This window comes from Spermophilus citellus, assembly GCF_964194105.1.
Source record: "Spermophilus citellus genome assembly, chromosome: 2".
NCBI lineage: Eukaryota > Metazoa > Chordata > Mammalia > Rodentia > Sciuridae > Spermophilus > Spermophilus citellus.
Genome location: NC_138183.1, coordinates 230,887,211 through 230,959,299, shown reverse-complemented (window position 1 = coordinate 230,959,299; position 72,089 = coordinate 230,887,211).

The window sequence follows — 72,089 nt, the reverse complement described above, 5'->3', positions numbered from 1 at the left end:
ATGAAAAGTAGTATTGAGGTGTTTGAGTCAGAAGCAATGAAGCAACTAGAAATGCAGCCTTCCTTTAATCCAGCCTGCCCCTTTTTATGGCTTCTTTTCTTGTATTCAACTTTCAAGTATTGTAGTGTCTCAAAAAAATATTTTCTGGACCCTTACTCACCCACTACAAATTCTCAAATAATATCTGTAACCATCTTTTCTGGTTCAAGTGAATCTTGAATATCCTAGTGTTGAAACATGACCTTCTTTTCATATATCACAATGATAAAGTAAAAAACTTTAGATTTTATTTTGTGAGCCCTAAATCAGACTGCTGCTCATTAGTTGTGTGAAGTTGAATAAGTTGCATAACCATTTTCTTCAAAATGGTTTTTACGTATAAAATTGAGGTAATCAAAATAATACCTGTTATTTGGATTGTTGTGAGGATTCAATGATATAATAAATGTGTAGTATTTAGAAAAGTGTTTCACACAGAGAAGAAGTTCAATCTATGTTAGTTATAATTAGTCTCAACGTACTCTCCCCATAGTGCTTTTATGGTACCCTATTCTCTTTGGAAAACAACACACACATAGAATTTCACTTTTAACTCATGTGATTTTATGAGTCATTTATGCCTCTCATTAGTGAGAGCAGTATTTATATCTACTTTACTCCATGTTAAATTCTGTAGCACCAGACAGATACTTGGAACAAACGAGACCTTTAAAAAATATCCATGCAGTGAAAAAGCATTACTGCTGCATAGATCTTCCACAGGGACAGGGAAGAAAGAGAATTCCCTTTTTTTTTTATCCCTAAACTCTATCACTTTAAGCCAACAATCCTTTTTTTTCTACTCTCAGAAATTTAATTTCTTGCCATGAAATACTAACATTTTACAAATTTGCCATGTAGGTTTGTTTTGAGAGTATTTGGATTTGGGAGAAAAATCTCAAAATAAAACAACTCTCAGAGCTACTGATTACCATTACTGTTAGAATGTGTTTATTTAACTTAGCCAGATATTTATCTGCTATGGTGATCTGTTTTATTTCTAGGAAAATTACTAGTTGGGTGTGATGGTGCATGCCTGTAGTCCCAGCTACCCAGCAGTTTGACACAGGAGGTTCAGATCACTTGATTTTAGGAATTCAAGGCCAGTAAGGACCACATAGTGAAATTCTGCATAAATAAATAAATAAATAATGAGGAAAGATAATGACTTGTTACATCTTAATCTTGAAAACTTATGCCACTAAATCATCATACATTTAGATGATAAGATGATAAGCAGACTTCCAATTTTGCTACAAATTAGCCTCAAATAAATGTTTATAAACTCATAATTTTTATGTGTGCAATCTTTTTCTTGTTTCCACCCCATTGACCTCATAGGGGGATAAAAAATATTTTTTGAGACAATGACAATGAATGATGGATTGAATGGTGCTGTCTTCAAACTATGCAATTCTATTGATTCAGATCACCACTTCAGTACCTTTGTATGCTACAGTATAGTTCTGTATGCATTTTCTAGAGGATAAAGTAGACCCCAACATATTCATGTATCTACTAAAAAAAAATCACTAGTTGTTTTATATATTTTCTAGAGGATACAGTGAACACCAAAATATTCTTTTATTTACTAAAAAAATCACTAGTTATTTTATTATTTAATACTAAAAAAGAGCTTATCTCCATAGACCTCTTTATTCTGATCAATAAAATAGAATGTCTCCATTTTCTCCTACTTTAAGACAATTCAGTTAAATTCTATTTTTTAAACCAATGTCCAAAATGGTTTTTATGTATGTTAAAATGTACTAATTATAACATTATGGGATAAATTCACTTTATTATAGCCACATATCCTTAATTTAAGTCAAAACAGATTTGTCCTATTCATAAGTTAGTGAGATTTTCTTTTATGTTCTAAATCCAGTCTTCAAAGATGATTTAGAAAGTGACATAAAAGAAAGTATCAATGTTTATATATAATTTTTAGTTTCTTTGCCTTCTACATAGCAAAGAATTCTCATTTTAGTTGCAAACATTTCTAATATTGTTTATTCAAAATGTGTAAAGGTGATTGTTAAATATCTTTTCAGGACAGCTTGTTAAAGTTGGCAAATTTTAGACTCACCCAGATATTCTCCAATATAAAATACATATTGGATATAAGCAAAGAGGTATACCTGAAGATTTTGGAGGTACTGCTCAGGCTTACTACAGATTTACTTCTGGGAGACATCATCATCTTCATTATCAAATTCACTGTGTAGAAACTCAAGAATAATGCTGCACTTCTCAAAATTCTTAATTAGTTTTATTCATTAATCTCTCTCTCTCTCTCTCTCTCTCTCTCTCTCTATATATATATATATATATATATATATATATATATATATACACACACACATATATATGTGTGTGTGTGTGTGTGTGTGTGTGTGTGTGTGTGTGTAGACTTCAAACTTATGATAACATCATAACATTTTCCTTTCACTTTTAATTGCTCTTAATTGAAACTTCAACTTAAGATGCATTATACTGTAAATTGCTAAATAATGTTGGAAAAAATAGAAATCATGCTACAGAACTTGCATTATGTTTGTGATATCTAAGAAAATACTGATTTGAAACTATAGTTGGTCACCTCTTCACAAAACAAAACTCAATCAAGCATTAGTTCAGCAGGAAAATAAAATGGTTTCTGAGGAAGAGTAGATTTTATGTAATAAAATATTAATAACTCTCAGGTTAGTGAAGTGACAAGCTAGATGAGCCTCTGAACAGTGTTGAGGAACATTATCTTCTCTATGGGACATTAGCTCTACCAGTAGGCTCCCCAAAGGCATAAAAGTACCAATGTTTGCCATTACTCATAGTATACAAGACACCTCTCTCAACAACCACTCCATAAGAGAGGGAGAGAAAAGTTCGATCAATTTTCATTTCTGGTTTAATTTCATGAGTACAGAAAGTACAAAAGTCCAAAAGTCATTGAAAATCTGATGTTCACAGGTCATAATTCATATTGTTATTTAATGCCCTTCTGAGAATGTTGCTCCAGTTTACAATGTATGAGGTTAAATTGTTGCCAGAATCTCTTTTAATGTGCATAGTATTTGAGTGAGGATTGAAAAGTGGATACGTAGTTGCTATTAATGAATAATTTTTGTGTGTTGCCTTCATTTCCTATTTCCATTTGCACTTTCACTTTCCCAGTCTATTTGTTCACAAGCTTTCAGTATTTAGAGTTGGTGTATCTTTAACCATCAAATGTAATGCTGCTATCTTTACAGGAACATGAATTCAAGCAGTGTGTTAAAAGGAAAAAGCAGCTTGTTGCAAGAATGTCACAACTGTGAAAACATCACATTACTGATGTCACTTCGCTCTTCATTAGGCTGATCTAATCAGTTAGCTTGATTTTTTTTTCTTTCCTGCCACCTGATACATCTTGTGTAAATCTGTAGTGTCTCTGAAGTATAGCTTGTGAATAAACAAAGATCAATTAGTTCATCTCCCTCAGATTTCAGATTGGAAAATTCTCTTCCAAAGAGATAAAATTAAAGTTTTTGCCCAGAGCTCACAGTGTCATATATATTGTGTGCATGTCTTTGAAACAAACAAAATATCAAAACCAGATATCCTGATTCCTATCTGCCAACATTCATTTAATAGTTTAACCTAGTTTGTGTTTTAAAGTCTCTATACTGCAAACTAATTTGTTGTAAAATGAAAACTTCATTTCAAAAATGAGATCATTGTAAACTGATTTTTTTTGTTTTGAATTGTTGCCAATAGACCTATATATCTTATTTTCTCACTCGTCTTAGGAGAAAAATAATTCAAATATCAATAGTAAGAGAAATATACATGAATTATTTCACAATTGTTATTATCAAACATGAGCGCATATATTTAAGTTAAAAATACAATATAAGCATAAAATAGAGTACTAATTTTGGTCAATTAATATACACATGGACATGTAGTAGAATGCACATCATGTAAGACACACAAAAAAGAATCATAGATACTTACTTGAGAATTAGAGATTAAGAACATGATATTTTAGCAAGCATTAACCTGATAGTTCTTCAAGGAGTAGATCTTTTTAATAATGGAATTATGATACATTGCCAGTGCTTTAGTCAGTTTTTTCATTGTTGTGATGAAAAGACCTGGCCAGAACTACATGGATGAGGAAAAGTTTATTTTGGATCTCATTTTCAGAGGTTTAGTTGGTAAATGCTAACTCCATAGCTCTGGGCCTCAGGTGAAGAAGACCATCATGGCAGAAGGGTGTGGTGGAGTAAAGCATCTCAGAATATTGTAATTTAGGAAGCAGAGAGAGAGTTCTGATCACCAGGGACAAAAATATGTACCCCAAAAGCATTGAGTTGTGATCTATCTCCCCTAGTCACATCCTTCTTGCCTACAGTTACCTCCAAGTTAATCCATATCAATGGATTAATGTACTGATTAGGTGAAGCCTATCACAACCTAATCATTTAACTTCTAAACTTTTATTTTATTGCCTCACTCATGAGCTTTTGGGGAACACCACATACCGAAACCATATCAAATAGGAAGAATAGAAAATATGTATTTTTATTTATTGATTTGGGCTTATCAGAAGGGTATTTGATGTTCTCCTCTGGGCCTTTACATCACATTTTTTTCTCAGTATAATTTATGTAAAACTGCACTACCAATTCTGAAGAGTTTATTAAATAAAAGGCAGATACTGTGTCTGCTACATTGTTTTAGTCAGTTTTTTTTTTTTTTTTTTTTTTTGCTTCTGCAACTGAAAGACCTGACCAGCACAACTATAGTGGAAAAAAAGGCTTATTTGGAGGTTCAAGGTTTCAGAGGTTTAAGTCAACATGCAGAAGCTCCATTTCTTGGGGCTCAAGGTCAAGCAGGACCTCAAGGCAGAAGAGTGTGGTAGAGGGAAGCAGCTCACATGGTGATCAGCAAGCAGTGAGAGAGTTCTCCACTTAAAAGACACCTCAAAAAGCCATGCCCCAATTCCAGCCTCCTCCAGCCATACCCTACCATTTTAGTTACCAGTTAATCCCTCTTAGAGGATTAATTCACTGATTAGACTGAGGTTCTTGTAACCCAATCATTTCTTCTGTGAACCTTGTTGCATTGTCTCACACATGAAGTTTTGAGGGACACCACCTCTAAACCATAATATATATCAATGTTGCTGGAGATATATTCTAGACATCTGCCTAATTCTAAAGAATTTTTTCTCTATATTTATTTTAGTGTCATGACTTTTGACTATAGTCCTTTCAGTTAAAAACAATGATATAGAAATTAAATACACTGAAAGTAAACAAAACCTAAAGTATTGCATTCATTTAATTTATTTTTAAACTCTTAAATATATCATAAGACAATGAGGAAAATGACCTGAATAACTATAGCCATATTTAGAACAGTTGCATTAGATTCCATCCTTTTTCTATGTTCTTTCAAATACAGCCCTGTCTCTTATCCAACTTTGTCTTTGGTACCTTGTTCTGCTACCTGAATCAAAATTGATAATCAGGGTGATATTTTCAGTGTATGAATTTATGGATTTACTCCTCAATTTCATCCAACCCCTGATTATTCCCATTAATTTTAACAGTTGGTTAACCATTCTGTGTAACTCACATCCAGAATCTCAGAGCTCATATTCCTGTTTATGTTTGTGACCCAGCCTCTCTTTCAAAGGAAACATTGCTTTAATTGTGCCATCTTATGACAACTATACATGGGATTGGTAAAATAAGACTAGGTAGAATATTCCTGTATTATTAAAAGGAACATTGATATCTATCATTGCATAAAATATAATAAAATAGTCCTGAATTTTCATCCACACATTCAAGAAACTCCATTGAGGAAATTATGGCTGATTATTTCATACCTTTAAAAGATGCATAGCCTTCTTGAATTCATTTGTTTTTATATACCTAAAGATACACTCTTCAGAAAATTCTTCATTTCCTTTGCTAGTAACCTTCTTATACGATCTTCCTCATTAAGTTTTTATGCTGTTCCATGCAGAATAGAGCTAGATTCATCTCCATTGTATTTTCTGATACTGGAAGCATCTGTACCCTGACCTAACCCATGTCACTTGGTTGTCTTAGGTCTTTCACCAATGTTCCAACATTCCCCTTCAGCACTAGTAAACTCAGATAGAGTGAAGGGGGAAACTCTCCTTCCTTTTATTTTTCCAAAATGTACTAATTGTCTTTTGTGTTTTCCTCTGGATACTGCCTCTGTGTGTAATTTTTTTTTTTTATAAAACAACATTATCTAACATATCTGAGTTCTTTTTAAAAAATTGTAAACTTTTTTTATTAATTTTTTTATAGTTGTAGGTGGAAAGCATGCCTTCATTTTTTTAGTTTTTTTATGCAGTACTAAGGATTGAATCCAGTGCCTCACATATGCTAGGCAAGCGCTATGCCACTGAACTACAGCCCCAGCCCAACATCTGAGTTCTTAATGGATACATTTAGGAAAAATTTAAGTGAAGATTTCATTTTCCTGTTCTCCTCTATATTACATATTTGTATATTTCATGACTCTATGAGACATACAAATATGTAATTAACAAAAATACATAGGCATTTATCTTTATGGAAACAGAAATTGAAATTCTAAATAAAAATAATGACTGACAAATTGTTTAGTTTACACAATTTATTTTCCATTTTTATCTTCTAACCAAGACTCCACTTCAATGGAGAAAGAATAACTCAGTACTATGTAATGTTTTGAACAACCAACAATAAAAAAAAAAAAGAATAACTCAGTAGTCATTCTTTGGAGTTGTATAATGTGAGAGAATTAAGGCGACCATTTTGCTATGGAATTGAGAAACTGGCAAATCTTTGAAATTGGTAAGTGATAAAAAAGTCTCAATTTTACTAATGACATCTGAGCACACAGTTTATTACTCCACCATGATTATCAGAAAGAGTTGCTACATTTCTTATGCCAAGATTGACATTTAGGGAACAAGGAAAAACATTTTCCTAAACAGCATCTCATAATGAATTACAACACATTTCTAAGGAACTGTGTTAGACATTTGAAGAGCACAGAGTTTTTATTTTTATTTTGCCATTTAAAAAAAATAAAATAAAAATAAGAAAGGCAATATAGATAATTACCAAACACCAAAACATAAGATTAAAACATTTTTTTTTGTAGACAATCATAATCTGAGTAGAGAATTTAACAATTTTATAGTCTACCTTAGGAAATAACTGTAGTTGTCTAAATATCATTGCATTTAAATATCAAAACCCTAACAATTATAGATGTTCCTTATTTCTTTTATTCGAATGAGTGTCTCTTAACTTGTTAATCAAAATAAAAGCAAAACATAGCAGATACCTCATTTTATCTTTTTTGAACTTTAATGAAGTTTAGTGAAAAAAAATATTGCTAGTTACCCAGATAAAACAGTTGTTATTGATGCAAAAGTAAAATTATTTCCATTAAAGATATTCATGTAATAACTTTCCACCAACACTAAGAATTTATATTTTGTTATATATTTTAATAAAATTTTATTCAAATTGAAATTATGTAGGTTTGATAGTGTTGTAATAATGTTTTATTTGAAGTGTTGGTATGCTTTACAATATGCATTAATGATTGCTTAAATACATTTTTAAAAAGTTTTAATACATAGTAAATATTGTCCAAAATGTTCACTCTGGTAACATCGCAAACAAAAGTGGCAAAGTTTGTAGGATATCATTTGAAATGGACAAGTATGGACCTAAACAGAAGTTATAAGTGTTTTCTTTATCTTTTTTTCTTTTTTTGTTTTTTTGTTGTTGTTGTTGTTTTGTGGTGCTGGGGTGCTGGGGATTGAATCCACGGCCTTGTGTAAGCAAGAAAAGCACTCTACCAACGGAGCTATATCCCCAGCCCCAGAAGTTATAAGTTTTTGATCCAAGCTTTGAGCAAATAATTTCCCAACTCTTACTTCCCTATGCTGTGAAAATGGGGACTCCAAAAGAATAATAGTATATGTTAGATGTAATTCTAAAAGTAATTTTGATTTCTTTTTGCAATTAGTTTTCTAATTTTTAATTCAAATTCATTTATCTGTCTACACCCTATCTAATTTTATTTTTAAATTTTAAATTGTCAATGCTTACTGAGAGATCAAGTTTTGCTAAAGTGTTAAACACTCTCATGAATATATTTTTTTTATTTTTAAAATTAATTAATGCAGTGCGTCAACTTATACTTCAAAATAAACCATCCTAATATTTAGTAAAAACAATCTTCTTTGAGGTCACATTCTGTGGGGTAGCCAGTTGGGTTGGCCTCAACTCTTGTGCTAACTTCTTGGATGGGCTCACTAATGATTCTGGGATGAGCTCCCAGGTCAGTGGGGGCTGATTGGTCTAGGATGTGCTCTTCTGGGATGGCTTTTCCTGTTCCACATGATCTCCTTGACATTGACCAGCAGGCTAGTCCATGCACATTTATTTGACATCTGGGTTCCCATGAACATCAAGAGTAGAAACTGTGAAATGACACATAAAACTCCATGAATATGTACAACTAGTACTTATTGACAAAAATATAATCAGATAAGTAAATATAATAGATAAGGAAATACAACAAAATGTGTCAGAAATGACATTGTACAAGCTTAGAACTTGTCAAAGCAAGTCATAGACCAATCAGATATAATGAAAGGGGCAAACAAAAACTCCTCTTAATTGGAGTAGATACATTGAAGCTGATTTTAAAATTTCCCCAACAGTTATTAAGGTATTATTATGCATGCTAAATGTCACCATGATTCAGTGTTGGTATGTGGGTTGTTAAGTTTTGATTCCTTTGTATACCTGTGTTTTGCAAAATTTAGAGGGTGAATCTAGTTCCAGCTGAAGTAGCCTTGCTTAAATAACTGATTGCTACTTTGAAAGCCTGTCATACCTTTGTTAGCTACGCCAAACAATAGCAAGCGTCACCTTCCTTTATATATCCTATGTAATTTAAGTTCATTTTTTTGTTCATCATTGTTCAGAAGCCTTCAAAAATGCCTATTTTAATTTAATCACTTGCAATAAAGGGCAATAAAAAGTCACAGAGAAGTTGGAAAATTATAATCAATGAAAAGAAAATTAAAGTTTTAGAAAAGTACAAGTGTTATGTTCAAGTCAGTGGAAGTGGTTATCTCCAATTTATAAAGTAAATTTAGGACTAACAGTTCAAACCCAACAGTTCAATATCACTCCAATTTTCTCTTGCTGCATAGAAAATTATCCAAAACTTTTGTCACTGTAAACAAAAGTTTCAGTATCACTTTTCACGTTTGTGGATTGACTGGAGTTATATGACAACACTTAGAAGATATTATTGTAGCCATATCTTAAAATTAAATCATGCCATAGTCATCAACACAATTCCTCCAATAAGGAAAAAATTCTCAGAGAGTTCACATAAACTATTCAGTATATCATAGGCATTGGACAGCAAATGTTGTGACCCTAACCAAGGTCCATCCAGTTCTAGCACCCAACGTTAAAAAACAAACAAACAAACAAAAACAAGAAGATTGAGAGCTGCTATTTGAAACACTCACTCACACACATAGACACACACACACTACTATACGCACATGTAATATGTTAAAAACCATTCTGGAAATCTTATCTTTATCATTCTACTGCACAAATGTCCATGGAATTCCCCCTATAAATGTTAAATAATAAATACCATCAGGATTTAAATCACTTGGGTGCAAAATATTCAGAATACAAATTTCAAATGTTACTTTGGTCAAACTGTGCCTTGATGACATTGAAAAAATTAGTCACAACCAATCTTTAAAAAAACAAGAAAGAACAAGGATATAATGGTCAAGTGTTTTAATCCATTAAAATATATTCATTTATATGACATTTACCAAAACAATATTTTGGACATCTTAATTGGCTTAAGTAAGACACATAGAGGTACACACAATCAGAAAAATGCTTTGTTAAAATAGATAATTTCATTAAATATTTTATGTATATTTTGAAGATAGTCTGGCCATTTTTATTAGCAAACAAATATAATTTTTATCTTTTGACCAAAATGAAAATATTCCCTTTAGCTTGGCTAAACTTTTTACAGGCTTCTACCTGATTAGACATTCTTATTCTCCCTTAGAGTTTTAACCTTAGAAAACTTGCTGTTGTAAATTCTTTTTCTTTCCCTTAGAGTCTAAAAATCATGTACAATTCAATAATATCTTTCTAAAAGACCTGGGAACCGTCCTTTAAACTCTAATCAAGAAATTCATATATACCTTGGATACCACTCCATCACACAAAAGAAGAAAATTCTGTCATTTGCAACAACATATATAGAACTGAACATTGTTATTTAAATGAAATAAGCCAGGTATAGGAAGACAACTACCACATGATCTCACTTTAAAAATGTTGATCTCAGAAGTTAAGTAAAATGGAGCTTATCTGAGACCAGGGAAAGTGAGGGGGGTGGTGCCCAAAAGATTGGTTAGTGGGGCTAAGATATAGTTAGGACTAAAATGTTATGCTGTATTCTCACACGGTAGTGTTAAGTATACATCACAATAATGTACTGCACTTTCTAAAAGCTGCAAAGAAAGAATTTTGAAATGTTTAAGAGGTAAATAAACTTAACTTGAATTAAACATGAAACAATATATACATGTATTGAAATACTCCATGGTATCTCACTAACATGTATATTATCTATACTTTTGTGCATCAGTTATTTTTTCTTAAAGTAAACAAGAGATAAGTACCCTGCCGCCTTTTGTTTCCTAGATGTTGAGTTGGATTTTTTCTTCTATTGTCAGTCTCTTACCAAATATAATCCTTCCTCCCTGTTTAGCTCCATTAGATGCAATTTTTCTTTGACATTTGAAAAAAAATGATATTTGTTAGATAAAAATTTAGTTAAATTGTTTTCACTGATTTCCCTTTGACATCTGTAATTAGAATTGGAGAGGCTTGATATTAGCATTCTTCTTTGATTCCAAATACAAACTTTTTTTAATTTATGAAAGAAAGTGCATCATTCACAAGGTACACTACAAAAGTACTTCCCTGTGATAGGTTCACTTTCAAGACTTAGGCCTGAGATGAAAAGCAGCACAGAAGCAGAGAGCTTCTGTGTGCTGGAATTCCTGGAATGGTTGGGGACTGGAGTTGGGGCAAACTGCAGATGCACAGAAGGAGATATCCAGTGGGACCCTCATCAGTCTGAAAAGATAAGTCCTGCACATTGTTTATCTTACCTTCTTCATCCAAGTGAGGCAGGCAAGGAAGAAATGTGGAAATGGAGTTCACCTCTTTATTACAAGAACCAAAAAACGTCCTGATATAGCTCAGGGATAGTGTGCTTGACTAGCATACTTGTGGCCCTGAATTTAATACCCAGCATTGTCAAAAAATAAAAATAAATAAGTAAATAACAGTAAAGAAAGAAAATAAAATGAATGTTGAAGAGGTTAAGCTATTATTTTTTCAATGTTCAAATGAGGAAGAGATACGTTCAGTAAAGCGGGATTTGAATTATGAAGTGAGTCACCTGTATATGTCTTTCGAGGATGAGAAACTTCTCTGTAAGACTGGGAACTTTGGCAAGGCCTGAGTGTTGTCTTAGACACTTTTGTGTTGTCCCTGAGATTGGTCTGGAGTGGTAATGTACTAAATTAAGAAGCCTTTGAGAAGGAGAGAATTTGAGGATGATTAAAAATACTTCACTTAAACTGTTGATATATGGAATTATAAGGATATTTCTTAAAGTACTTATAAAACCACAGTGTAAAGACAGAAATATATAATGTTTAAGATCCATATGCCCAATAACTTTAGTTATATATGCTACTATTTCAGAGAGGTAACAAAATGGCTTGTATATTATAAGTAAGGCTTGAAGTCTTGGCGAATAGTGCTATACCAATATATTAATTATGAAAAGATCCCAGTTGTTCAATTTATCAAAAGCATTTTTATTCATCACAAAGCCTAGAAAAATTTGTAGTATTAAACAAAACTCAAGAAAAATATTATATTTAAAAGATTTATATATTTTGAAAGGGACCAAAGAGAGGATGTGATTGACAAATGAACTTTTTTTTTCATTTAGTTTAATAAAAATTGATTGGGCTTGTTAGAGCTTCATGCATCACTCTAATGAAGGGGCTTAGGAGGAATTTCTTGATAAGTCCTATTTTCAGCCACTTACAGCCTTCACAAATGCATTAGCTTGAAATTCATCATCATTTTTCTCCTCATTCCTAAATGAGGATTTTTCAATGAATATTTGGTCAAATTCCATTCTCCATTTTTGAGTTACTGAAGCAATAAAATTAGATATTTTTCACCTGCATGTGTTTCAGGTGCAATTTAGAATATTTTTCCGGTGAAGGTCAATGATGACACTCTAGAAAAAGTGTAATTCCAAAGCGGAATGTTTTATTTGCTTGGTGACATTTTTAATATATACTATACTTTGGATTGCATAGTAAACACTAAATTAAAACAGAAAACATTATCATATCTGTTAATTCTGACAGCAGTTGTGTTTCTCAGTTCTTATTTCTTGATGTATATCTGTATTTTATTCACATCTCTTTCTTTTAGGACACTGACATATTTTTTTTTTCATGGCAGGTCTTTAGCACGAAACTGAATTCATGTTTCATTATAACCTAAAAAGAATTGTTTCAATACTGCATTGGTTGTCATTTAAACTGTCTTAAAGGTGATACTCTACGTTAAAATAAATGTTTTTGTAATTTTTGTAACTTTTTTATATGAGTTAAAGTATTACAAAAAATGACATGATTTCCTCTGTAATCCAGTCCTTCTCTTAGTAGATTTGAATCATGAAAACATTTTTTACTATCCAGCATAATTTTTATTTTCATGATTCAAAAAGTGTTTATTTTTAAGGTAAATAAATGACAATTATTTATGAAATTGGTGAAATGGTAAAGTAAAATACAATGAAAAAATAAAGATCCTCTAAAGTTCCATCAATTCACTTACTGTTTTTTTTATCAGTTTGTGATTCAAAATTATATGAAGTGATCACTTTGTCATTGAGTTTTGAACCTAGTCTTCATACTAATGGTTTTAAAAACAAATTGCCATAAAAGAAACCAGAATTATTCCATGAATAAATTAGCTTTGAATCTTATGAAAACAGCTCTAAGTTCCTCATCATAAAGAATTACTTCTGTAACAATCCTATTTCCAAAGAAGGTCACTTACTGAGATCCTAAGATTAGGACATCAAGAAATGCATTATGGGGGCCGGGGATGTGGCTCAAGCGGTAGCACACTTGCCTGGCATGCGCCGGGCGCTGGGTTCAATCCTCAGCACCACATAAAAATAAAATAAAGATGTTGTGTCCACCGAAAACTAAAAAATAAATATTAAAAAATTCTCTCTCTCTCTCTCTCGATTTCTCTGTCTCTCTCTTAAAAAATGCATTATATGGAAACACAATTCAGTTCTTATCAGAGACTGTCTCAGTAGTTTTAGACTTATTTTTGAAGTGAAAGTAAGAGTGTACTTCACTGAGATAAAAGAATGAAAAATACTGTGCTATAATAAGAGATGATCCTTCGAAGTGTTAATTAATGATAATTTATATTTTAGAAAAAATGGTTGAGCAGACATTGGACTATAGTACAAAGTATGGTGTCCAAGCAGCTTGAGATTAATACTTAATTTATTAGTCTCGGCCAATTTTTGTGATATGCCCATAATACTTGATTATCTTGCTACCATTCTATATTTTTTTTTACAAAGATTCTATGGAGAAAGACATTGTTAACATATGCTAATTTATTAAAAGACAAACAGAGCTATTTGATTTCTTTTGATCATTTTTTTAAAAAACAGTTTTGAATAGACACTGACTTATAAAATTTTGGGGTCATCGTGGGTTTTAGTTTGTTAATTGACTTATATTGATGGAAAATATATCTGTTTTATTTCATTGGAGTGCTCTTTGATGAATGTTATTGTAACTAATCTGATTTAAATAGAAGTGGAAGGTAGAGAATAGGTAATACACAATTAAAAATGGAATTTAAAAAATCGTAAAATGTAAAAAAAAAAAAATGGGGAGGAAAAACATGAAAAAAAAGAAAGAAAATAAATCACCAGACCTGAACATTTTCTTTTTCTGTTAAGTATCATGTGATTCATGTATTATGATCAGATAAGATTCCCTTATAAAGAACTTCATTGTCATCTTTTTTCCATTCAGAGCTACCATACCTATAAAAGTGAGTAGATGTTATAATTGCTCTCATTATGAAATGATATCAACATACATTTTATATTTTGTCAGCCTCAAAATCTTTCTGTAGTTATGTGGGAGTAAAAATAAGAGCTATTTTGCTAGCTGTAATTTCCATGTCTATGCATTCTGCACTCATTTCCCCAGGTAATTAGTATCATGGAATGTCGCCGAGTTGGCATATTATCCTCCCTGAGCACAAAGGTAATAATTGAAATTCAGGATGGGTTACTCTATTACAAAGCTCATTGATAAAGTTAATTAATATAAGCCAAGTTAATTCAGGGCTTGTATATGAAACAGGAAGTCCTCTTATTTCCATTTTAATATCCCTTATTGTGCTTGTGTGAATGACTTTTGATGGCTGAATTATTTTCTTCATCCTTATATTACATTACTTATAGTATACTTTACTAAGCTGTTGTTACGCCTTTTATCTTTATTTCTGAGTCCAATCACCAAATCACACATCTTGCTTCTTCTGAAATACTGAACACTCTCATTTAGTGAAGCCTCCATAGAAACAAGTACATCCTTTTATTTTATGGATAGTTACTATATTTGAAAGATGCTTTCTGAATTTCTGACTGTACTCCTTTTTCACTAATTTCGTGTAATAATTCTCAAAGTTTTAAAATCCTCTGAGTGCTTTGAAACCCCTAAATTTTTGTAGTATGCTTGAAAAGACAATAGTCATTCAATAGCTCTTAATAATTTTTTCTTTCTTTGTCCTGGAAGTCTGCATTTTCATGGCTTAAGATCTCTGGAGTGGAGGCTTTCCATTTTCCTCCAACATATTTTACTTTGCTTTGTGCCCCTTTGTCTTTACTTATCTCATGGTCTGACTTGGCCAATTTATCTCAATGTTCCATACATATGATATTAGCATAACAATAAATTATCTCAATTACAATGAAAAATAGCATCAGATAAAATTTAATTGTTTTCATGTGAAGTATTTCCTCTAAGCAATCCTCAAACTCCTTTCACTGAGGTAATTTCTGCATGTATGAGCATAGATTTTTTTTTGGTTACTTTCCATAAATTTATAATAAGTTTCCTTTACTATATAACTGAAAACCATCCTGCTATATGCCACAATCTACCACCATGAATTTCATTAACATAAGGTTCTGAACAACTCAATATAAAACATTCCACCAGAAAAGAGAGGAAGAAACATAAGCAAATGTTTGGAAGTATACATGTTCTCCAAAATCTATCTCTTTTGCTTGTGCACATATCACTGTTCTCCTGAAGAAACATAATAGTAATTGTAGAAGAGTCAAACTGAGATCTAAGGACAGCTGCATAGTACAGCAGCCTGAGTTCTTCCTTCATTATCTGTATTAGTTGTCATTTAAACTATATTGAAGGTGTTATCCTATATTAAAATAAATGTTTTTGTAATTTGTATGACTTTTTATGTGAGTTAAAGTATTATAAAAAATTTACATGATTTCATCTGAAAACTTTCAGAAACTCTGAGATGTAGGGAGTAGTTGTGAGGTTTATCCCCACATACAGATGGTTCCTGATTATCACGGTTCAACTAATGAGAGTTTAGACTTTGTAATAGCCCCCAATTTACATTGCTCACTGGCTTCGGGAGTTTATTAATGGTTGAGTTCTAGAAATATGCAGGTGACTAACAGGCAATAATAATGCTAATATTCCTTCATCTTATTTAACCTCAAGAGATATCCTCTTATTTTTTTTTTAATTACCCTAGCTCTTATTCTAGAATTTTCACTTTAAATGAAGATGGTAGTATACTTGTTTTGAGGTTTCTTTTCTTTATATATGTTTAAGGTTTTTATTTTTTCCTCAAATAAAAACTAGTTACTATTATGATCAAGTCAAATTGTTATTTATCAAATCTTCAGTCCAATTCCATTTTATATCTCTACCTGGTCTGTAAAATTATTACTTGTGACACCACTTATATTTCGAAACTGTTTCTGCAGACATAAAGGTGAGCAACCCAGAGAATGATTTAGTTGTTTTATTTGGATTAGCAAGGTGGTGGGTAGTCAACTCAGAGATACAAACCCTATCATATTCCTAGAAGTATGTATATCAGTAATTTCAGCTTTAAAATGCAACTCCTTAGTATTAAAAATATAAAATACAATTATGCCTCACATAATTTTAAAGTTTCATTTTCATAACAGAATTGATCATACCTCTACTGAATGTGAATTTAAAAATATAACTCAATATTATTTAGATAAAAATATTTTATGTCTGTAATATGAGCTATGATTGTATCCACTTCCCCTTTTCTAAATAACCTTTGCTTGGATCTTCTATAACAACAACAAAAAATCACTCCATTCATTTCTTGTAATCTCTCTCTGACTTTAATTAATTATTTTTTCATGGTGCGTATTAGTTACAAAGAACAATGTGTATTATTGCAGCATGTTTATACATGCTTATAACATCATTGGATCAGTTTTACCTTCAATACCTTTGCTTACAATCCCTTTGTCTCTCCTTCTTATTCTCTTCCCTAATCCAAATGATCTCCCTCCCTTCTAATTTTATACTATCTTTTTATTTTTCTATTTTTCCCTTGAGCTTCCATATGTGAGAGACAACTTATGATACTGTCTTTAAATTTTCAGTTCTTCAATATCAACTACTATGGTTCTAAGACCTGGGGAAAAGGTTTTTTTCTCCCTTTCTGGTTTTTATAATATGGTATCTCAAAGGAAACTTTCACAAACCCTGAGATGTAGGGAGTAATTGTGAGGTTTGTCTCCACAAACAGATGGTTCTTGATTATCCAGGTTCAACGAATTAGATTTTAGACTTTTTAATAGACACCAAATGATATAATTTTAGTAGAAACATACTTTGAATTTTGAATTATTTCTGGGTTAAAAATATGATGTAAGAATTACTCTTCCCATGCTGGGAAGCAGCAGCCAAGGTGCTTCAGAGGCTCATAATGATGTCAGAAAACGATGGTCTTCCACAAAACTTTGTGCTGCTAAAAGATGCCCCTTCATAGTAGAGATATATTGAATTCAGTTTTTATTTAAATATTTCCAATCTATGTTGGGTTCATCTGGACTTAATCTTGTGGTACTTCATGAAGCATATGTTTCCTATGAGATAATCTATAGAAAGTAGAGAATTTTATCATTGGTGTTGTATACAATATATATCTCTTTTCATCTCTTTCCAACAATGGTGACTGTTAGGGCAAAAGTCAGGCCTTTAAAGTACAAAAACAACAACAACAAAAAAAGATTAAACAAAGCTAAGTCTGTCCTGAATAAGATAGTCACAAGTTAATGTATATATCATGTAAAGTAGTTTTCTAATTGAGTTCAACAATACACACACACTCTCTCTCTCTTTTTTTTTTTAAAGAAAGAAAAATATCTAAATCCAAGTGACAAGAACATTAGAAACAAATGTGAAGTAGTTTCTGTTGGCGGGGATTCAGGAAATAGATGCCAATGTTTCTTAACCTTGATTGTAATGAAAGAGATAAATAGTCACACAAAAATCTTAACAGAAGGAGTAGCATATTGTATGCATCCAATCCGTATGGCATAAGATACAATTATTTGCCAAAATCAAAAACTTTGAAGATCAGGGCTTTAGATTATGAGATATTATTAGTGAACTTCCTATAACACATTTATGGTAGAAACTTCTCAATATATAATTTTATACTATGCTTGCAAAAATGTAACGTTGTCCCTAGGGATAAAACATAAGAATAAATGTTCACTTAGAAATTACCTAAAGAATAAAATACTTTTTTTCCTAATTAATTGTTCCCATAATTCACCTGAAAAGCACAAGCAAGAAAAAGAAAATAAGTATCATGCTTTCATACTCCACAGGAATCAATGCTATTGTTAGGTAATTATGGTTTCCTTTTAATTCTTTTTTTTTATTCTTTAAATTTATTTATTTAATTACTTACTTTTGAATTACAATTCTTAATACACCATTATACAATAATTTATCATATCTCTGATTATATATAAGGTATGTTGACACCAAATTCACATCTTCATACATATATTTTGTATAATGATGAGGGTCTCCTTTCACCATCCATGCTATTCCCCTTCTTCCTCCCTTTTCCTCCCACCCCTATTCCCTATCTAGAGATAATTTTCCTCCCTTGCTCTACCTCCCAACTCCATTTTGAATCAAGCCCCTTATATCAGAGAAGACATTTGGCATTTGTTTTTTTGGGATTGGCTAACTTCACTTAGCATAATCTTCTCTAATGCCATCCATTTCCCTGCAAATGCCATGATCTTATTCTTTTTTATTGCTGAGTAATATTCCATTGTGTATAAATGCCACATTTTTTTTTATCCATTCATCCACTGAAGGACATCTAGGTTGGCTCCACAGTTTAGCTATTGTGAATTGTGCTGCTATAAACATTGTTGTGGCTGTGTCCCTGTAATATACTGTTTTTAGGTCCTTTGGGTATAGTCCGAGAAGAGGAACAACTGGGTCTAATTGTTAGAGTCTGTAAACAAGTCAGGATGGCACCTGGCATTTTGCCAGAGGGAGTGGTTTGAGAAGTAATGCCAGCGAGTCATTAAGTGTGGAGATTCCTTATTGGTTGACTGCTGTATCTAGTTTATGCTAATTAAGATAAGCTGTGTGGAATGTATATATACCCCTCCTGTTCTACAATAAACGGCTCCCACTCCTGCTGTATCAATATACACAAGTTGCTCATCACCCCCTGTTATTTTGCTGCAGCCGGACTTCAGCAGATGGTGGCCCATACAGGGAGCCCCGGGACACTCGGGGGTAAGTGATGAAAAAAAAAAGCTCCCCATCCCTAGATAGGACAGGAGCAAATCTGCTCATCCCTAGGCAAATAGAGCGAGAGGAAAAATGGCCATTTTGAGAAAATGGAGAAGATTGATACAGTATGTTTGTGTCTTGTTTTGTCTTGAAATGTTGTATTGTCTTTGTGATGAAAATATTGAAGGGGGGGCTGGAGATGTGGCTCAAGCGGTAGCGCGCTCGCCTCGCATGCGTGCGGCCCGGGTTCGATCCTCAGCACCACATACCAACAAAGATGTTGTGTCCGCCGAGAACTAAAAAATAAATATTAAAAATTCTCTCTCTCTCTCTCTCTCTCTCTCTCTCTCTCTCTCTCTCTCTCTCCCCTCTCACTCTCTCTTTAAAAAAAAAAAAAAAAAAAAAAAGAAAATATTGAAGGGGTGTTAGGTAAATTGATAAGGGAAAGAGGCACCCCAATGGAGCCAAGAATAGTTAGGGCATGTGTTGATAAGAGCCCAGGAACTCTAGTCAGAAAGAAGAAAAAAGTTCAAAAGAAGAAGGATTATCAGGAAAAAAGTTGCAGCAAAAGGCTATTACTAAATACTTTTCGTTACTGGAGGGTGCATGAATTGATGCGGTGGCTGCCATGTGCTCGAGCCGGTCATGGCACAGCAAGGACTTTCCAAGTGGTGGCAGCCTGCTCTTCCCTGCCTCCTGTCCGGGAGCTGGAAGCCACTGCAAGAGCCCAAATCCAAACCGGAGGCATGGTCTCACAGGCTCTTGCTCCCTGTGCCTGGAAGCAGTTTGAGTCCAGGACACTCCCTGGTGCCATCTTGGGCTGCCTGGACGCTACAGCCAAGACGTCCCTGATGTTTTTTCATTTTCAATGCCAATAACTAAACTACAATGGTTCTCCCACACCTGGAAGCTAATGAGTAATGAGCACTATTAAGGCTTATTTCAAATGTAAAAAACCTTGAGATAATGTACTAAATTGTTCAGAAGGTTGTTTTCTTAGTGGAATACAACAGGATTTTCTTTAGCCATCCAGAGTTCCTGCCTTAGTCCCAGTGCCAGTGAAGAAAAAGGTGGAAGAATTTCCAGTGTTGCTGAGAACCATACGAGACTTCCAATCAAGCTAGCTGCCTGTGATTTAAGCTAGCTGCCTGCAGAACTTACCTGGACTGTGATTTACCTGAACTGTGAGTTAATCTATTGAGACACTGCTTTACCTGGACTGAGACAACAAACTGTAATCTACAACAAATTGTAACTGGGTATCTTTGATAACGGTGTCATTGCTGGTATAATTTTTCCAAGGGCTTCTTGCATGGAGCCATCAATTGGCTTGGTATTGTGGCATTTTGTATCCTCCCCTTCTGCTTATAGCAGATTATTTATGGTGTTTGTGGAAAAACCACTATGGTCGTTATTTAAATTAAACAAAAGGGGGAGATGTTAGAGTCTGTAAACAAGTCAGGATGGCGCCTGGCATTTTGCCAGGGGGAGTGGTTTGTGAAGTAACGCCAGCGGGCCATTAAGTGTGGAGATTCCTTATTGGTTGACTGCTGTATCTAGTTTATGTTAATTAAGATAAGCTGTGTGTAATATATATATCTCCCTCCTGTCCTACAATAAAGGGCTCCCACTCCAGCTGTATCAATATATGCAAGTTGCTCCTCACCCCCTGGTTATCTTGCTGCAGCCTGACTGTGGCATCTGATGGTGGTTCCATTCCCAGTTTTCCAAGGAATCTTCATACTGCTTTCCAAATTGGCTGCACCAATTTGCATTTCAACCAGCAGTGTATGAGTGTACCTTTTTCCCGCATTCTCGCCAGCACTGTTGTTTGTCTTCATAATGGCTGCCACTCTTACTGGAGTGAGATGTTATCTTAGAGTAGTTTTAATTTGCATTTCTCTTATTGCTAGAGACTATGATCACTTTTTTCGAATATTTGTTGGTTGATTGTATATCCTCTTCTGAGAAGTGTTTGTTCAGGTCCTTGGCCCATTTATTGATTGGATTATTTGTATTTTTGGTGCTTATCTTGTTCAGCTCATTATATACCCTAGAGATTAGAGCTCTATCTGATGTGTGAGGAGTAAAAAAATCAAGAATCAACAAATGGGATGTATTCAAACTAAAAAGTTTTTTCTCAGCAAAAGAAATAATATGTGAGGTGAATAGGGAGCCTACATCCTTTTAATTCTTATGTTACCCCCCAAAATGCAGTTTGCACAGAAAGATAGTTCTTTTTAGATAGAGTAATAGATTATATTTTATGTAACAAATTTTATAGGTCAAAATTTTAGTTATGTGCTACCAAAATATTATCCCCATTATTATACTGATTTGTCTTCCCATCTTTATTCCTTAAATAACATATCACCATTTATTTATTTATTTATTTGCTAATTTATCATCAAAACATTGTGTATAGAAGTTTAATTTTAATGTGTTTTACTATTGATATGATTTCTCATATTATAATTTGTAAATTTTTTTATTCAATAATAGTCACTTTGTTTTCACATTATCTTAAACTTTTTCCCATAATTTATTCCACTTTAAAAATTTAGTACCACTTTTTAAGAGATATCATAATTACTCAGCTCCATATCCATAAGATTTTATTTTTGTGCTGTACTTAATTTATCTACCTAGAATATATCTTCATATAAAATAAAGTTTACTGTCTTAAACAATCACTTGTCAAATACCTGTCTTCATCACATATTTGAAATGTATAACATATACCACATTAAATTGTTTTATGTAACGTGATGTGTTCATAGTTTATTCATGTAGTTCCATTTTCTCCATTTTCCTTTTATGCCAACACCAATCTTCTTGTATTATTCTAGCTTTTAAATTTTTAAATAATTTTTAGACAAACCTTATTGCCTTACCTATAGTCAAAATAAATAATATTTTTCCCTTCATGTCTTTTTTTCCCAACTATTATATCACATTCATGTTATTAATATTGATGAATTATATAATTAATATTTTGTGTTTTTTCACAACAATCTCCCAAGCATTGTAGGAATTTTTCAAATTAAAATTATATCAAAATTTCATAATTAGCTGACTGTACCTTCTCATTTTTAATCCTTCATATTCTTGAACATTATAATTTCATTTGTTTTACTCATTATGAAGAAAAAACAAGGGATAATAAAAATGGGATTCTTTAATGCACTTTGTCATTTAAGGCTACATAATTGTCTATGTAACTTATTTGGTTGTGAGCCATTTAATTATATAATTTATCTACACTTATTTAAATTTTCAAATTTCACAACCATAAATATACATTTTAGTATAGCATTCAGAGTTTTCACATGTAGTTACAAATTTTTATCTTATTACTCCTGAAATATGCTTTAAAAAAGAAAAATTGGTCACAGCTCTTGGATATTCAAGACATTCTAATTTGTACTTTCCAATTATTTTATAGCTATTTAACCAACCTGCATTTCCAGCAAGGAATTAGGTTTTCTGTTTTTCTTGCACTTGCATACCTTGAATATCATCAGTTTAAATAAAGTTTTCTAAGATATTGCATGAAAATTCATCCTGCAGTTTCTCACTTTCTTTTTTATTATTAACTAATTAATTTTATTAATTTATTTTTATTATCATTTAATTAATGAATAAATCCTTTCTTATTATTCATTGATCAAATTGTTATTGAGTACATGTTATTTGCTAGTCATTGATAATAGAGATGTGAACAGTGAACTAAGAGAAGTCTTAGAGCTTACAGTGAGTTGAAGAAGACAAATAGGTAAACATAAAAGTTTCAGTTAATACATGATTTCAGTGAGAAATTTTATGTAGGAGCTAAATTTGACAAAACTGATGGAGGGTGCCATCTCGGGGCCCTTTCAGAAAATGAGAGTAAAGAGATAACTTAATTCCAGTGATTCAATGAACCAACTATGCAGTCTTTCTCAAGCCAAGGGAAGAACATGTGACAGATGCTATTAAAATTTCATGTTTATAGGAAAGCTGCCCTCAAATCCAATTCAGATACTTTCTTTACTTATTGAAGGTTTTTATTAATGATTATTATCTTGGTCTTTGCAATCAGTAGGCCTGGGTTTAATTCTTAATTTCTCTGGTCCTCAGGTTTCTTATCTTGAATATGTGGATAGCATGTATCTTCACAAGTCATGAAATAAATTCCACATAAAATGTATAAAATGTCTAGTAAAGCATTTAATTAAGTAACTTAATGTTTTATCATTATTATTTTCATAATTTTTGAGTAGAGACAGCTGATCTAAAATATTCTTACCTGTGATTTAGAGTTAGAAGACATGGGTAGACATCTACACTCTGACATAATAGCTGTAGAGCCAATGTAACTTACTAAGCTTCAGTTTATTTACAAAAAAGAAAAAAAAAAGTCCCTATTTTCTATTTTATGCTTGGTATACAATTTCTTTCTATACTAAGGTCTTCCCTTTCTATATTCTGGCACATTAATTAATTGATAAAATTACTTATTACTTCTATCCTTGGTGAGAATACCTCAATATCAAAAGTGTATGCTAGACATCTTACATACTTTTGTATCCTTTACTAGTGATGTATTCCCCTTCTTCTTTCTGAGAGTGTTCTACACACCAACCAAAATTTCTTCCTGCTAGTAATTTATAATACTCCATATTTCTGAAAACCTGTTATTTTTCTAAATTGTAGCTATAGCTAGACTAGTCCATTTGCCCCAAGTTAAGACAAAATATTTTGAATCAATATTTTACACATTGCAACTACTGAGCAAATGAGACAAATTGTTTATTTTTTGCTGGTACATCCAGATGTTGTATAATAAAGTTGTAACATAGTATGGTTTCTGGATTCCCTGCTTCCTGGAAATACATGTTTTGAAAAAATACATTTTAAAAATGACAATCACAATGAAGTTATCACAGAAGATCCAACTAAAATAATTTTAGTTGAAATTACATATTTGCAAGATTAGATTATAAAATTAGATAGATGCCATCATTATTCCACTTATATCTTAGATGAAAGATTGGATAAAGCAAAATGCATTTTTTTCAGAAAAAAATCATTAATTACCTAAAGCAATTTAATAATAATATGATATGATTGTAATAAGTCATCTATTGATTGGTAAAATGAATCTTTTTCCAGTAAATATGAAGTAGAAGATGATATAAGCTTATCAATTGAGATATCATCTAGAGAGAAAACGAAGCTAATTGCCACAGCTGGCTTCATTTCAAGTGACAATATAGTAATCAACAAGGGACTGACAAGAGAAACGTGTGACACTAGAATATTAAAGCATTTCAATAAAACAGCATTTGACTGACACCTATTTTTAATTTGAACATAGTATTACCTTTTATCCCAAGTGAAATTAGTTACATTGTATGAAAATATCTTTGGGTGTAGTTGTCAGTTTATTGTTTAGAGTAAATGACTTCTGCAAAGTGTAATTACTAGAAGTTAAACTAGAAGAATCTTAGTAAAATTGTATTAAATATCAAAAGACAGGAAGGAAGAAAGAGAAACAGAGAAAGAGATGATGATTATAAATTTGCCTATATTTCCAGTCTTCAGTGATTCCTAATTGTTTAAAACAGATAAAGTTTTACATAATTTTAAAGACACCTGACCAATTTTTTTGTTTGCTATTGGTACCAAGTATTGAACCAGGGTCACTTAGCCCTGAGCCATGTATTCAGCCCTTTTTATATTTTATATAGAGAAAGCATCTGGCTAAGTTGCTTAGGCCCTCCCTAAATTGCTGAGTCTGGCTTCTGAGCCACTTGGATTATAGATATGTGCCACCATGCCCATCTCTGACCAACCTTCTTTATATTCACAATATAATTATAACTTCTCACACATTTATTTTAGCTTAATTCCCATTCGGATGCAAAATTTTGGATTTCCATTCATTTCTTTCTTCACTTATATTTTCATCACATTTTATCACAGTTTGCCCTTAGTTCTGACCTTTTCCAAAGTCAGCACCTGGCCATAAACTGCTTCTCCTGAAAAATGAAAATGTATTTGTGTCCTCATGGTATTCTTGAAATATGAAACACCTTTAGATCTAGAGTGAATGAGATTTAGTAAAATGGTTCAATTCATTTCTTGATTGTCTAAAACTGAAGCCAAGTCTGAAATTAGTGCCGTGCTCTCTGGATCACTGTGTATCAACACAGAAAATCTATAGATCTTTAAGAAAAAAATTAAAAATAGGACAAAAAGGGGATAGACTATAGTCAAACACTGTTTAAGTCTTCTTTCCTCAGGTGATTATCTAATAAAGCTGATAAAACACACAAGAACATGCAAACACTGAAATTGGAGCAAGGAGAGAGAGACTGTCCAAGTGTCCCCAGTATATCTGAGGCAATATGCAAGGACACATCAAGTACATATGTTCTATTGCCAAGTTTCACTCCAGACTCTTTAGTTCAAACTCTTGTGGTAGAATTTCAGCCATTTAGAAATCCACAGCTGGACCATTTTCTAGCAAAGAAGAGATATATAGATTATTTAGAATGGCAGAAAAGAGTTGAGAAAACATTAGTAGAACACCAGCTGGCAGATGAGATAGAGGAGGGAAGAAAAGGGAAAAGACAGGTGATGGAGACAGATGGCCAACCCAGGATGGATAAAAGGTATTCATACAAGTGTGTCAGGTGCACAAATCCTATGACTTACGAGCAAGTCCTGCAGGTTGGGAGTGAAATTATTACAATGCAATAAAGATTACAGTGCTGAATAACTGAAAAGGAAAACAGGAAATTAAAGGAAAACAGTGAAAAGGAAAGCAGGAAATATCCTCAAATATATGAAACAAAGATAGATACATTGTAGACAAAATTGGATAAAAAGCTAAAGAAAATGATGCAGATGCTCTGTTTCCTTACTATGAAGGCCCTATCTAAAACAGGATAAATAAAATCTGATGTGTGGAGACTGGGCTTCATGTAATGGCATTTAAATAGATAGCTCTATCCATTTTAGATAGACCTGTGTACTTTTCATTGCTTAGAAAGGAATTGATATCAGTTTTAAACCTGCAATGGAACAGTTCAGTTCTGCTTAAGGTTACCCGAGTTTTCAGACATTGTGATGCTCTCATTATGAAAATCTACTTGTGAATTCCTACATTTGATTGCTATACTAGAGGATAACATTTTCTAGATCTACAGGAAACAGACCATTTAGCAAATAGTTATAAACAAATAGTCACATTTATTTATTTTTCACGATCTGACATGGCTAAAATCAAATTAGAAAAATGAAAAAAAAATTTCTTTATTTTTTCGCAGCTCCAGGTTAGTTAGAAAGAAATTATTTAAAATAAGAATTCTTTAAATTAAATCAATCCATAAAACTTTGATAAAACCTACCAAGTAATATCCCAAAGTAAGTACCATGTGAGTCTTTAGAGAGGGGAGAATTTCCAACCAGGGTCAGTTTGAGGGGGAAAAAAAGCCTGCCCTGAAAAATAAGATTTGATACAAGGTTTTAAGGAGCAGTAGAAAACCTCACACTAGTGGCATAAGTAAGGACAGAGAGTGGTATTTGGGGAAGTACAATCAAAGCAAAGGTCAGTGTAAGAGTGTAAGGTCTGGAGGTAAAAGACAATTCCTGAAGGGTTGTCAATAAAACGAAATGTTGGTACTCCTAGTAAAAGACAGTAGAATGACATTCCTGCAAGCTCAGGAAGGCTTCAGTTTGTTTAAGACATGACAGAGGTGTTTTTTTATTATAAAAATTTATTTATTTTTTTCTGGGTACCGGGGATTGAAATGAGGAGCACTCGACCATTGAACCACATGGAACCACATCCCTAGCCCTATTTTGTATTTTATTTAGAGACAGGGTCTTACTGAGTTTTTTAGCACCTTGCTTTTGCTGAAGCTAGCTTTGAACTCTCAATTCTCCTGCCTCAGTTTCCTGAGCCACTGGGATTACAGGAGTGCACTTGCCAGTGGTGGGATTTTAACTAAAGAGTTGAGGTAAGATGAACAGGTGGCAAAAGGAGGCCAGTACAGCACGGACTGTGAACAGTTTTTCTGAAAGAACAAAGTTGGATATACGAAATAAAGGGGCCAGTTCACAGAGAATTGTGAATATCCTGAAATGCTTCACTCAAAAAAAATTATTTTATTTTATTATGAAGGCAGGAGGAAATAGACTCTTAAAGCATGAGCAAGAGTCTAAGTTACAGCTTTTTACTCCTTAACTGGGTAAATTTGACAATTAACCTAATATTTTTTGCCCATTTTCTTCACTTTTAAATATATAAATTAAGGATATTAACAAGGAATAAATAATTATTAAGTAAGGCAAGGATGAAAATAGCTAGTTCTGAGAATAACAGAAAAGTTTAATGAATAGTGAGTATTAATAATGATGTATCAACAATTCAGGTTAGCATGTAGGATATTTATGTAAATGTACTATAGAGTTTAGGGTCAAGGATTGAGGCCTGTTTAGAAAATAAGATATTAGTAATGAGAACTTGAGCAATGGGAATGAAAAGAAATTCATATTAATGGACATCACGAAAACAAAACATGTTTTGTCTAATTAAAAACATAAGGACAGCCAGATTTGGTGGTACATATATGGCTGTAATCCCGGGCACTTGGAAGATAAGGCAGGAAGATTACAAATTGAAAGAGTCTCAGCAACTTAGCAAGGCCCTAAGCAACTTAGTGAGACCCTTCCTCTAAATAAAATATAAAAGGGAATCAACCACCACTATTGCTGACCCACTGCCTGCTGCAACCACCACCACCACTACTGCTGCTCCCACAGCCTAGAGGACTACTTTGGGGGAGACTCCAGGTTTGGTTGCATGTAACTGCACCCATTTTGTGACATCAACCAGGGCCAAGGGCCTGGGTGCCAGCAGGTTTACCACCACAAGAGCCTCTGTCTGGGAACTCCAACTGGGACCCGCAGGTCCAGTATGGGGATGCCTGCAGGTTGGGAGGAGCCTGGGGTCTTCCTGCTGAGAGTGCTGGTGGTCCTTGCCTTGCTGCTCCATCTCAGGGTTGCTCCTTTGCATGATTGTATCTCTGGTTGTCTCTCTGCAAGTAGAAGCAGCACTGAGATCTTGGGAATGCAGTGTGGCTGATTCTGAGGTATCTGAAGCCTAGATCAGTAGGATAGAGAAAGGGTTTGCAAGGGCTGATCTGGGTTTGGTGAACCCAAGAGATGTCAGAGAAAGGGCTGAGAAACTGTTGAACACTGGCAGAAATAGTTTGACTTTCCAGCAAGACTTATTTGATTTTGTTATTTTTTGATTCACCAATCTCTCTACCATATTTAGAACAGATTTTTTTTATGCATCAGTGTGTGGAGGACAATGATATATGATTGGTGTTTTGAATTTTTGTTGTATTCTTATGTCTTTAATTTTTATTCTTTGTTCATATTCTTCCTCTCCCTTGTCTATTTTCTTCCCAACTTTTCTCCAACCAATAGCCAATCTCTGTTGGCTACTCTTGTACTCTTCCTGTGAATTTTCATTTCTAGTTTATATCTTCCTCCCTTGCAAATATTACAATCTACAGTACCTCTGTTCTCTCATCCACCATTTTAAATTGTAAATCGTTTTAACAAACATGCTGTTTAAACTCATCAATCAAAAGACGTAGACTGGCAGATTGGATTAAGAAGTAAGGCCCAATAATATGCTCTCTTCAAGAAACTTACCTCACAGGCAAATACATTCATTGGCTAAAGGTGAAAAATGGGAAAAAATTCATCACTAATATGAATTGTATAAACAAGCAGAGGTTTCTGTTCTCATTTCAGACAAAGTAGACTTCAAATCAAAGTTAATCAGAAGAGCCAAATAAGGACATTTCATACTTCTTAAGGGAAGTATATATAAGCAGGACATGACAATTATAAATATTTATGCCCCCCAAAATGTAGCAACTATGTACATCAAACAAACCCTTCTCAATTTCAAGAGTCAAATTGACTACAATTTGATATAATACTTATAATGTAATAATTATATCAAATTACAATTTGATATAATTATCATTATAATAATACTGGGTGACTTTAACATACCTCTCTCATTACTGGACAGATATTCCAAACAAAAACTAAATAAGGAAACTATAGAACTAAATAATACAATCAATAACTTAGACTTAACAAACATATATAGAATATTTCATCCATCAACAAGCAAATATACTTTCTTCTCAGCAGCATATGAATCCTTCTCTAAAATAGAGCATATCTTATGCCACAAAGCAACTCTTAGTAAATACAAAAACTCAGAGACAATATCTTGCATTCTATCATACCACAAAGGAATAAAAGTAGAAATCAACAATAAAATAAAAAATAAAAGTTACTGTAACAAATGGAGACTAAATAATACAAAATTGAATGCTGAATGGATAGTTGAAGAAATCAAAGATGAAATAAAAAAAATTCTTAGAGGTAAATGAGAACATTGATACACCATATGAAAATCTCTGGGACTCTACAAAGGCAGTGCTAAGAATAAAGTTTATTGCATTGAGTGCATTCATTAAAAGAATAAAAAGTCAACAAATAAATGACCTAACACCACATCTTAAAGTCCTAGAAAAAGAAAAACAAATCAACACTCAAAGCAGTAGAAGACTGGAAATAATTAAAATCAGAGCTGAAATCAATGAAACTGAAACAAAAGAAACAATTGAAAAAATTAAAACAGAATACAACAGTTACTAATATGGCATTATGTAAAAATGTGGATGTGTAACCGATGTGATTCTGCAATCTGTATATGGGGTAAAAATGGGAGTTCATAACCCACTTCAATCTAATGTATGAAATATGATATGTCAAGAGCTTTGTAATGTTTTGAACAACCAATAAAAAAATTCTTCAAAAAAAAAAGAAAAAAGAAAAAATTGAAACAACAAAAATTTGTTCTTTGAAAAAAAAAATAAAATAGATAAACCCCTAGCCATGCTAATGAAGAAAAAAAGAGAGAAAACTCAAATTAATAAATATAAGATGAAGAAGGAAATATCATAATAAATATTTCTGAAATACTGAAGATAATTACAAACTATTTTGAAAATTTATACTCTATAAAACATAAAATATCAAAGACATCAACAAATTTCTAGAGACATATGACCTACCCAAACTAAATTAGGAGGTCATACATAATTTATATAGATCAACTTTAGGTAATGAAACAGAAAATGCCATCAAAAGCCTACCAACAAAGAAAAACCCAGGACCAGATGAAATCTCAGCTGACTTCTACAAGACTTTCAAAGAAGAATCAACACCAATACCCCTCAAAGTATTTCTGAAATAGAAAAGAAGGGGATGCATCTAAACTCATTCTATGATGCTAATATCACCCTGATACCAAAACCAAACAAAAACCCATCAAGAAAAGAAAAATTTAGACAAATATCCCTGATGATTACAGATGCAAACACTTTCAATAAAATTCTGGCAAATCGCATGCAAAAACATATTAAAATTATAGTGCACCCCAATCAAATGGGATTCATCCCAGGGGTACAGAGTTGGTTCAGCATACAGAACTCAATAAATGTAATATATTAATAGACTTAAAAACAAGAATCATGTGATTATCTCAAAAGATGCAGGAAAAGCATTTGACAAAATAAAGCACACCTTCGTGTACAAAACACTAGAAAAATTAGGGATAGTAGGAACATACTTCAACGTTGTAAAAGCTATATATGTGAACCCAAGGCCAGCATCATTCTAAACAGAGAAAAATTGAAAGCATTCTGCTAAAACTGGAAAAATACAAGGATGTCCTCTTTCACCACTTTTATTTATCATCATCCTTGAAACTCTAGCCAGAGCAATTAGATAGAAGAAAGAATTTAAAGGAATACAAGTAGGTAAAGAAGAACTCAAACTATCACTATTTGCTGATGACATGATTCTATATCTAGAAGATTCAAAAATTTCACCAGAAAACTTCTATAACTAATAAATGAATTCAGCAAAGTAGCAGGAAATAAAATCAACACCCATAAATCTAACACATTTCTGTACATAAGTAATGAATCCACTGAAAGAGAAATTAGGAAAACTACTCTATTCACAATAGCCTCAGAAAAAATAAAATACCTAGGGATCAATCTAACAAAAGAGGTGAAAGACCACTATAATGAAAACTACAGAAGACCAAAGAAAGAAATTGAAGAAAACCTCAGAAGATGGAAAGATCTCCCATCCTCCTAGATAGACAGAATTAATATTGTCAAAATGGCCATACTACCAATGCATTATACAGATTTAATGCAATTCCTATTAAAATCTCAATGACATTCTTCACAGAATTAAAAAAAAAAAAAGCAATCATGAAATTTATTTAGAAAAATAAGAGACCCAGAATATCTAAAGCAATCCTTAGCAAGAAAAGTGAAGCAGGAGGCATCACAATACCAGATGTATATTATACTACAGAGTTATAGTAATAAACTATAAACTATAGTTAAACTATAATTAAACTATACTACTGAGTTGTAGTAATACAAACGGCACAGTATTGGCACCAAAACAGACATGTAGACCAATGGTACAAAATAGAGGAAACAGAGAAAAACCCCCATAAATATGGTTATGTCATGTTAAACAAAGGTGCCAAAAATATTCACTGGAGAAAAAAAAATAGTCTGTTCAATAAACAGTGCTGGCAAAACTGGAAATCCATATGTAACAAAATGAAATTAAACCTCTATCTCTCATCCTGCACAAAAATCAACTAAAGTGGATCAAAGACATAGGCACGAGAACAGAGACCCTGCACTTAATAGAAGAAAAAATAGGCCCAAATCTTCACCATGTCAGCCTACGATCTGACTTTCTTTAAAGACTCCTAAAGTGCAAGAAGTAAAATCAAGAATCCGTAAATGGGATAAATTCAAATTAGAAAGCTTTTTTTTTTTCTCAACAATGGAAAAAATAAAGAGAGCAGAGAGCCTAAAGATTGGGAGAAAATCTTTATTACATCCACCTCCAATAAAGCATTAATCTCTAGGATATATAAGAACTCAAAAACTTAACAACAATAACAACAACAAGAAAATAACCCAATCAATAAATGGGCTAAGGAACTGAAGACACGTAAGGGAAGAAGAAATACAATTCATCAACAAATATTTTAAAAAGTGTTCAACCTCTCCAGCAATTAGAGAAATGCAAATCAAAACTATATTTTAAAAAGTGTTCAACCTCTCCAGCAATTAGAGAAATGCAAATCAAAACTACTCTAAGATTTCACTTCACTCCTGCCAGAATGGCAATCATCAAGCATTCAAGCAACAATAAATGTTGGCAAGGATGTGGTGAAAAAGGTACTCAGACATTGCTGGTGGGACTGCAAATTGGTGCAACCACTATGGAAAGCAGTATGGAGACTCCTCAGAAAATTGGGAATGGAACCACCATTTAACCCAGCTATCCCACTCCTTGGTTTATACTCAAAGGACTTAAAATTAGCATATTATAGTGACACAGCCACATCAATGTTTATATCATCTCAATTCACAATAGCTAGACTATGAAACCAACCTAGGTGTCCCTCAATAGATGAATGGATAATGAAAATGTGGTATATATACCCAATGGAATACTACTCACCTTTAAAGAAGAATAAAATTATGGCATTTGCCAGTAAATGGTTGGAGTCAGAGAATTTCATACTAAGTTAAATAAGCCAATCCCCCAAAACCAAAGGCCAATTTTTTTTTTTTTTCTGATATGTGGATGCTAATTCACAATAAGGCCAGGGGGGGCACTATGGAATAATAGTATTACCTTAGATTAGTTAGAGGGAAGTGATGGGAGGGGAGAGGAGGAAATGTGGGGATAGGAAAGAGACTAGAATGAAACAGACATTATTATTGTATGTATATATGTGACTACATGACCAATATGATTCTGCAACATGTACGCTCAGAAAAATGAGAAATTATATCCCATCTATGTATATCAAAGTGCATAAATGCATTCTACTGTCATGTAAAACTAATTAAAAAACAAATTAAAAAATAAATAAATAAAATCACACACACACACACACACACACACACACACACACACACATATGTATAAAAGGGGCTGGGGATGTGGCTCAGTAGTTAAGCACCCCTGGGTTAAATCCCCAGATCCAAAAACAAAGTAAGTATAGGGGCACATGTGTTCTGTGGCCCACATCAGTGACTTAGAAACCTGGGATAGAAGGATCTCAAGTTAAAGAACAATCTCATCAACCTAGCCAGACCCCATTTGGGGACATAGCTCAATGATAGTGTCTCTGGGTTCAAGCCCTAGTACCAGGAAAAAAAAATAATATTGTTTGGCCATTAACTGGACTCACAGCATTGAGAGAAGAAATCTTTGGGGCAGACTGTGGTTGTGAATAGTATTCTCTGCAATAAAACATGTCTAATAAGAATAGACATGTTTACTTGTAATTCAAATTCAATTGATTATTTATGCATTAAACACTGTCCAAAATAAGGCCATTGTGGTTGAAATTTACCTTGTGCTTTCTTGGAATGTGCTCCTGGAGATAGTTTTACACATTCAACAACATCTGCACACTACTAAGGGTAAAGGTAAAATGTATAATGGTGCACCTCTCTCTTGAGATACACAATGAATGCAAAAGGATACATAATATAAATTGACAGCTTAAAAAGTATTATAAAAATAATTCTCATGTCATTATTTATGAAAAAAAATGTCCTCACAAGTGTCCTTCCTTGCCCTTCTCGATTTTTTTTCTTTTTTTTGAGTTTTATATTTAGTACTCTGCAGATTTTGTTATAATTATCTCTTAACTATTGTTTTTTAAAAACATTATTTTACTCTTGTCTATTTTAAAGTTTCTATAAATGACAAACAGTATCTTCAATCCATGTCAGTTACTTCCAGTATTTTTAATTTCTGTGAGTCTGTCCCTCTTAGTCTCAGTTCTAAAACTTGTATGCCCTTCTGCTACATTATTTGCCTGGTTACATTGGTTTGTGTGTGCAGTATGTCACTATTAAAAAAAGTAATTTGAGGGTTGAAGTTAAATTATCTATGATCATATTTTCCTCCAGAAAAGGATTGTCATTTACACCTGCTAAGCCTCTATGGACTTCAGCAGTCATTAATTTTCTTATTATAATTGCATAGTCTGAAATTTCCTTGCCTATTCATATTATTTCAAATAAATTCTATTAGGTATGAATGTCAATTTTATTGCTTTCGGCTTTACTGTGAAAATGGGTTCCTTAGGGCTTGAAGGAGGAAATATTTTATATAGGTTTGTTTTCTTTATTGGCATTTGTGTTTACTTTTGTTATGGTAGTTTTATGAGGCTGTCAAACATACAGCTTACTCTTTCAGCTGCCTCTTATTGATTGCAAATATTTAATGCAAGTTTAATTGTAAATGTTGAACCCATTATCCTCAGGACCCTTTCTCTGCTTATTTGCAACTCAGAAATGTCCCACTATCATATTAACTCTTTGGTTGCGTTTATTCTTTAAAGACTTAATTATTTAGAAGAACATATTTAGTAGTGCCAGTTCTATAATATTTTCAAACATAATAGTTCTTTGGAAAATTTTCTCATTTGGTCAATTACCATATTATCATAGAGACATCTTCCTTTCTTATCCTTCAGTAGGACTAGCTTGGCTTATTTCCAACTTAAACCTCCATATATTTTAACTTTAAGGTCTTTAAAATTGAATGTAAACTAGTATGCTCTAAATGAGCAGAAAATCAGAGGAGGTTCATGTTTTTTTGCTTGATTTTCTAGAGTTAAGGCCTATATTAATAGGGAATATTTCAAGGTAAACTTTGTTTTTTTCATCAATTACAACATATTACAATGTAGTCCATGAGGATGTTTTAGTAATAATGAAAGAATAGTATGATGTCATCATCATAATGTCTATTGTTTCCCCTTCTACTCTGGATGAAAACTTTCATTTTTCTCTTTTATTTATTTTTTTCCACTATTTGTATCACTTTATTTTTTTTTAATTTTTTTTACTGGTTGTTCACAACATTACAAAGCTCTTGACATATCATATTTCATACTTTAGATTGAAGTGGGTTATGAACCCCCAATTTTACCCCAAATGCAGATTGCAGAATCACGTCGGTTACACATCCACAATTTTACATAATGCCCTATTAGTAATTGTTGTATTCTGCTACCTTTCCTATCCCCTACTATCCCCCCTCCCCTCCCCTCCCATCTTCTCTCTCTACCCCATCTACTGTAATTCATTTCTCTCCTTGTTTATTTTCCCATTCCCCTCACAACCTCTTATATGTAATTTTGTATAGCAATGAGGGTCTCCCTTCATTTCCATGTGATTTCCCTTTTCTCTCCCTTTCCCTCCCATCTCATGTCTCTGTTTAATGTTAATCTTTTCTTCCTGCTCTTCCTCCCTGCTCTGTTCATAGTTGCTCTCATTATATCAAAGAAGACATTTGGTATTTGTTTTTTAGGGATTGGCTAGCTTCACTAAGCATAATCTGCTCTAGTGCCATCCATTTCCCTGCAAATTCTATGTTTTTGTCATTTTTTATTGCTGCATAGTACTCCATTGTGTATAGATGCCACATTTTTTTTATCCATTCATCTATTGAAGGGCATCTGGGTTGGTTCCACAGTCTAGCTATTGTGAATTGTGCTGCTATGAACATTGATGTGGCAGTATCCCTGTAGTGTGCTCTTTTAAGGTCTTCAGGGAATAGTCCGAGAAGGGCAATAGCAGGGTCAAATGGTGGTTCCATTCCCAGCTTTCCCAGGAATCTCCAAACTGCTTTCCAAATTGGTCGCACCAATTTGCAGTCCCACCAGCAATTAACAAGTGTACCCTTTTCTCCACATCCTTGCCAGCACTAGTTGTTTGACTTCATAGTGGCTGCCAATCTTACTGGAGTGAGATGGTATCTTAGGGTGGTTTTGATTTGCATTTCTCTGACTGCTAGAGATGGTGAGCATTTTTTCATGTACTTGTTGATTGATTGTATATCCTCCTCTGAGAAGTGTCTGTTCAGGTCCTTGGCCCATTTGTTGATTGGTTGATTTGTTATCTTATTGTCTAATTTTTTGAGTTCTTTGTATACTCTGGATATTAGGGCTCTATCTGAAGTGTGAGGAGTAAAAATTTGTTCCCAGGATGTAGGCTCCCTATTTACCTCTCTTATTGTTTCTCTTGCTGAGAAAAAACTTTTCAGTTTAAGAAAGTCCCATTTGTTGATTCTTGTTATTAACTCTTGTGCTATGGGTGTCCTATTAAGGAATTTTGAGCCCGACCCCACAATATGTGGATCGGAGCAAACTTTTTCTTCTATCAGATGCAGAGTCTCTGATTTGATATCAAGCTCCTTGATCCATTTTGAGTTAACTTTTGTGCATGGCGAGAGAAAGGGATTCAGTTTCATTTTGTTGCATATGGATTTCCAGTTTTCCCAACACCATTTGTTGAAGATGCTATCCTTCCTCCATTGCATGCTTTTAGCCCCTTTATCAAATATAAGATAGTTGTAACTTTGTGGATTAGTCTCTGTGTCCTCTATTCTATACCATTTGTCCACCCACCTGTTTTGGTACCAGTACCATGCTGTTTTTGTCACTATTGCTCTGTAATATAGTTTGAAATCTGGTATTGCTATACCGCCTGATTCACACTTCCTGTTTAGAATTGCTTTTGCTATTCTGGGTCTTTTGTTTTTCCATATGAATTTCATGATTGCTTTATCTATTTCTACAAGAAATGCCATTGGGATTTTGATTGGCATTGCATTAAACCTATAGAGAACTTTTGGTAATATCGCCATTTTGATAATGTTAGTTCTGCCTATCCATGAACAGGGTATAATTTTCCATCTTCTAAGATCTTCTTCTACTTCTCTCTTTAGGGTTCTGTAGTTTTCATTGTATAAATCTTTCACCTCTTTTTTTAGGTTGATACCCAAGTATTTTATTTTTTTTGAGGATATTGTGAATGGAGTGTTTTTCCTCATTTCCGTTTCAGAAGTTTTGTCGCTGATATACAGAAATGCCTTTGATTTATGCGTGTTGATTTTATATCCTGCCACTTTGCTGAATTCATTTATTAGCTCTAGTAGTTTCTTTGTAGACCCTTTTGGGTCTTCTAGGTATAGAATCATGTCATCTGCAAATAGTGATAATTTAAGTTCTTCTTTTCCAATTTTTATGCCTTTAATTTCTTTCATCTGTCTAATTGCTCTGGCTAGTGTTTCGAGAACTATATTGAATAGAAGTGGTGATAGAGGGCATCCCTGTCTTGTTCCGGATTTTAGAGGGAATGCCTTTACCTTTTGTCTATTCAGAATGATGCTAGCCTGAGGTTTAGCATAGATAGCTTTTACAATGTCAAGGTAAGTTCCTGTTATCCCTAGTTTTTCTAATGTTTTGAACATAAAGGGATGCTGCACTTTGTCAAATGCTTTCTCTGCATCTATCAAGAAGATCATATGGTTCTTATCTTTAAGTCTATTGATGTGGTGAATAACATTTATTGATTTCCGTATATTGAACCATCCTTGCATCCCAGGGATGAATCCTACATGATCATGGTGCACAATTTTTTTGATGTGTTTTTGTATTCTATTCGCCAGAATTTTATGGAGGATTTTTGCATGTAGGTTCATTAGAGATATTGGTCTGTAGTTTTCTTTCTTTGAAGTGTCTTTGTCTGGTTTCGGAATCAGGGTGATGTTGGCCTCATAGAATGAATTTGGAAGAGCTCCCTCTTTTTCTATTTCCTGAAATAACTTGAAAAGTATTGGTATTAATTCTTCTTTAAAGGTTTTGTAAAACTCCGCTGTATACCCATCCGGTCCTGGGCTTTTCTTGGTTGGTAGTCTTTTGATGGTTTCTTCAATTTCATCCATTGATATTGGTCTGTTCAAATTGTGTGTATCCTCCTGACTCAGTCTGGGCAAATCATATGACTTAAGAAATTTATCAATATCTTCACTATCTTCTATTTTATTGGAATATAGGTTTTCAAAATAATTTCTAATTGTCTTCTGTATTTCTGTAGCATCTGTTGTGATATTGCCTTTTTCATCCCGTATGTTAGTAATTTGAGTTCTCTCTCTTCTTCTCTTCGTTAGCATGGCTAAAGGTCTGTCAATCTTATTTATTTTTTCAAAGAACCAACTTTTAGTTTTGTTAATTTTTTCAATAGTTTCTTTTGTTTCAATTTCATTGATTTCCGCTCTGATTTTAATTAATTCTTGCCTTCTGCTACATTTGCTGTTGTTTTGCTCTTCCTTTTCTAGAGCTTTGAGATGAAGTGTGAGTTCATTTATTTGTTGTTTTTTTCTTTTTTTGAGGAATGACCACCAGGCGATGAATTTTCTTCTTAAAACTGCTTTCATTGTGTCCCATAGATTCTGATATGTTGTGTCTGTATTTTCATTTATCTCTAAGAATTTTTTGATTTCCTCCTTTATGTCTTCTGTAACCCACTGATCATTCATTAACATATTGTTCATTTTCCATGTGATGCAAGATTTTTCCTTCCTTCTTTTATCATTGATTTCCAGTTTCATTCCATTATGATCAGATAAAATGCATGGTATTATCTCCACCCCTTTATATTTACTGAGGGTTGCCCTATGGCATAATATATGGTCTATTTTTGAGAAGGATCCATGTGCTGCTGAGAAAAAAGTATATCCATTTGATGATGGTTGATGTATTCTATATATGTCAGTTAAGTCTAGGTTATTGATTGTGATATTGAGTTCTATAGTTTCTTTATTCAACTTTTGTTTGAAGGATCTGTCCAATGGTGAGAGAGGTGCGTTGAAGTCACCCATAATTATTGTGTTGTGGTCTATTTGATTTTGAACTTGAGGAGAGTTTGTTTTATGAACGTCCTAGCGCCATTATTTGGTGCATAAATATTGATAATTGTTATGTCTTGTTGGTGAATGTTTCCTTTTAACAGTATATAATGACCTTCTTTATCCCTTTTGATTTACATAGTCTTGAAGTCGATTTTATTCGATATGAGGATGGCCACCCCTGCTTGCTTACGAGGACCGTGTGCATGGTATATTTTTCCCATCCTTTCACCTTCAGCCTGTGTATGTCTTTTCCAATCAGATGTGTCTCCTGGAGGCAGCATATTGTTGGATTTGTTTTTTTTTTAATCCATGATACCAGCCTATGCCGCTTTATTGGAGAGTTTAAGCCATTAACATTCAGAGTAACTATTGATATATGGTTTGTACTTCCATCCATGTTTGATTGTTTATCCTTTTTTTAAAAAAAATTAGTTTGTTTCTCCATGATTATCTTTCCCCTCACCCTCTGTCTTTACTGAGGCACTTCCCACTGATGGTTTTGGTTATTGTTTTTCATTTCTTCCTCGTGTAGTGTTTTGCTCAAAATGCTTTGCAATGCTGGTTTTCTGGCTGCAAATTCTTTTAACTTTTGTTTATCATGAAAGATTTTTATTTCGTTGTCATACCTGAAGCTTAATTTTGCTGGATACAGAATTCTTGGATGGCATCCATTGTCTTTCAGTGTTTGAAATACATTGTTCCATGACCTTCTTGCTTTCAGTGTCTGTGATGAAAAATCCGTTGTTAACCATATTGGTTTACCCCTGAATGTAATCTGTCTCCTTTATCTTGTAGCTTTTAATATTTTCTCTTTGTTCTATTGGATATCTTCATAACAATGTGTCTTGGCGTTGGTCTACTGTGATTTTGTGTTCTCGGTGTCCTGTATGCATCTTCAATTTGTATATCTGTTTCCTTTTTTATTTCTGGAAAGTTTTCTGTAATTATTTCATTCAGCAGGTTACTCATTCCCTTGGTTTGAATCTCTGTACCTTCTTCTATCCCGATGACTCGTAAGTTTGGTTTTTTTATGTCATCCCATAACTCTTGGATGTTTTTCTCGTGATTTTTTACCAGCCTTTCTGAGTTGGCTAGACTCTTTTCAAGATGATATATTTTGTCTTCATTATCTGACGTTCTGGCTTCTACTTGCTCCACTCTGTTAGTGATACTCTCATTTGAGTTTTTAATTTGGTTTATCGTTTCCTTCATTTCTAGAATTATTGTTTGATTATTTTTTATAATCTCTATCTCCTGATAAAGATGCTTAACTTCTTCTTTTATCTGTTTATGTAATTCATTCTCAATGTGTTCTTTCACTGCTTGAATTTGCTGTCTTGTATCCTCTTTAAGGTTCCATTCCATCTGTCTAAGGTGTTCCTTGAGTTCTTTATATGACCATTTTTCTGATGACTCTAGGTCCTCCTGAATATTTAGGCTGTCCTGCATTGTTTGTACTCCTTTTATTCCTTGCCTTTTGAGGCTGCTCATGTTACTTCTTGTTCTGTTTGACTGCTGAGTTACTGTTTACTCCTATAAATTTATTTGATGCTTGGGAAGAAATGTATTAGAAGGGAAGGGAAGAAGTCACTAAAGAGAATGAGAGTAAGCAGGTAGAATTCAAGGAAGGGGGGATAAGAGAAATGAAAAGACAAAAGAAGAAAAAAATAGGAAATAAAAAAGAAAAAAAATTAAAAAAAATAATAAAAAAATTAAAATTAGAATTAGAAGAAAAAAATTGAAAAAAACAACAAGAAAGAAAAATGAAAATGAAAGAAAAACCCAAATCAAAAAAACGAGAGAAAAGAAAAAAAGAAAAAATAATAATAAATGCAGTCTTAGAGTTTGATTAACTTCTCTTCCAGTAGGTGGCGCTGTGCCCACCAGGCCAAGTTTCTCCTGTCAATACGCGGAAACCAATCACTGTGCAGCAGCTCCTCCCAGACTGGGCGAGTCTCCAATCCTGAGTGCCTAGGGCCTCCTCTTGTGTCTAGTCACTTCCCACTTTTCCTCTAGCCAGGCCCCTCTCACGGGTGCCGCTTACCACAATACTGGCTACACGCCAGGTCTGCTGCTCCCAGGAGCCCTGTTTTCATGAATGACTGGGTACACTCTTCCAGTTTGCCATTCCCTCAGACCCTAAGTTTGTAGAGCTTGGGGCTGAGAATCCTCAGCGAATTTTACTTGCCCTCCGGTAGCCACGCCCCCGGTAGCTAGTGCAAGAGACCTCAGCTGTCAGCACTGGTGGGAGCGGCAGTTCCGCGCCACGGGTCCTGCGCCACCTTTGATTCCCTCGGGCTGGCTATCGCGCTCACGGGAGAGTTGGGAGGGGCCCTTAAGGTTTCCCCGATGTGTGGAGAGGGAAGGCTAGGGAATTACACACCTGTAGCCGCAGGTTTCAATGAAGTTATCTCCTCCGCCGCAGTCTGATCTCTTTTATTTTTTAATTTTTTGTGTGTGTACTGGAAATTGAATCTAGTACCTCACACACTAGGCAAATGCTCTACTGAAACTTTTAATATATATATATATATATATATATATATATATATATATATATATATAAAATATACATGAATATATATGTATATATATTCATATATTAGCTGTAACTCACATCAAACTAACTAAAATTTAAGTGTGAAAAACTTAGTACTCTTGAATCATAACCTGCAGGTTAGCATAAATTAGGTTAAATTTTTTTTAAAGTGCTAAGTAAGTTACTCTAGATATACACAGTATTAGATAAATAAGGCAGAATTTGAAAACTCTTTTTGTTTGACCCCAGTTCCTTTCTTCATGCTGTAATTCCATCATAAACTGGCATATAACTAACAAAACTAAGTTATTAGAGATTATTTTTAAGATACAACTGAGTAATTGAGAACACACAGACCCATATTGCATTGGAATAATCAAGCATGAGTTTGAAAAGATTGCATAGTGCATTTCAACAATGAGTTTCTAAATTTGTTATGAAACAGTAATATTGTTTTTTCTTTCTACATAAATAATTGTGAGATATATAAGAAAATTATTATTGAAACATTTCTCTAAAATTATGATGGTAGATTTTCTGAAAAACCAGGATATTTTAAAATTTCTCTTTATAATTGCTTGTCAGCAGTGACATTCACTCAATTGACAATACACAGACATGTCAAATAATGTGACATATCAAGTTCACTAGAGAGACAGAAAAAGGAAATAATTTTTTTTTCTCCTGCAGGTCAAAATTTATGCCCTAATTTTACTTGAATTAGAAAATTCTATCACTTTGTATACATGAATTTTAAAATAAAAGAAGATAATTTACCAGTTCTGTATTAATTTCCATTCTAAATATGTTTACACACATAATATCAATTAAGTTTCATAATTCTTTTCTGTTTTTATCAATGCATTATAGTTGTAAATACTATTGGGGTTCTTTCTGACATACTAATTCATGCATGGAATATAATTTGCTTCATTTAAAGCTTCCAAAACTTTTCTTTACCTCTCTTCCCCATCCCCTATTTTTATTCAAATACACCTCAAGGTTTTTTTTTAAAAAGGGTTCTATGTCAAAGACCAATTTTCCCACTCCAATACCACATCATTACATCTCTCAAAAGAGTCCCCAAACATTCTTCATAAGGGAAAATGCAAAAATAATTCGAGTTTACCTAATGTAGACACAGATTTTACTTTCTGACTCTTTATAACCGGCAAGCCATGACTTTTCCACATTGCATTACGAAATCCTTTATGCAAGATTTATATAAATTTTCCAAGAAATAGATTTACATTGTTTTATATGGAAACTCTTTACATAAATTTAGTAAGTGAAAGTAGCAGCTAGTAAGAGAAGAGCAGCATTTAGAATTGAGAATTTTCAAAGCCTATGTTCTTTTTCAATCTCACATATATCTGTTTAATTATCAAGATCAGGTTGATTCATGATCTAATTTTACGTATGAATCATAGGTTATTTTGCTACTTTTAGCCTACATAGATGTGTCTTAGCCATTGCATACTTTTTTGTTGTTAAAATTTCAAACACACTTCAGTATTAAGCAGAAGAGATCACAAGATTTATGTAATATCTCTTTTACCTACTGTTTAATTCACCCTTCTCGGTTACTTGTAGCAAGACATATGCAGCATTTTTTCCTGCTAATTTGTGGAAGAAAAAAAATGCCTAAATAATTTAACAAGCACATCTTGTATTAGTATGTCAGTCAAACTATACTTAATGGTAAAAGGACTTGAGTACTTTGAATTCCACAAGGAGTCAGTGAGGTTTAAACAAATGAGCAGTGCTGCTTAACAAATATTTATCTTTTGCCAAGTGCCATGTACTCAGGATAAAATGCAAAGCAAAATTCAGAATGTCTATCTTTTAGGTTATCTTACTCAGTTAAAGACACTTTCTTTAAACACTTTAATAAGAATGGTAATATTTTTTCTCAGAATAAGACTTTACTCTATTAAAGAAATACATAACTGTGCTACAAAGTAGAATTGCACTTGTCAGTTTTTATTTTCTTATTCTAAGCAATAAAAATAGTCTTAATAAAAGTCTATATACAGTAGGATTCATTTTCAGTTCTAAAGCATATGTTAGAGCAACGTAACTGAAAGCACTGAGCCCAGGAAGCAAGAGACCTCTCCTTCTACCTTAGCTATGATGATAACAGGCTTGTCATTGTGGAAAGTCATTGGATAGCATTCTATACCCAACAATTAGATAACATAAAGTGGGTATAGCCTTAAAAATTTCCAGGAATTCATGTTTGGTGCTGTGGCACATGCCTGTAATTCTGTTGGCTCAGATAGCTGAGGCAGGAGGATAGCAAGTTCAAAGCCAGCCTCAGAGACTTAGAAAGACCCTAAGCAACTTATGAAGACCCTGTTTCAAAATAAAAATAAGTAAAAGGAGTAGGTTAGAAGCCTCAATATTGTTTAGATGACTCAATACCAGATTTTTAAAAATCTGGGAATAAAAAGATCATAAATGGTTACAGATTTATAAATATCTGAAGCCAATGTGATTATAGTGTCTTCTCTGTGCTATTTTGAAGCCAATGTGATTATAGTGTCTTCTCTGTGCTATTTTCCCAAGTGAATTATATTTCTTAAAGGGTAGGATTGTTTTTAAATTGCTGTTTGGTAACTTTCACAATGCTCCTTATACTGCTGATTTCAGAATATGCAAATAGGACAAACTACCTCATCTTTCTGCACAATGGGAAAGAATCTGACATCAAAAATGTCTCACAGCATTTTCTCTGCACATAAACACTTCATTTTAAAAACCTGTAAAAAGTTGATATCCAAAAGATACTCTTCAGTTTAATCAGGTTATTTTCAGGACTTAAACAGAAAGAACTCAATCAGATTAATTGAAATCTTGCAAAAATATGGATGGTTGCAAGTGATACTAATAATGAAGTTCTTAGCTTTCTCTTAATCATCCTTGAAAATACTTCTGTCTGAATGAAGGGATAATAAGTTTCAATTTTATCTAAAAGATATGCAGTATATATTGACACAAGGAAAATACATTTTGCTTGTGAATATGTGTCCATATGTATATTTATTTATATTGAGAGGCAGTGCTTCCATTTCTGTTTAATAAGTAAAATGATAAACAAATATATAAAAACCCCAAGTTGCAGATGAGAAGAAAATACAGTATATGAAAGAACAAAAGTTATATGAGAACATAGAACCTATGACCAGAGCACTCAGAGCCATTAAATTTCTTCTCACATTAGCTGTATGTGAATGATGGATACAAATTTGATTGAAAATGTAGATTATTAAAATGAAAACATTCCTATGATTTCAAAAAAAAAGTTAAAAGATGCTCTTAGTTAAATTATTTTTTAATTGTAGATGAAAATGATAGCTTTTTAATCATTTAGTTAAGGGAAAAGACAATAAGAATACATAAAACATATAGCAGTAATGGAAAATAAAAAAAAACAAAAACAAAAACAAATGCCCATGTTGGAAAAACAAGACAAATTGTGAAAAAAAAGAAAGAAAAAGAAAAAATAGAACATGTATAACCAAGACTACCTATAGCTAATTTCATTTTCAAGAGTATCAAATTAATCTCATATGGCCACATGAAAGTAATATCAATTATATAATCATTTTAATCAGAATATTATCAATAGTATTTTAATAGTGTTTGCTTATCTTTATAACATCACATTTACTGTGAATAATTTGCCTTTGAAAGATAAAAGCAGACCATATAATTTCCATCTTATATGGGGACCTTTTAGTTTGAGGAATCATACCTATTTTCTTAAAAATGGGCATTATGACTTGGAAAAACTGTAAGAGATATTAAACATTTCTAAATATATTTCTGGTAGCAAGATAATTACCAAATACAATGGTAGTAAAACTATCATCAATATCTTGTAGTTAAGGTAACTAAAGAGATTTTTACACAATAGCTAAGTGCATTTTACTATGAGAAATTTAATGTGAGTTTGCATATATGTTAATGATTATAATCTGTGTAATCAAACTCTAGTCATTTTTTTCTTTTGTTTTAATTCACTATTTCTATTTCAAGTGTTGTTTTTTCAAAACCTTTTCTCAAGTTTTCATTTTTCTCAGAAAATATTTGTTTTCCCTAGAATGACAATGTGACATTATTGTTTTCACAACATACAGACACCTATTTCAAGTAATGAGAATAGGATTATTTAGAAACCAGTCCTTCCCCTTGATTACAATATCACCTTGAGACTTAGTACAAAATCCACAGATCCAAAATTTGATTTCCCTGGTGCTAGTTTCTCTGAAATTTGCTGAACCTTCTTTTTCTGAGAAATTGTGGGACACATGTTATCAGATATATTGTAAAGGTGATGTGCTACTTACTCATCCCAAGATGAAAGTGGATGTTGCTGAGTTTTTAAATCTCTCAACTCTCTCATTCCTCTCTCTCTCTCTCTCTCTCTCTCTCTCTCTCTCTCTCTCTCTCTCTCTCTCTCTTTCTCATTCAGTTTTGAGGAGTGGGAATATTTTAGTCTCAAAGTAGAGAGGCTTAGAACAAGACACAAGGGAAGGAAAAAAATTGAAACATGGATGCACTTTGTCTTCTACTAAATTGTCTAAACATTATGTCAATTAAAAGTTGATAATGCATATATATCTATTGCACATAATTGTGTACATAGAGTATTAGTCTTTGGTACACACACACATACACATACATACACACAATCATAATTGAAGATTTTCCAATACAGGCCATGAACCTCAATGTCTAGCATCCCACTTGTACTTCAAGGGGAATACGTAAAAGACAGAGAATAAAATTTCTGTCCTGTATTTTTGTATTGTTGGATGAAAAAGGCTTCAATAATGCTAATATTTTAAATCTCTGTTAAGCATCCAGAGGATTGTATTTCCTAAGGCAATACTAAGACTTTGGATTGAAGGGAGGAATGTTGTTGATTTTTGTAACAGTGGAAAATGTTGCTCCAGGAACTGGAAAAAAATTGGCAAATCATATCTATCTGTGAGTACCCAGGCAGATTTTGTTCAGTAGAGTTGTATACTAAGGATGAGAACTGAGGAAACATGTCTTAAACTACAACTACGTGTGTCTTTGTTCCTCAGGAGGTATTCTTGTGGTCCCTTAACATACACAGAGCTCATGTGGAAATCCATGAACTGGAGTTTAAGTGCAAAAACCCCTTTCAAAAGAAAATGTGCCACAACCAAACTTTACAAACACTACTAAAGTCAAAAAGACTAAAAGAGGCAGGTGAATCAGAGTATGAAGAAACATTCAACAATTTAGGAGGAAATGCAGAAGAATAAGTGGTTTAGAATTCTGAGCAAGGACAACACTTATGAGAAAATTCTCAAATGCTTCAGCTTCTGCTGAAAACTTAAGCACAATAAGGATTTGGAGTTAATCTTTTTTTATTCAATTTTTAATTTTTTAGTGCATTTTAGTTATACATAGTTCTGCTGTTCATTTTGACATAATCACTAATTCTTGTCATTAATTTGCTCCATTTTAGTCCCCAGTGCTTCATTTTTACCAACGAACTTTCCAACCTCTTCCTCTTCTCTACAGATCTTCTTTCTATTTATTTATTGATTCTTTTAAAATTGCTGCTTTAGACATTTACATAAAGATGGACTTCACTGTGGCATATATATAGCCAAATTCATTCTGTATTTCCTCCCTTTTCCTATCCCTTCTATCAATCTCCTTCCTTTATTCTCTGATATTCCCTGGGTAACTGTGAAATTTGATGTTCCCTCTCCCCTTATTTTGCCCCATTTTCAACAGAGAAGAGCAAAAATTAACCCTTTACTTTCTGAGTCAGACTTATTTCATAATGTTCTACAGCTCTATCTACTTACCACAAATTGCCATAATTCATTCTTCTGTCAATATGTATCACATTTTCTTAATTGATTCATCTTTGACAGGCATCAGGACTGGTTTCAAAACTTTGCTATTATTAATTACACTATTATAAACATTAATGTGCCTCTGTCACTATAATGTGTTGATTTTATTTCTTTCAGATAAAAATACCAAGGACTATGAGAACTGGGTTATATAGTAGGTCCATGTCTAGCCTTTTGAAGAATCTCCACATTGCTTTCCAAGGTAGATGTATTAATATGTAGTCCCACTAACAACATATAAGTGTACCATTTTCTCCACATCCTCACCAGCATTTAGTATTACTTATATTCTTTTTTTTTATTGGTTGTTCACAACATTACAAAGCTCTTGACATATCATATTTCATACATTAGAATCAAGTGGGTTATGAACTCCCATTTTTACCCCAAATACAGATTGCAGAATCACATCGGTTACACATCACATTTTTACATACGGCCATATTAGTGACTGTTGTATTCTGCTACCTTTCCTGTCCTCTACTATCCCCCCTCCCCTCCCATCTTCTCTCTCTACCCCATCTACTATAATTCATTTCCCTCCATGTTTGTTATCCCATTCCCCTCATAACCTCTTATATGTAATTTTGTATAGCAATGAGGGTCTCCCTCCATTTCCATGTGATTTCCCTTTTTTTCTCCCTTTCCCTCCCACCTCATGTCTCTGTTTAATGATAATCTTTTCTTCCTGCTCTTCCTCCCTGTTCTGTTCTTAGTTGCTCTCATTATATCAAAGAAGACATTTGGTATTTGTTTTTTAGGGATTGGCTAGCTTCCCTAAGCATAATCTGCTCTACTGCCATCCATTTCCCTGCAAATTCCGTGATTTTGTCATTTTTTAGTGCTGCGTAATACTCCATGGTGTATAAATGCCACATTTTTTTTTTATCCATTCATCTATTGAAGGGCATCTGGGTTGATTCCACAGTCTGGCAATTGTGAATTGTGGTGCTATGAACATCGATGTGGAAGTATCCCTGTAGTGTGCTCTTTTAAGGTCTTCAGGAAATAGTCCGAGAAGGGCAATAGCTGGGTCAAATGGTGGTTCCATTCCCATCTTTCCCAGGAATCTCCATACTGCTTTCCAAATTGGCCGCACCCGTTTGCAGTCCCACCAGCAGTGTACAAGAGTACCCTTTTCCCCACATCCTCGCCAGCACTCATTGTTGTTTGACTTCATCATGGCTGCCAATCTTACTGGGGTGAGGTGGTATCTTAGGGTGATTTTGATTTGCATTTCCTTGACTGCTAGAGATGGTGAGCATTTTTTCATGTACTTGTTGATTGATTGTATGTCCTCCTCTGTGAAGTGTTTGTTCATGTCCTTGGCCCATTTGTTGATTGGGCTATTTGTTATCTTATTGTTTAATTTTTTGAGTTGTTTGTATATTCTGGATAATAGGGCTCTATCTGAAGTGTGAGGGGTAAAAATTTGTTCCCATGATGTAGGCTCCCTATTTACCTGTCTTATTGTTTCTCTTGCTGAGAAAAAACTTTTCCGTTTAAGAAAGTCCCATTTGTTGATTCTTGTTATTAACTCTTGTGCTATGGGTGTCCTATTAAGGAATTTTGAGCCCGACCCCACAATATGTAGATCATAGCCAACTTTTTCTTCTATCAGACGCAGAGTCTCTGATTTGATATCTAGCTCCTTGATCCACTTTGAGTTGACTTTTGTGCATGGCGAGAGGAGGGGATTCAGTTTCATTTTGTTGCATATGGATTTCCAGTTTTCCCAACACCATTTGTTGAAGATGCTATCCTTCCTCCATTGCATGTTTTTAGCTCCTTTATCAAATATAAGATAGTTGTAGCTTTGTGGATTAGTCTCTGTGTCCTCTATTCTGTACCATTGGTCCACCCGCCTGTTCTGGTACCAGTACCATGCTGTTTTTATTACTATCGTTCTGTAATATAGTTTGAAATCTGGTATCACTATACCACCTGATTTACACTTCCTGCTTAGAATTGTTTTTGCTATTCTGGGTCTTTTATTTTTCCATATGAATTTCACGATTGCTTTATGTATTTCTACAATACTTATATTCTTTTTGATTGCCATTCTAACAATAGTGAGATGACATTGCAATGTAGTTTTATTTGTATTTTCCCTGATGGTTAGGGAGGTTGAAATATATATATATATATATATATATATATATATATATATATACACACACACACACACACACACACACACACACACACATATTTATATATTTATTTATTTATTTGCTGGCTATTTATATTTGTTCTTTTAAGAAATGTCTGTTTAGTTCTTTGACTATTAATTAATTGGTAGTGTGTGTGTTGGTGGGTATGTAGGTATGTCTTGAGCATCTTTCTTGATGCTCTTGATTGTTTTTTTGTTTGTTTGTTTTTGCTTTGCAGAAGCTTCTTTTTTGAGAGAGAGAGAGAGAGAGTTTTAATATTTATTTAATTTTTTTTTTTTTAGTTTTGGTGGACACAACATCTTTATTTTATTTTTTATGTGGTGCTGAGGATTGAACCCAGCGCCCCATGCATGCCAGGCGAGCGCGCTATGGCTTGAGCCACATCCCCAGCCCTGAAGAAGCTTTTTAAAATTTGATTATGTCCCATTTATTGATTCTTGGTTTTATTTCTTAAACTTTCAGGGTCTTGGTATAGAAGTTGGTACCTCTGCCCTTATTTTGTCTTGTTGACCCTATATTTTATTTTAGGCAGTATAAAGTTTCAGGGGATATAATTTCATATTTGAAGACCCAAAAAAACTCCACAAAAAATTCTAGACCTGATAAACAAATTCAGAAAAGAACCAGGATATAAGATCAACATTAAATGTCAATAATTTTCCTATACTCCAATAGTGAATCCACCAAGAGTGAAATCAGGAAAAGTATCCCATTCTCAGATGGATGTGTGAACAATTCATTTCTTTTTCATCCTATCAATGGGATGGCTTGTAGATTTTATGGAGAAGTTATCAACTGGTGAAGAGTTTATTGAAAAGGACTCATGACTGTATGTTATAGACTTAATTCAGTGATATCATAAGTAAACTCATGAGAATGAGGATGAGGGGGTTGTTGACAATGTGAAGAGAGACACTAAAATCTCAAGATAGTTTTAGTCACTTGAGGAGTAACCTTTTTCAGTCTAGCTATGCATTTCTCTAAAGCTGGTTCCAGTTTAAAATATAGAGAAATCAAAGTATTGGATTTTAATATAAGTTGTATTTTTTTTTCTGTAGAATACAATGAAGAAAAAGAGTTCAATGAGCAGAAGAATTGGGAATGTGAATGGGGAATAGTTTTAACAAGAAATCATGATATTAAAAGCAGGTGTATGAGGAGAATGACAAATGCAGAAGAGTTTATAGTTAATACAAAGTTGTACAATCATTAGTAAGTAGGGTTAATAGAGGCAGTGAGGCGGAAACTGAAAAGGTGGCATTAATATAGTGGTACATTTGAACATGAGGTTGGGAAGTGGTGATGTTTTGCCGCAGTCTGGCTGGGCACAAAATCACGAGCCACTCACAGACTTGTAGATTCAAACAGCAATTCTTTATTCCCGAACTCACACTGGCACTCCACACAGGTTCTGGAGAAAATCCACATTCTGAATCCCGGGAGTACTCATTGGGAACTCAAGGCGCCTGAGGCAGCAGGATACGCCCTATTCCCAGCAGGGTACACCTTAAACCTGGAACCGCCCTAAACCCAAGGAGCAGGATACTCCCTAAAACCTGATCCGCCCTAAACCCAGATCTGCCCTGGTCCTTGAGCAAGGTCACCTTACTCAAGCATACATGCAGTGTCACTGCAAATGACCTGGGTCCAAAGGCAAGCCCATTTCCACAATGGAGAGTACTTCCTCTAAGCAACATGGGGTAGGCTGACAAGAAAATTTCAATGCATCATTCCTACTTGGCAATGGCTCTCAGCAATGTTTTATGTTATAAGGGAGGGGAGAAGTCAAAAACCAGTATACCCACAACTGAGAGGCAAGCTGGATGCATGGGTCATCTATGTTTTATGGATTTATAATTCAGTTGGGACCCTGACCATAGTAGGGATGGATTTTAAGTGAGATTATAAAATAGATGAGGGCAGGTAGGTAACTGGGAGAAGAGTAGATGTCAACTTGAAAGATAATAATTACATGGATTTTGTGTTTGTAAAATGAAGAAAAATTATAGTTCAGAATAAGTTTATGAAACAAGCTTGTGGGAATAACACTTACTCTGCCCTATATGTCCATGGAGCCAAAAATGTCCTTTTGTATATCTAAAGGGCTGTGAAGCAAAATAGAAAAAAAGGAGGAGGAGGCAGCAACAGTAGCAGCAACAGAGAATGTATCGCCTGCCATGCCTAAAGCACAATTCTCTAGCTCTTTATAGTAAAAGTTTGCCATTCACTATTCTAGAAACAACAATGTGAAATTCATCTCTAAGAACACTGGGTTTAATGAATAAGGGGTATGAAAGCTGCCACTTTGAACAACTGAAACTCAAGCAGTATCTTCAGGTTACAGTCAGTTTTATCTATCAATGAATACACTAAGAACTAAACTGAAGAATGTATTGGTCTGTCCTGTATAATGACAAAATTATGCAATCCAGAGTCTGAGTGGAATATTCAGGGGTAGAAACTGGAAAAGGACTGAAGTCAAGTTAAGGGATGCTCTGGGACACATGAATAAGCACTTTGGATTAAAGAAAATGCACAGTTAGACACTTTGTGGTTTATTGCTGGCATTTATTTATGCTCGATATCCCCAGGTTTCCTCATTATTTTTCTTCTGGTACCAATGGACTTGTTCAGGATCTTTCAGTTTTTTTATGGGGACAGGCAGTCATACATAAGCAACTTGCAAGCTCAAGATGAGTAATACATTAAACTGTATAATGTGATGATTTCTATGGTAATCAGAAAACAGTTGTTTCTGATTGAAAAGAGATCCCTGCATGTTTCTTCTGGGTGCTCACTATGCAACCAAAATATACTATTTGAAATGAGTTCTCTCACTGAAAGCTCTCTTCACTTAAAATACAAGTGAAGAATTTCCTCTAAACTTTAAAAGAAATTTTATTTAAACAATTAGACCTAAAATGCAGTTCAAAAAATATCAAGTGTCTTTGTTTGCATCTTATCATTACTCAGTCTCAAAGGGGGAAAGAAGTTTCCCCCATACTGGTCCCATGGTGCATGTATTTTCCCCATGCAGATATGAATTGTCAATAGAAAACTGCTGTATTCTCTTTATTAAAAGCAATGTAATCAAAATGATTGGCAAATTTAGCATCATTGCAAAATTTCTTTTTGATATGTAGCACATTCTTAAAATTTTCTCAGTAATGTTGCTCATAGCTACACCTTTTATGACCACAATTTAGTCTAGAAACATTCATTACATTTATTTATAATGAATTTAAGTCTCCTTTGTTATACCATATTTTTATAAGAATTTTCTTGTTATTGAAGAAATGCAATAGAACTTTCCACAGCAGACTGGGGTTTTGTTTGTTTGCTTATTTCATATAAGTGGGAAGGTATATGTAGATCTAGTATAGAAATTTAAAGCATAAAGCTAGTTATTTTTTAGTTTGGTGTCCAATTCACTGGGATAACTATATTGAAAGTAATACCACTGAAGTATTTTTTTTCTGAGAAAACTCATTTGTGTTGTATAGTATAGTATACTTAAATGTAAAAGGTAATATAAGTAATGATATTTATAGAGAAAACATAAACTCTGGATCACATACTCTGTCTCCATTACAAAGGTTTGCATAAAAGTAAACCAGTTACTTTAATTAGAAAAGTAATAAAAGTTTTGTTAAAGCAATTTTTCTGCAATACAAATATATGGAAAACTGATTAGTGTAATTTATTGTACACTTTTCACAAATGCAATTAAATATAACTTGTTTGATTGCCTCTACTATGCTTTAGTATGTAAAATCTGTCATGTATTTACCCTGTAATTTCATGGTGTTACAATGTTATTACTCAGTAATGACTTTAACAGTTATTCTATAATTACCCCATCACTGAATAGTAATTACCACATAATTAGAGGATCAATTTCCAAAGAACAGAAAAAAATATGGCAAATGGGGTCTTGTAAACTCTGATCATGAAATTAAATTTATTAGATTATTGCCTATATATAAAATAAACTCAATGAGCATGATTTAAAATCCTATAAATGGATTATAAGACATGTTGAGGATTAACTTCATGAGTAAATGGTAGTGTGCTTATCTTAATGGAGCAATTATTTACTTCTCATTAAAAACCTATTAGTGAAACATTGTTCTTATTTATGATAAATAAGAAGGCACATGCTTAAAACAGTTGGAATCAGGAATTAATAAGTGATAATTTTTATTAGTGGGAAAGCAGTAAATGAAACACAGCTGAGAGAATTCCTTCCATATGTCATTTCACAAAATCTACAAGCAAGAATTGCGTAAAATGAAATGATTTGGGTTTCATTGTTTCAGTTGTGATTTTCTTGTTCTACATGTTACTAACATATATTTGATAATATAATTTCTTTGTAAATCAAGAAATCCAAAGTGCATCAATTTTATCTTAAGAAAATACTGAAAATCCTCCAGAGTAATTATTAATTCTAGAATACTGCACATTTACTTTTGCTTATTACACAAAGTGTTTTCTTTCTTCAGGACCACTATAATTGTTCCAATGTGATTTTTCCTCTTAGAGTCATTTGTTGGGAGATTGTTCCTCAGCTTGATAATGTGAACAGAGAGCAAAACCTTTCAAAGATACCTTAGTGAGAGTTCCTGAAAGAAATGAAATACTAGAAAATTTATTTTGTAAAATTTACCTGGAGGCACCCTATTTGTATAATTGCATCTTGGAGATATTCTGGAAATATTTAATCAGATACCTGCACTTGGTGATCATAAATACACCAGGCAGAATTAAAAATGAGATGAAAGGATTACTGAAAACCAAAAATCCAGCTGGAATTGCAAGAGTAAGGGCTGACAAAATACTAAGAATATGGTGGTATTATTGCCTTATGGGAGACTTTGAAGAGTAGAAATGCTTGTCTCCAAATCAGCATTATTTCTGTATCCTTTATCAATGTCAAATGATCTGAAATCTTATGCTATTGTTATATATTGATATTATTTATCTGATCACATTGTCATTCTATGGTGAAATACATGAATTTGACATTAATCATTCAATGTGTGTATCCTTGTATAAATATCTTTTAAACCACATACCCTATATCCTTTAATAAATAGAATGTGATGTTGTATTAAAAGATGGGTCTTCATAACTCTGCATTCTGAGTGTCAGGCAGAGTGATCTTCGCAGAACTGATGCTCAATAACTGTCAATAGTAAAGACTGTCAAGATGAAAACAAATCAAAATAAATGGCTGAGCAAGTTGCAGTGGTGCACGCCTGTAATCACAGTGGCTTGGGAGGCTGATGCAGGAGGATCACAAGTTCAAAGCCAGCCTTATCAACAGTGAGGCACTAAGCAACACACTGAGACCCAGTCTCTAAACAAAATACAAAATAGGGCTGGGGATGTGGCTCAGTGGTCAAGTGCCTCTGAGTTAAATCTCCAGCAAATATCTGATGGAAAGGGAGATGGAAAATGAGGATCACTTAAATTTCCTCTGTAATATAATTAGAAATTAGGAAAGAGTATATTATAACCTGCTTTTAGACTTTAGAGAACTGGGAGAGCAAATATGGGAGGGAACTTGAAAAAACATAAGCCCCATAATCATTCTTCTTTTCCTCAGCAAACAGCTTCTTAACTGTAGACATAATAAGACACCCAAGCATTTCAGAGTTAGGGAGATTAACATAGGGACTACATTTACATGTGAGGAAGCAGAACTCACCACCAGTAACTGGTGGTATCACTACTAAGCAATGAAAGGTAATGATTTATTAACTTACAATAATATGTAGCCATTTCAAGAATATTATGCTGCTTGGAGGAAGCAAATCCAGAAAAATGAACATCATATTATCCAACTTATGCACATATTTATAAAAGAAAAGTATCTTCCATACAGACAGAATGAAAGTGGTTGTGTAAAACCAGGCATGGAGGAGAGATCAAATCAGAAGGGCCACAAGCAGCTTTCTGAATTAATGGGGATTTGCTATAGTTAAAATGATGGATATATGCAGGTATTTTAATAAACTTATTAGAATGTTCACTAAGAAAGGAAGTATTTTATTACATGTGAACAAAACATGTATAACATGTTTTTTTCTAAAGTATATATTAAGACACATTATAATTCATATTGGCAAGTATATGAATGTACGCATTCCCAATTGCACATAAATAAATAAATGACTTTTATGCTCTACCTTTCTCCAGTAGTATGCAATTATTCATGTAAATATGATTCTGTAATTATAGCTTTTGGGGGGATCCTGTATTATTCCAGACAATGGCAGAAGCACAGAGAATGTATTCATATAAAAGATACAATGTCTTAATCTTCCAATTCTCTAATGAAACAATAAAGTTCAGTAATGGAGTAGAGAGTAGTGGAGTAGAGAGTAGTGAGGTATCATTTAAGTTTTTTTTTTTTTTGAAGGCCACTCTAAAAATGAAATACTAGGGGAAAAAATGAAAATAAATGAAAGGGTGTTTGAGGCAGAGGAAACAAGTGTAAACTCTCAGAAATTGTAATACAATAAGGATGTTTCAGGGACAAAAAGAAGGCATACATAGTTTATGTTGGTGAATAAGGGGGAAAATGTAGAAAATGAGATCAGAAAGCCAGTCAATGATATCATCAGCTGCTATAGGCTGTGGCCAGTACTATAGATCATGCATCAGTCACATCTCCTTGAGGACCAGATTGCAACTAAAATTCTTCAGGATCCATCTAAGCATGAAAGTGAAGTAAGTGATTTATATTTCTCTTACTTATCTTCTCATATTTTTCTTACCAGACTGTCCAGAAGACTTTTTTGTCTTTATTTTATACAGAGATTTTTTTTTAAAAAAATATTTTTAGTTGTAGTTGGACACAATACCTTTATTTTATTTATTTATTTTTATGCAGTGCTGAGGATAGAACCCAGTACCTGACACATGCTAGGCAAACACTCTACCACTGAGCTACAGCCTCAGCCCCTATACATAAATTTGATAAACTATTTTACTCAGTTAAAAAAATTACAAACTAAGCAGGTAAATTAACTATTTAATTTTGTTGAACATATAAAAATGACATGTCAGTATCCTAATTCTTTCTTTGTTTTGTCATCTGGTATAGAGAGTAACAATATTATCCACATTTTCTAAATGAAGAAGCTTAAAATCAGAGTCTTAATTCATATATTCAAGATCATACACCTAGGAAGGATCAAATCCAGATCTGTCTTACTTCAAAAATGCATTGTCTACATTGTGACTGCACTATTTCCATTCTACACCTTACTTGTAAATTAGGCATTCTCACACTTGGTTAATTCAGCAAATTAACAACTTCTTAACTGTAGTAGTGATCACTACTACTGCTATCTTTTAGAATTATTCTTAAAGATGCCTTAAATCTTTAAGATGGTTTTATTTAGGAAGATGCTTACCCACCAGGGAAAAATTGGAAATGTGCATGTCTCATGACTAATAAAACATTTTTTTCCTTTTCAAATAGAATATTTAACAATAAAGGAATTATAAATCCCTGTCAAAAATAAATAGGATCAGAAACTTTTTGTCATTAGATATTATGATTTTTGTGTTTTGGTGATCTAGAATATAAGGCATCACTGGACATTTCTAATTATCTCTTTATACAATAAAATTAATATAAATGTATTTATAAAATACAAATTACTGTAGAAATCTCCTTGTGTCAGCCTCTCAGTTTCTTCAGAATGATCAGTCACCAATCCCAGTGATGGAAACATCCGAATAGCCAATATCTCCGACAAGCATTGCAACAGACTTAAAAACCTGAGGTTTATTGATTTTGCCCAAAGATGATAGATAGCAGAAGCTTCATTAATTCTTGAGAGGACAAGGAAAAATGTATTATTGCTTTTAGGTACACAGGAGGTAAAAGTGTTCAAACATCAATGAGCTTCAGAACATATATCAAGATAAAAATCAATGTCTTTCAGTTAATCCTCATTATGCATTTACAGTACTGAGTGCTTCTCTAAGTGGGCCCCCAAACCTACCAATTCTGACAAAAATACATTACATTCTCCATGGTCAGATCTTTCATAAGAGTTAAATTACAGAATCTACTGAATTTAACTCTGAAATGAGAGGACTAAAATTGATTATTGAACTGTCTTATCAGGAAAGATTAAAGGGAATATATTTTTATAGCTAAGCTAAAGGGGGAATAGGTTAATTTGTACACATATTAGAATAGAGAAGATGTCAGAGTAAAGGGAAGTTATTTATTTGGGTACAAAGTATCATGCAGCTGGGAATGTTGGGATGAAATATAGAAAAGGGGATATCCTAGGGAAATGTGAACTGTAAAATAGATGCAGTCTTTGCACAGAAGCAGTAAACTAAAGTGGACTGACCTACTTGTAAGAAATGTGTTAACTTGACTCAAGGAGTGGGCAGAAAATAGATGATGTGTTATGCTTTGCCTCTCTGCTGTCTCTACAAAATTTCTTTTTCTTCCTTCCTTTTTTTTTTTTTTAAGGGAGATGAGGAGGGTCTTTGAAGAACTGCTGAGATTGTTTATCCTAAAATTGTGTGTGTGTGTGTGTGTGTGTGTGTGTGTGTGTGTTGCTTGTATTTGAACCCTGGGTCTCACACAAGGTTGGCAAGCTCTTTTCACATGCCACATTCTATATTCCATGTAAAATGTATCCACTAACAATAACAATAATAATATTAACAAATTACATAGGGAAAACCTGCTGTGGGTTATTTGAATTTCAAAGAAATTACAGTTATTAAACTGTATCAATTATTTTGACATAAAGCATTCTAGTACTTGGAAATTCATAAATTTTAAAATTTGTACTCTCCATTCCTGAAAATAGAGGATAAACAAAGATCAATAATAACAGCAACATAATACCAACAATAGTGATGATATCAATAGCAAAAATAATTGCAATTTCATTATGTCTAAAAGTGGTCCAGGATTGTGAGGTATGAACTACCTATACCCTCATTGATCTCATTTCATGGACTTTACACAAAATGAGTTGTGTTATTCTGCTGTTAAAAATAAGCAATTTTCACATCATGTAGTCTGTGATTGCAATCGAAAGTCTGTACCATTGTTTTATTGAAGTACTAGATATGTTTTCCTACAATGAAAAAAAGGAAAGTTGTCTTACTCATATATACTTGCTTAAGAAATTTGTTTAGATAACTTTTTCAACAAACAATTATTGTTTCAATGTTTATTGTAGAATTTCTATGTGAAGTGCAACTCCGCTTCATTTAAAATTAAGTCCTTTAATCTCACACTATGACATTTTCATTGACTCTGTTCATAAGAAGATAATTACATAATAGAGAAGACATTCAACTTACCCAAGATGAAATTTGTCATCTGATAAAGTGGAATAGACATTATTCAATCCTCAACTTCTCTTGATATCCAAGCTTGTCATCTTATTCACTTCCCTGAATAGTCTCCATCTCAACATGGTTTTAACATGATTTTTTCATCTTTATGGTGATGTAAAAGTGATACATATTCAGAAAAAAAATACATACTTTGAATTTTAAATTTTGATCTTTTTCTAGTCTAGGAATATTCAGTATGATACTCCTCTGATGCTAGGCAGCAAGAATGACCCACAGACTGTCAGCCATGCAATCACCAGGTTAAACAGATGATACTCTATAATGTAGTGTGTTGCTAAGCTATGAAGCTTACCAGGTTACATGTATTAAATGCATTTTTGGCTTACAATGTTTTCATCGCACAATGACTTTGTCAGGATTTAACATAGAGAGTTGAGGATCACTGATGGTCTAATTTAGTGATCAATCTGCATACTGTGTCAGAATCACCTAAAGCAGTAGAGAATTTCACTTTCCAACATTGCTCTCAGTGAACTTGGACTCTCAAAACTGATGCCAATGAGAATATGTATACCATAGAAATATGTAAGCACTACAAATCAACCTTTCTTTTTTCTTAAAAAGAATATTTCTGGCATTGTCCCAGAGATTCTGACTTAATAGTCTTGAATGAGTCACAGCAAACTATATTTCGACAAGTACCACATAATACTTTTCCTTATGGTCTTGGACCACACTTTGAGAATCATTTGTCCAACTCATTTTCTGCATATATGCACTGATGTTTTGTAAATATTTAACAGTATAGTAAGATACTACATATTTATAAATCATTTATTTTTGCCATTACATGCATATTAAATAATATTAAATTAGTTTTTCATCAAATTTTAGGATGTGATAGACAAATTTAAACTAGTAAAAGAAAAAATGTAAATTTTCATTTGACATGGAAAAAATTAAAAATATAATTTAAGCAATACATAAATTATTTTACTTAATATGACAATTTTTTGTTTAATATGGAGTAAAATTTAATTTAATCATGGATAAAGAAATAACCTAATTTTCTGTTTATATATAAAAACTCCATACCCAGACATACATGTTAGTTTTTCAGAAACACAAAAAATTGTAATATATCATCTCAGTATTTTTAATGTTTATAACAATAACAATTATATTCTTAATTTTACAGACACAATTTGTTTATCTTTTTCAATTTTACTTGGTTCAAGCTTCAGTCACTGATTTCAACACAATATGATATCTTCACTTAAAATTATTTAAGTAAAAAACTAAATTATAAAGGAAAAATAGGATAACTCTAATGGTATGAAGGATAATATGGTATAATAAACATCAAGTATGAAATATAAAATATTTAAGTGAATTTTAATAGATTTTTTAAAATATGTAATCATGTGTAATTTATTGAAATTATAACTAAATAATCTTGCCATTATTTTAATTTATTCTTTATTAAAATAATGCATTGAACAATATTTGAAAGCAATTTAATTTAAAGAAGTTTTAAATAAAATATTTGAAAAGTAACAATTAACATCTATGGCAGGCCCTGTCTCCTAGGTTGAAATGTAAAGAAGATATTTGGTTTTAAACACACACATACATACACATAAAAATAAAGACAGAAAGTGAGTTTGTATATTTAAGAGTCAAAATATCCAGAGTATTTTCTTGGGGGTATTTTCTGCTTTAGGACTATCACAATGTCAGTCTTCAGGGGTTAGTATTATATACAGAGTCAGTATACAATGTGCTGTAGACATGAGACCCTGCGATTTTATTGAGTTGGATGCAATTACTGGAATTGGTCCTAGATGGTGGTTTGTAATTGTTAAAACTGTACACAATTAATACATTTTTAATGTTAACTTAGTTCTTTTAGTTTCAGAGGCTCATAATGGCACTTATCAAACACTTGCTTTCTTTTAGGAGGTGCTAAATGTATCATTCTGTTAAAAAATTAGTGCATTTTCAGGGGACTTCATGAAACCATGTTTAACAGTTCTGAATTGAACTTCAATAATAACCTGCATGGAAAAGCATTGTAGAACAATTAAGTTTCTCATTATGGATAGAAAGGAAGAAAATATATTTTCTGTTCCAAATGCACAGATATAATACAAGTTGGCTGGGAAAGCAGAGACCTTGTTTCTTGGCTCCAAGTTCATTCATTGCAAGTTGCAGTGAAATAAATATGTTTCTAACTAGCAGAAATTGACAGAAAAATATATGCTGTTTTGAAAAGAAAAATGGAATGGTACCTAAATAAAAAGCTTCTTCACAGCAAAGAAAGCAATCAAGAATGTGAAGAAAGAGCTAACAGAATGGGAGAAAATCTTTGCCATCAGTACCTCCAATGGAGCATTAATCTCCGGGATATATAAAAACTCAAAAAACTTGACAACCAAAAAGCAAATACCTCAATCAATAAATGGGCAAATAAATTGAACAAACACTTCACAGAAGAAATATAAATGCTCAACCAACATGAAAAAATGTTCACCATCTCTAGCAGTTAGAGAAATGCAAATTAAAAGTACACTGAGATTCCTTCTCACTCTAGTCAGAATGGCAATTATCAAGAATACATGTAACAATAAATGTTGATGAGGATGTGGGGGAAAAGGGATATACCCATACACTGCTGGTGGGAGTGCAGATTCTTGCAACCACTCTGGAAAGTAATACAGAGGTTCCTCAGAAAAGGTGGAATGGAACTACCATTTGACCCAGTTATTCCCCTGCTCATTATATATCCAAATCATTTAAAATAAGCACACTATAGTGACCCAGCCAAATCAATATTTAGAATAGCACAATTCACGCTCCCCAAGCAATGGAGCCAACCTAAGTGCCCTTCAACAGATGAATGGATAAAGAACATGTGATTATAAAATAGAGTATTACTCAGCCATAAAGAAGAATGACTACAACAATTGCCAGCAAATGGATGGATCTGGAAACTATCATGCTAAGTGAAATGAGCCAGTCCTCAAAAGCCAAAGGTTGAATGTTTTCTCTGATATGTGAAAGCTGACTCACAATAAGGGGGAATTGAGAGGAAGAATAGAAGCTCAGTAGATAAGTCTATGGAGAATGGAGGGAAAGGAGTGGGAATAGGAAAAGGAACAAGATTGGCATAAATCTGAAATAATTTTCCCATGTATTTATATGGAAACAACATAGTGAATCCAGCATCATGTACAGACATAATAACGGGATCCTAATTTGAATATGATATATTCCATGCTTGCATAATTATATCAAAATTGATTCTACTGTCATGTATTTCTAAAAAGAGCCAATAAAATAAGAGAGAGAGAGAGAGAGAGAGAGAGAGAGAGAGAGAATTTGTGTGTTTAGACTTATCCAGGTAATGCACCAACATGATAAAAGCTACCCCCAAAAAAGTTACCAGTTTTTTTCCTTTTATTTCCACCTTCTAAAGCTAAGAGAAATGCAGAGCAAACTAAATAAATGATTATAAAATGGGATCAAACAAAGATTAAAAGGAACCATAGAATGATGGGTACATTCAGGCACCTTCAAATACATCTGATATTGTGGAAGAAACATTATATATTTTGTTTATTAAATATTTACTATATACTAGGCTTTGGTTGGAGAAAAAAAGAGGGAAGCTTTTGTTCTTATCAAGAGACAGGAAGCATTAACAGATGCTTGGTAGATGAACAATGTAGTTCTCGGGCGGACAAAACATCTTTGTTTGTATGTGGTGCTGAGGATCGAACCCAGGCCGCACGCATGCCAGGCGAGTGCGCTACCGCTTGAGCCACATCCCCAGCCCCATACTTCCTTCTTTAGGACTGATGTTTACTATCTTCATCCCACTGAATGTAAACTGTAAGAAACAGCAAAATGTCTCCATCTCTGTTTTGTTAGGTGGAAAACTGATTTCCATTCTGTTCTCCAAGGCATGAATGAAAATGGATTTATCCAATCAAATACAGGGCTCAGAAAATATAAAAAAAATAAAGGAAAATCAGTATAAGCCCAGGGGAAGTATTATAGATTCTGATTGAACAGAGAGTATGTGTTCCAACTAAACATGTACAAATTTTAAAACAAGAAAGAAAGCATTTTAGACACAAGAGACAAACACATACAAAAACAAACAAACAAAAATAGTACTCATCAATAAATAATGTCTCACATGAATCTTAGAGAATAAATATCACAAGGTGGAGGAAGAGATACTACTCATGGAAGGAGATTCAAGGAAAATGTCATAATAGAGGCAGAACCTAAGTTCAGTTTTGAAAGAACAGTATTTAGAAGGTTCTAAAGAAGTAGAGAGTATTATTCTGAAGTTAGGTCCAAAAGTATAACCTAACTCAGAGACTGAAATATTGACATTTTTCCATATGATTTGGAATATATGAGAAAATCTAGATAAAGTAGCTTGAGATGAGTTTGAGAACAAAGTCCATGTTGAAATTTTATTGGAAGTATAAACATGAAATTTAAATTGCTGAAAAGTACTGAAAATGCAGAGATAAAGTGTAAAGGAGCTTTATGTTTTAGTCAGCTTTTTGTTGCTGTGACCAAAACACGTGACAAGAACAACGTAGAAGAGGATAAGTTCACTTTGACTCATGGTTTCAGAGATTCAGTCCACAGTTGGCTAACTCCATATCTCTGAGAATGGGATGAGGCAGAACTTCATGTCAGAAGGTCATGACAGAATAAAATTACCCAGGATAGATGTCCTCTAGGAGAGAGAGAGAGAGAGAGAGAGAGAGAGAGAGAGAGAGAGAGAGAGAGAGAGAGAGACTGACTCACCAGGATGCCACGCACCAGGGACAAAATCTAAACCCAAAGGCATACCTCCAGTGATCTAATTCCTCCAGTCATGACCTACTTGCATATAGGCATACGCCATTGACCAATTAAAACTAATAATCCATTGATTAATATACAGCACTCACAATCATTTCACCTCTGAACATTTTTGCATTGAATTACACATAAGATTTTGAGGGACACCACATATCCAAAGCATAAAGATATTTTAAAGTATCTTAGATTAAAAAAAAATTCAAATATGCTTCTTGAGATAAATATTTCATTAAATATTTTTTAAACTAAAGTCAGATTGGGACAATGTGTATTATTTTAGTCTTCATTTTTTACATTATTATATGCATTATATATAATAATGCATAAAGCTTAAGCTAAAATGGTTTAAGCTAAAATAGGAACATATTTTAAATGTTTTGAAACAAGTTTTGCCTTAAAGAAAGAGCTAGAGGAAAGAGGCTTGGACTTAATTTTAAAACCACAAACACACATTGTTTTCTTCTTTCTCATGATAAATGTGTTTTACTTTATATGTATGCACCATTTTTCTTTTATATATAATGTGAACTTGCATCTTTGTAATTAGAATTTAGAAATGGAACACTGATATTAAATAAAAGTAAAACTTTGACAGTAATACTGGCATGTAAAACATTTTTAACTAAAATTATCTAAAGCTAAAGATTTCATGATAGAGTGTTTGAAGAAGCATTTGGAAACCTTTGTTCAAGGAGGAAAACTCCAAATTTATAAATAACATTTTTGGAAATATTTCAAATCACAGTTTGTAAAAAGAACTTATTCAGCTTATTGGCTTCAAATATCTGAAGAGCTGCCAAACTTGCCATTTTTAATTTATATGGAAGAAAATTAATTTTTTAAAATTACATTCATCCATTTCCATTACCCTGCCTGCAAAGTTAAAATATCAATAGTCTCAGATTTGCTGATTTATTAAGATCCAGATGTGGTTTTCATTCCAACCTGGTAAGTGTTGTTAGTTATTAAATGAAAAACAAATAAATTATATTAATTAAGAATCAAAACTAATTGAAGGGATACACCAGAATCTAAAATTGTAATATCGGCAGCTAACACTTACAGAGGTTCAATTTAATTAAAGACTTAAAAGTCAACAAATTAATCTGCTATGAATACCAATTACTTTGCTCCATCTCTATTATTACCATTTGGGCCACGTGTCATCATTTCTCACCTGGAAAATGTCAATAGTCTCAAAATATTCTGGCTGCTGCCTCCCTTGTTCTTCTTTGGTGTGTTTCCTATAGAGCTTTCTCTCTGCTCAAGCCACAGTGTCTTTACTTCTGATATTTAAACATGAGAAGCTTCTCTGCACATAGCACAGGCAGTGCCCAGGTGCATGTGCTGGGTTTCTTACCAGTTTTATCTCTGCTCATAGTTTGCCACTTTTGCAAATTTCCATAGACAATTCCATGGAAATTATCCACCAACACAACTTACACCCTTACCTTTTTATGACTTCACAACATTTAGTTTTGTTGTTGTTGTTGTTGTTTGTTTGTTTTAGTTAGTTATTGATAGACCCTTTTGTTTTTTAATGTAGTGTTGAGAATCAAACCCAGTGCCTCACACATTCCAGGCAAGTGTGCTACCCCTGAGTCACAGCCCTCACCCCAACATTTAGGTTTTTGATGTCTATTTTTCCTTTATAGAATATAAACTCCATGACAGAAAGGACTTTCCTGATTTACTTAATACTATATTTGATTTTTCTAAATAATGCCTGTGATGTAGAAGCTTCTAAAAAATGTCTACTACAGCAGGCACAATGGTACCCACCTGTAATCCCAGAGTGTCAGGAGGTCGATGTCAGAGGATTGCAAGTTTGAGACAAGCCTCAGCAATTTAGCAAGATCCTAATAACTTAGAAAGATTCTATCTCAAAAAGAAAAGGTGAGCTACATCTCAAAACTGTGGATGTGGATTTCCGCAGTCCGGCTGCAGCAAAATAACCGGGGAGTGACAAGGAACTTGTGTAGATTGATACAGCAGGAGTGGGAGCCATTTATTGTAGGACAGGAAGGGTATATATACATTCCACACAGCTTATCTTAATTAACATAAATTAGATACAGCAGTCAACCAATAAGGAATCTCCACACTTGATAGCTCCCTGGCATTACTTCACAAACCATTCCCTCTGGCAAAATGCCAGGCACCATCTTGACTTGTTTACAGACTCTAACAGTGGATCAATGTTAAGAGTTCTAGGTTCAATCGCCAGCATCTCCTTCCCCCTAAAATGTTTCACAGAATAAAGAAATTCTCTTGTTGAGAAAAATCATACAGGGTATGTATTTTATGAGATTCAAACAGTTTACTAACAATAATTGTTTTTAATTAAATTTTTTAACTGGGTGTCAAAAAACACAAGTGAAACTGAGTTTTGTTACTTTTCTTGACATTAGTATGTAAATACATAAAAATATCAACAGTGGTAATTATTATTAACTAAAATATTAAATGACTTGTTATGGTTTGGATGTGAAGTGTCCCCAAAAAGCTCACATGTGAGACAATGCAAGAAGGTTCAGAAGAGAAATGATTGGGTTGTGAGAATCTTAACCCAATTAGTGAATTAATCCCCTGATAGGAATTAACTGAGAGGTAACTAAAGTGGTAAGGTGTGGCTCCAGAAGGTGGGAGTTGGGGGCGTGGCCATGGGGTATATATTTGTTCCCCAGCAAGTGAATCTCCTTTTTGATCATCATGGGAGCTGCTTCCCTCCACCACATTCTACTGCCATGAAGTTCAACCTCACTTTAGCACCGATGGATGGAGTTTGCTGTCTATGGATTGAGACCTCTGAAACCTTGAGCTCCCAAATAAATTTTTCCTTCTCTACAGTTGTTCTGGCTGGGTCCTCTTAGTCACAGAAGAGAAAAAGCTGACTAAAAAACATAATTGGAATGTTAATTAATAGACTCAAGTCAGAATTAAATGATCTTTTAAATTTTAAACATCTATGTATATGTAAAATCCTGATAACTCTCAAAGAAGAAAATTCTCTTTTTTTTTTCCCAAATGTTTTTGGATGATTAAATGTTAATTTATTTGTATATTTAGTTTTAGCTGGGTGTAAAGTTCAGTGACTCCTTTCCATTTGAGTATGGGTGTTTCTATTTTTACTATTTAGGAAGTGTATTTAAAATAAAGTAATATAAAATAAAATGAACATAATGTCCATTTGTTAGGGTTACAGATACTTTTATGAGAACATCTCTACTTTTTTTTTCATCCATAGTACATATTAAACAACTTGTTTAAAAATGGAAAGTTAGAAGATACTTTTAGAAAGGCGAACAAAATTAGAAGGTGTGCCTTAAGGTTTCAAGTCTGTGTTTTCCTTCTCAATATTGTTTCCCAAAAGAAGTAGATACCCTAGGATATCTAAAGAAATCTATTTTTTTAATGAATCTCTGCATTCTTCAATTAGTTTGTAATCTTAAATCTTGTGGCAAAATATTTTAAGAAAGCATCATTTGTACAAATGTTAACTGTTTGTATTTCCACTGAATTTTTAATAGTAGGAACTTTAAATTTAGTTAGGGATTCTGAGAGCAATGAAAATAGTGTCACTACTTAATTTCTGCATATATTCTATTTGATTTTAACACAATTCTTTATGCATACTTTATTGAAATCTGTTGTGCCTATAAAAGGTGCACTCTGTTTTTGATAGGCCTTGTCAACATTAGCTCACATGACATATCTGCTAGCTTTTCAAAAAATTTGTAGAACAGTGAGTCTATTCCCAATGCAAACATCCACAATATAAGTTTAGGGTTGATTTGTTTGTAACTTAAAAGAATAAGTAATAAGTATTACAAATGACAAAGTTGCAAAGATACCTCAGATACCATTTTTTTCTTTCCTTGCCCTAAACTTATCTGCAGTCAAAACTATCAACAATTTATTTTCACAGGCACAAAAAAATCTTTACCAATTTGCTCAGTGATAAGTAAATAGGAAGTTTTCCAAAGACAATTTGGAAAGTAATTAGATGATCTGCATCCTTCTAGTTTCACTCTTGAAATTTTTCCTGGCTTTCTTTCTTCTTCTTATTTTTTCAATACTTATATATTGAGAATCAGCATATTAAAGAAACTGAGTTGCTGTTAACACTTTAGAAACTATGTGCCTTCAAACAAGACACATTTGTGCTCCATATTCACTTCTATAAAAGAGAGATACTAATTTCATCTTAAAAATACAATATGAATAAATTAGATTAAAAGGATAATTTTTATACTGTGTTTAGCACATAGTAAGTATTGCTGGTATTGATTATTAACCAATATTTTTATTTTTAATTTTTTAATATTTATTTTTTAGTTATCGGTGGACACACATCTTTGTTGATATGTGGTGCTGAGGATGGAACCAGGGCTGCACGCATGCCAGATGAGTGCGCTACCGCTTAAGCCACATCCCCAGCCCTAACCAATATATTTAATATTGATTCAAGGAGTTGCAAAGTTGTGAAAGTACAAGTAATATTTATCTTTTAGCATATCTAACATGTTCAGGAATTGTATTAATGGTTGTATTTGTAGTGATGAATCAAAGAGTTAAGAAAAAATTTTTTTCTGCTTAATATTTTCTCTTAATTTGTCTTTTATTTCATTGATTCTCTTTTCAGCTATGCCAGTTCTGTTGTTAAACCCATTCAATTTATTTTTAGTGTTATTATATTTTTCAGTTACACACATATTATTTTTATTTTTCATTTTATAAATTCACATTCTCTGCTGTAGTTCTACATCTCATGTGCTATTTTACTGAATGGTTTATTCATGTTTATTTTAATGTTCTGTGGAAATAACTTCAAACTGCCAGATTAATTTTTCATGAACTTTATTAATTTTTAATATAACATCATAGGCTGTGAATTGTTTTGTCTTCCTCCAGAAAGGACTCACTTTAAGTTTTTCAACTCTTCCAGACCTGGTTTGTTTTCAGACCCTCTCCACATTAGCAGCTGTGAGGTCCATTTTCTGCCTTACCAGGACAGTGAAAGTCATGATTTACATACTCTGCTCATCTTTTCAGTCTCTCTACAACAGAAGGGCCGGATGCCTCCAGAGAAAAAGGGAAATGTTTTATTGATCCCTCTACAACTCCCTACTATCTAACTCTTTGGATAGTTCTATATGGATACCTCTCAGGGTTCTTCAAATGGTTGTTTATGATATTAACATTGGTCTCTTCAATCCAACCACCATATTGAGAAATAGAAAAAATTTCTTTTAAAAAGTTTTGTACACTTCATATGTATAAGGAAAACATAATAAAACATTTCTACTACAGATATTTAAGATTATGTATGCTAGAGCATCTGCACATGACAATCTGTTTATGAGCTAAGATGGAAATATTAGTTTAAATGAGTAAAGTATTTGGGGCAGCTTTGTACTAAACGTGTGGTTTCCTGTGGTTCAATTCATTCCACAGACTCTATTTGGGAGGTTTCTTTTTCAGTTTGATTTTCTCATGAATAATTATTTTATAAATAATAAAGATTATAGAGATCCATGGAAAGAAAATAAATTGTAAAAATAAAGCACTGTTTTGTCAACGGGCTACTTAAAAGATTGCTTCATTGAGAAATGGGAAATGATTTTGATAGTAACCACAAATGTGTCTGTATCACAATGACCTATGCCATTACAGATGCTGTGTTGGCAGAGTTAGGTGGAGTAGAGCACAGGATGAGAGCAAAGAGTTAAAACAGGGCAAGAATGGGTGAGCATAATACTTAAAATGTTACTTAAAATTTAGAAGTTACTGTGTAAGCCTAGATTGTTTTTAAGAATGAGGTATGAAGCCAAATTGGGTTGTGAGTAGAGGAGTGTTATGATTGTACTTCCTTTTAAAGGACACTTTTGAATGACTGCTTCTTTCTGAATGGACTAAGAGAATCAAGACAGAGACAGAAAAGGCAGTAGAAACTAATACAATAATCTTTGCTCATCTCTTATTTTGTCAGGAACATAAATGCAAAATGTTCTCTAATAGGTCATACTTCAGATTTGGTTGGCCAAACTTGAGTTATTTACTTATTTTTAAACTGAAGCCATATCTGAGGAAGAGATATATGATAATTTCAGTGGACACAGTAAAAGACAGGCCCTGCTGGTAGGGAAAATAGGATAAACCCATGCTGGTTAAACAACCAATAATACTTTCAATGGTGAGATTTAGACTAAGAGCATTACAAATGTCTTGCATCTATTAAGTACAAAATTAGATTGATCAAATTTTCATACTAGAATAGCATTTCTAATTACCTAGAAAAATGTACCAAGGGTAAGCAAGACTAAAAGGAAGTCCATTTAGGAGGCCATTTCCATAGCCCTGGAAGCATGAGGCAGTATACAATAGTGACGGAGTTTGGCTGAGTGTAAGAACTGAGAGTGTCAGAGAAGAGATATCAGGGATGTTACTTACATTGTTATAACAACATCAGGGACTGTTATTTACAATGTTGAGCACTGGGTTTCTGAAATGGACAAATGGAGATCATGTTGCCATTATTGAAATTATTGTTTTTATTTTGTTTCAAAGGTAAATAAGTTTTGAACGAAGAAACTGATCTTAGCTCTAGTTGAGCATGAAGTGGTTGGGAAAAATCTAAGTAGTGATGCACAACATGCAAGTTCGGGAGAAACGAAAATATCAAAGCTCAGTAGATTTGAGAGTCATTTGCATGCAGATAATTATGCCCAAAGAATAAAATATTTAACCCAGATTGGACCGAGAGGATGCTCTGAACAAATATTTCACCCTCTTCTGCATCATGTCAGAGATGAGAGAGAGACATAGGGAGAGACAGATGTAAGTAAATAACAGAGAAGTTCAAAAAGGAAAACATGAATGAAGGATATTACTAATAAGCAATGTTCAGTATAAGAATAGAAAGATCAAATACAAAGCAATCTTCAGAAATAGTGAGTAGAAACCATGACCTCAAAACACATGTATGAATGCATTACTGAACAATTAGAAGAAATTACAGGGAGTGAACCTAGAATTTCACCTTAAGAAGAGAAACTTTACAACTGTTGTCTCGAATACTGGAGAAGTGAATTACTAATAAAAACATGTGTTATTGACAGCCCCCTTTGAGCATACAAACCTAATTTGTAGGCACAAATTTAAAAGGAGGCAAGTTAGCATTTTCACTTAATTTTACAAATCAGGTAGAATTTTTGATATATTAATAATTAGAAATTTTCCAAGTTGGCAAAACAGAATGGGAGTGGATTGTGTGTTTTGCTTGTATTGAGTGAAAAATTATGGTCATGGGCCAAGGAATCTTAGCCTCATACATAGTAAGTCACAGACCTGGGAATGGTAGTAAATACTTTGAAAAGTCAAATAGTCCACAAGTTTTGTAATCCAGGGAGATAAAAGGCATGCTGACATGTGTGCAAGTAAATGAGTTAACATATTAGAAGGGTATAGTAAAAAAGCCTGATTTAAACCAGGATTTTGGATGTCATCCCTTTTTTGGAAGTAAAAACATCTAGGTGACAGGTATGAGATGTTATGGATGAACAGAATAGAAGAAAAAATATTTCAAACAAGGTTATAAAGACATGAAGTTTCAAGTGTCACTAACCTTCTATCTACTAAATGTTGAGGACAGTATCATAAGCAACAATTATTAGCTACACAGAGAAGGAGGAAGACTCAGGCATTGAGAAATAAATGAACATTGTATTTGGCTACAAAATTTAGAAAGAGATTTAGCAATAACCAGATGAAATGGGTTTCATGAGAAGTGAGATTTAAGAAAATAATAAGAAGATGCTCTCTAAAATTAAAAAAAGTATAGCTTACAAACTCTACTGACCTCAGCCTGTATTATGTATGCGGTATGGAATAAAGTAGTCTAGTAGTCACTCTTAAGAGACCTGTACAGAGGCAATGACTTTCAGATTTCACAGATAGGAGTAAAAACAGAAGAATGTGCAGAGATGAGACCTAAGGTTAGCTGGCAGACCATGTTTAATAAATGGCATAGTGGAAGGATTTGAGAAGTGGGAGAAGAGTTGAGAAGAAAAAGTCCAAAGCAGACAAAATCATAATACATAAGCCTGTAAGGTAAGTACATTTCAACTGACATTTAAATAAGAATAGAGAAGCCAGCAAGGTTGAGCACACCT